At 41.7% G+C, this 72,089-nt stretch overlaps 2 pseudogenes; both read right to left on the bottom strand.

The window, feature by feature from the left end:
* Positions 1 to 36,226: 36,226 nt before the first annotated feature.
* On the bottom strand, positions 36,227 to 36,463 carry LOC111155401 (annotated as a pseudogene).
* Positions 36,464 to 46,915: 10,452 nt separating this feature from the next.
* LOC111155399 lies at positions 46,916 to 49,214 on the bottom strand (annotated as a pseudogene).
* Between the last annotated feature and the right edge of the window lie 22,875 nt (positions 49,215 to 72,089).

Here is a 72,089-nt window from a genome sequence, read left to right as displayed (position 1 = left end):
TAGGTGGTGCTGGAAGAAGTGGATACCCACATGCAAAAGAATTAGATCGAATCCCTTCCTTATATCATACACAAAATTAATTCAGAACAGACCACAGACCTGAATGTAAGAGCTAAAATGATTACATTTTTAGAAGAAAACATGAATAAATTTCTGTGATCTTGACTTAGTCAAAGGTTGTGTAGATAATGACACCAAAAATATAAGGAACAAAAGAAAAAATAAATTTGACCTTATCAAAATTTAAACTTTTTGTGCTGCAAATGATATATCAAGAAGGTGAAAAGACAGAATGAGAGAAAATATTTAGAAATCACATATCTAATAAGAAACTGGTATCCAAAATATATAAAGAACTCTTATAAGTCAAGAACAAAAAGATAAGTAACCCAACTAAAAACATGAGCAAAAGATTTGAATAAACATTTCTCCAAAGAAGATATATAGCTGGCCAATAAACACATGAAAATATGCTCAACATTGTTAACCATTAAGAAGAGGCAAATTAGGGTGCCTGGGTGGCTCAGTGGGTTAAAGCCTCTGCCTTTGGCTCAGGTCATGATCCCAGGGTCCTGGGATGGAGCCCCACATCGGGATCTCTGCTCAGCGGGGGGCCTGCTTCCTCCTCTCTCTCTGCCTGCCTCTGCCTACTTGTGATCTCTGTCTGTCAAATAAATAAATAAAATCTTAAAAAAAAAAAAAAAGAGGGACGCCTGGGTGGCTCAGTTGGTTAAGCAGCTGCCTTCGGCTCAGGTCATGATCCCGGCATCATGGGATCAAGTCCCAAATCGGGCTCCTTGCTCGTCAGGGAGCCTGCTTCTCCCTCTGCCTCTGCCTGCCATTCTGTCTGCCTGTGCTTGCTCTCTCTCCCTCTCTCTCTCTGGCAAATAAATAAGTAAAATCTTAAAAAAAAAAAAAAAAAGAAGAGGCAAATTAAAACCACAAGGAAATACCACTTCAAAACCACAGGATAGCTATAATAAAAAAGACAACAATACCAAGTGTTAGCAAAGATATGGAGAAACTGGAACTCTCCTATACTGCTGCTGGGTATGTAAACTGATGCAGCTGGTGTGGAAATTAGTTTGGTGGTTCCTCAAAATGTTAAACATAGGGTTGCCCTATGAGTCAACAATTCTACTCCTAGGTATATGTCCAAGAAAATTCAAAGCATCTATAAACTTGCACATAAACACTTATAGCAACATTATTCATAATACTCAAAACATGAAAACAACCCAGATGTCCACTAATTACTGATTAGTTTATATAATTAATTCATTTAATAATTTATATAATTTATTATTTGTTATAAATTTTGTAATTTATATAATAATTAATTATATCCAAATATAGCACACTCTGCAATGTCATTTGGCCATAAAACAGAAAAACATTCCAATGCATGCCACACCGTGGATGAACCGTGAAAACATTGTGTTAAATGAGAGAAGTCAGGTGCAAAAGACCACATATCCTAGGATTCCATTTATATGGAATGTCCACAACAGGCAAATCTATAGAGACAGAGAGTACCTTAGTGGTTTTCTAGGGCTGGGGATTGTGAGGGAAGTTTGAGGAATGATTGGTAATGGGTTTCAATATTTGGGGGGATGTGATTATCCTAAATTCCAATCATAGTAATACTTGTACGTTTCTGTGAGTATACGAAAGTCATGGAACTGTATACTTTACAGAGGTGAATTTTATGATATATGAGTTGTATCTCAATAGGTCTTTAAAGTAACTAGGTGGGTATGTGATATGATATTATGATGTACCGGTACTCTCTGGGCCTGCTGTGCCCCCTGCTTCCCTTTTCTCCCTCCACCAGATCCTGGTCCCAGGCAGCCCAAGGGAAACCTTTTCCAGCTGGGCCATGAGAAGAGGAGGGGTTGTGTTTTCCTGCTCGTTCTTTCTACTTGTCTGAGTCCCAGAAATAGAAAAATCTTGAAGAAATCCCTCCGGCTGTTTGTGGTTACCATGAAAAGAAAAAGGTGGTATGTCACATTGAAAAAAACCTACAGACACTAATGTGCCTTTCTCTCTGGAGCTTTAAAGATGGTCTTTAGTTCTTCATGGAATTTTCTGAAAGTGTAAGTATTTATGTATTATACATACATAAATATGTTTTGTAAATAATATTTACAAAACTATCACTACCATGTTAGGACACAAAAGACATCCTCTTGTACCTTTTTCTCTGCATTAAATGCATTACAATGAGAGGTCAGTTGACCTTGGTTCCTTGGATTATTTTGACATTGTTCAAATATGGTAATACATAAATATGTAAGTATTTATGTATTATACATACATAAATATAAAGATGTTATTTATTACGTGTAAATTGACATTATATATGACACTCAGTCTAGTTCTTTTCCTTTTATGTACCCACAATACTCATATAGACATTGATATGCTTCTCAGTTTTGCTATTTCATTTTTTTCTATTTCAGAGTCTTAGTACCCTTTTCCCTTATAATGTGATTTAATGTGGAATCCTTTTTATTAACCATAACTGGTCATGGTGGTTGTAAAAATGCACCTCTTGGGATTTCTACTTGCAGAGAATGTGGTTGGACACAGCCTTATTTGCTGAGCAAATATTCATGTCTACATTTGCACAGAAAGCAATGCCCATGGCTGCTTTCAGCCAGTGGCTGAACACACCAGGGATTCTAAGACCCATTCCTGGGATACCTCTGATGGGTTACTTTGCCTCTAGGACCCCCTGTCAGCCTTGCTGAAACTTTTCCAGAACAACCTTCAGTCTTCCACCCTTTCATCACCCTACCCTTCTCCCCCCACAAAGTGGGAGACTATATCACATGGGACATTTGCCCTTGATTGCTCCTGGTAGATAGACTACACTGGCCACTTAAGTCCTTTCAGGGCTGTTGGTAGTGTCTCACTGCTATTGATACTTTTTGAGGTTATGATGTTTTTGTTCTAGTTCAGTCATCAACCTCTGCCAGAGCATTGTGGCCTGTGAAACTGATCCATGCCCTGTGTTTGGCTTTCTGGACCATTTGCATTGGGACAATGGTGAACCTTTTATTGCAAGAGCTGCTCAACCCTGTGCTGGTAGTCAAGGATTTGATGGACCTCCTGTGCTTTCTACCACTCAAAAATCGACAGAAAAAACTTTTCGGCTCTATTTCCTCCCCTTTGCTTGGTCCACACATCTTAGTGAGACAGTTTGGTCACTGAATTTGGCAGTCCCCAGGGAGGAGTGGTCTTCTCCTTGGATGCTGCTGGGTAATGATCAGGACAAAAGAAGTGGTGGGGGCGACCATTGAGAACTGTGAAGGATTTATCCTACTTGCAGACTAAAAACCGTAGCCTGCTGTCATTTTAGTGTTGCTGGCAGAAGACATGAGACTCCTGGGTTCCGGAGGAGGAGGACTTGCTACTTATGGCAATCGCGGTTGTCAGAGCTCCTGAGCCCAATTCCCACAAAGTGATGAGGGGCAGGTGAAATCTGCACATACTGTGGGTTGCATACATGAAAAGAACCCCAAGTTCAACGAGCCCAAATCTTTAATAATGGGCAAAGAGATTGTCTGATGTTTGCCCTAGAGAGAAGCATTATTATGCTGGAAAGTTAACATAGCTGTCCTTTGCTCTGGAGGGAGACATGGTCTTCATTCTTCAGGGCTGTGTGGTAGACAAATATTCTGGACTAAAGAGTCCAGACTAAAGACAGTCAGTGCCCTTGCTCACAAAGTGTGCAGAGAGACACCCTGGGGAGCTGTCTCCCAATAGTTATATAGACCTCTTTTTAAAAAATTGGGCTACTTCCCTTAGGATAACTGAGCAGCATGCTCCTTCCTTTTACCTATTGGCAGTTCTAGGCTGGCCTGGTGGCACACTTCCTAGGGTAGGCCAGCCAAAAGGAAAGTCTTACACATGCAAAATTCTGATTCTTCCACCTAGATTCTCTTGTTGGATTAACACAGCCCTAGATGAAAAAGATAATGGTCACATGATTGAGTATGTTGCTTACCAATTCTTCCTACAGTGGCCCACATAGGCCAAGGTGGGGGAACAAGTGTTGTCACAGGGTGAATTGTGTCCCCCTGTCCCTCACCTCCCCCCAGTCATATGTTGATGTCCTATCCCCCAATGTGACTTTATTTTTAGATACGGCCTTTACAGATATAATTAATGTTAAATGAGCTCATAAGGGTGACCCTAATCCCATAGGACTGGTGTCCTTATAAGAAGAGGAAGAGACACCAGAGATTTGCCTCTGTTCAAGCACAGACGAAAGGCCATGGAAAGACACATTGAAACGGTGGCTGTCTGCAGGTCAGGAAGAGAGGTCTCACCAGCAAACAACCTTGGCACCTTAATCTTGGACTTTTCAGCTTCCAGGATTGGGAGAAAATAAATATCTGTTGTATAGGTATGGAGTCTGTGGTATTTTGTTATGGCAGCCCTAGCAGAGTATCACAACTGTTCTTGTACATTTTATAAAAGTGCCCTTGTCCCTCTTGGACTTGACCTTTCTAGAAAATCATCTTGGTTTGAATGGTGAAATATCTCACAAAGGGTGAAGTTATAGGTACTAGAATGAGTCCACACTAATTTTGTGGTATTGATAGAGGGAGAGCAAAAACCCTGGCACTTGGGGAGGGAACACCTGAGAGCTCCTGAAGGGAAATGAGAGACATTAGTGATTGTTCTCTCGAGGATCTCTCAAAAAGGAAACTATCCTGGTGCAGCTTCTCTGTACTGTTGCAACTTACTTAAATCTAAGACTGTGGGATCTGCCACCTTCCTCCGGGTGACTCTGACCACGACTGATCATCGTTTACTTTTTTTTTTTTTTTAAAGATTTCATTTATTTATTTGACAGAGAGAGAGACAGAGAGAGATCACAAGTAGGCAGAGAGGCAGACAGAGAGAGAGGGGAAGCAGGCTCCCCGCTGAGCAGAGAGCCCGATGCAGGGCTCGATCCCAGGACCCCGAGATCATGACCTGAGCCGAAGGCAGAGGCTTAACCCACTGAGCCACCCAGGTGCCCCCATCATTTACTTTAATCTTACTGAGAAATTTATTGGGTGTGGCAGCGGAAGACTCTCATGCCAAACACTTTTAGCACCAGTGGATTTCCCACCCTCATTCCCGGAGTCATTGTTCCATCATTCTGTGGGGGTGAGTGAATACGGCTCTTCTGGTGCCATGTACAAACAGGACAGATTTCATTCTAAAAATAATGACTGGTCTTACTTATTTGAACTAAACTGAGACCCATATGAGCTACCCAGGAGGCCGTGTCATTGGAATTGTCAAACTTTTCACATACACCCCGGTGATGTAGGTGTCCTGTGAATGGGCTCAACAATTACAAATTACAACAATTACTTTTTTTCCTGGGAGCACCATATTCACTCTCAGTATTGTACTAGTATTATATGTCTAGTCTGGAAGCCAGGTGTTAATTTGCCTTTTTCATGAAAACACAGGGACTTCATGTCTAAGGGTGACCATAGGACCCTTTCCAATATTAAGGAAATACCATCAGGGGGTGAGGTAGCCCCCAACCAATTGGGGAGATCTCTCGCAAAACAGCTATGCCTTGGTTCTCAAGGGAGAGTCCTGGAAGATAATTGGCTTATTATTTATATGTACTCCACAAGCGATTTTTCTTGTGATGGGAGACATCCAATTAGAAATGACATGGAATCTGCCCCTGATTTTAGCTGGAGAGAGTAATGATATGACCTCATCCTTGAAAGTCAGTCTAAACTCATTGGCCAAGATTGTTATGACTGATAGAATTATCCTTCCGTACCTGGATTAATGCCTTCGGCCAAGATACAAGATCAGTACACTAAGGTAAAGAGAAAAAGACCCTGGTGATTTTTGGGATTTGTTCAGCTTCTTTGGATCCAGGACACTCAGGGGCCTGGTTGAGGTCAGTACTGGCTTCATCCTGCTGCTTGGAGTTCCTTAGGCATTAGTTTTAATGAAATGCCGAATGAGATGAATTGAATGGGTTTTGTCCCAGCCTCTGTTGGTCAGGTAAATTGGAGAGGATGAAAGAGTGGCATATTCATGGGAAAACTTACCAGAAACCAAGATGGTGCAGAAATGAGGGGTGAATATTACGGGGAAACAGTTTTCCACGGATCTCTTGAGTTCCTGCAAATCTTGCCTGCAGAAGTATGAACTGCCCTATGTTCCAGATTGTGTTTTCAAGGATACTTATGCAGCAAATCTCCTTGGATGATAGAGGTAATATCTCCCTGGGGAGCAAAGGACCGGCAGGCCACTGCTGGGTATAGAGGATTCCCTAAGCTCAGGATTCTCTTTTGTATTGTAATGTAGCTTGCTGTGTGTGTTCAGGTATCAACTGGGCTCACCTCGAACAGGCTCAATGGTGACTGGTGATTGCAAGAAGATTTTATTTGGGGGCTAGAATAGCATTAATAAAAGATTAAGACACTTGGGATGTTTATTTTATTTTATTGTGGTAAAATACACATAACACAAAATTTACCATTTCAACCACTTTAGAGTGTACAATTTGGTGACAGTAAGTGTATTCGCTATGTTGTGCAACCGATTACCACTATCTTTCCAGAATTTTTTCATCATCCCAGATAGAAGCTCTGTATCCATGAAACAATAATTTCCCATTCTCCTCTCCCTCCAGCCTTTGGTAACCACTATTCTACTTTCTTTTTCTATGAATCTGACTATTCTAGGTACTGCATATAAATGGACCCACACAACATTTGTCCTTTTGTGTGTGGCTTATCTCAGGTCGCATATGTTTTCAAGGTTCATCCATGTTGTAGTCTGTATCAGAATGTCATTCCTTTTTAAGGCTGAATATTTCAGTTCCGCCTGATGTGGGGCTTGATCTCACGACCCTGCCATCATGACCTGAGCTGAAACCAAGAGTCTAACACTTAACCGACTCAGCCACCCAGGCACTCCTCAGTTTCCTTATTTTAAAAAGCAGAATAATAACATTTATTCTTTTATACAATAAACACTTATTGATACCTATTCAGTGCCAGGCATTCTTATAGAAGATACGATAGAAATGAAGAAACAGAGAAATAAATCTATGCCCTCATGGAGCTTACATTCTGTGGTGTGAGAACTGAAACAGAATAATTCTCAATTCATGTGTTCAACAAGGAAATGGTGTTTATTTATCAAGACTTATAGTTCATTCACCAAGTCCTATGAGCCTCTCACTTCAGTTTTCCCAGTAAAGCCATCTGGTCCTCAGCCATTTGGTCCAGGCTAATACATCGTAAATTGCCTACTCCCGGCCAATTCACCACCTGTGAGATCGTATTTGACATCACCTAGCTCAGGCCCTAAACCCTTAAAAATATTCTTTAACTTTTAATTTTTAAATACTACTTAGATTCTGTCAAGGTGGTCTGCTCCCTTACTGCAAGAAGTCTAAGAAACTTGACCTTTCGGTTTTTCCAGTGGTTGTTTGGGCAGTTGGGGTTACAAACAAACAATAAATTAGGGTTGTTATAAAGAGAGGAGGGGAGAGAGCTAATGGGAAGGGGCCTTGCAGGGCAGATTATTTGACTCATTTGACTTTACTCTGAGTAAGAACGAGAAGCAGTTAGAAGGTTTGGGCCGGAGAAGTGGCATGATCAGATTGATCATGTAGCCGGAGGGTTCCAGCACCCGCATTGAGCAATGCGCGAAGTCAAGGAGGATGCCAGGCCACTTAGGAGTCTCAGCCTGGGGGGTAGGAATGGACTTGTCAAAGGTAGTTGCGCTATCTGTTCTGATGTGGAACCCACAGGATTTGCTGATGGATTAAATGCAGTATGCAAGAAAGAAGCACGCTCACCTTACAGATGTCATGAGCTTTCGATGCCAGGATGCTTGTCACTTGTCAACAGCAGCCTCTTGGAGGATTTATACACGCTTCTCCCGTGCCTGGAGCCATGTTTCCTTGCCCTTGTCATTTGGCAAACTGAGATGTCACTTTCCCTGAGGTTTCTTTCCTGATGCCCTGTCAGGCTTCCGAGTCTTCTATGTGCTTCCATCATTCTCCCTCCTTCACATGTGCCTCCTTGTAGCCTGAGCACTGTAGACTGATACTGGCCCTTACTTGTGTCTCTCCCCCTGCAGACTGCCCTCCCTATGAGCTGGCTTCATCTCCCTTTTTCATTATTGAACATATTGCACCCAGGACAAAGTCTGCAACATAGTCAACAATCAGCCCAAATTTGACTATTATTGACAACTTAATAATCATCTGTCGTGGGGCACCTGGTTGGCTCAGTCAATTAAGCGTTTGACTTCAGCTCAGGTAGTGATTTCAGGGTCCTGGGATTGAGCCTTGTGTGGGGCTTTGCACTCAGCAGGGAGTCTGCTTTCCCCTCTCCCTCTGCCCCTTCCCTTCTCGTGCTCTTTCATACTTTCTCTTAAACATATAAAATCTTAAAAAAGATTTAAAAAATCATCTGTCATGGGAAAAAAGGGTAGTTCCTTTATCTCAAAAATGGAGTTTGGGATTCACTCACAGGGATACCACTTTCATTGAAAAGCCAGGGACAAGTATCTTTTTTTTTTTTTTTTTAAAGATTTTATTTATTTATTTGACAGAGAAAGATCACAAGTAGACAGAGAGACAGGCAGAGAGAGAGAGAGAGAGAGAGGGAAGCAGGCTCCCTGCCGAGCAGAGAGCCCGATGCGGGACTCGATCCCAGGACCCTGAGATCATGACCTGAGCCGAAGGCAGCGGCTTAACCCACTGAGCCACCCAGGCGCCCAGGGACAAGTATCTTTCAAGCATGGCTAGCTGTGGGCAAATAGGCAAAGTAGCAAACATGGATTTTTTTTGCACTAGCTGATTTAAAACATGTTATTTGTCTTAATTACTGAATTTTTTGGTATCTTTTGGAAATTATTCTTGTGTGTGTGTGTGTGTGTGTGTGTGTGTGTGTGTGTGTGTGTGCCTGGTGAAAGTGCCTTTCCTTCCTCACCTTAGTCCAGATCCTGCTGGAGGGCAAGTAGGTGATAAGGAAGGTGCTGTGGGATGTGGGGTTAGGACATGATATCTTTCTGACTGTTACATGAGGAGTTTTGAAGAGAAAGTCTTGGAGGCCCCAAGCTGAGCTTGCTAGTCTGCTAGGGTAGCCATAATGAGGAGCCACAGACTGGGGGGGCTCTGGAGGCTGGAGGTCTGAGACAAGGTGCCAACAGGGTTGGATTCTGGCATGTAGACAACTCTCTTTGTGTTTTCATGGCTTCTTCTCTGTGTGCTTCGAAAGAGAAGATCTTTAAAGTCTCTTGCTCTTCTTAGAGGAACCTCAGTCCTATCTGGTTCAAGCCCCACCCTTATGATCTCATTTAAACTTAACCACCTTTCTGAAGGCCATATCTCCAAATACACTCACTTTAGGGGTTAGGGCCTCAACATATAAATCTTGGAGGACACAGCTCGGTCTGTAACAGTGGGCGCCTTGCTTCCAGGCACACATGCTGCCTGGGTGGCAGTTTGGCACTGGAAGACGGATGGATAAGGTTGGAATTTGGATTCTCTCTCTGATTAGCTGTGTGATCTTGGGCTAATTATTGACCTCTCTGAAACACAGCATCCCCATCTTTAAAATAGGTGAACGTTTCTTATCTTACAGGGAGAAAAAGAGGCTAATCTGACACACACACACACACACACACACACACACACACACACACACATCTTGTACACAATTCACAGTATAAACATTAGGTTCCATCCCTTTAGCAAACCAGTTGGAATTCAGCAAACAGAAACTGGCACTGTAATTAAGTTAAGCAGTTCTGCTCATCATCTTTAGGTAGCCAGAGAGGGAAAGAGTAGTATTACACAGAAACTATCTACTATTTTTCTGAATTTTAGTAGCTGCACATCCTTATCACACAATGTTAGATCTTTGAGCAGGCATTGGTCCTGAGTCCAGGGCCCCATAGATATCTGCAGGTCCAGTAGGAACCTTTCTAATGCAGCTGAATAGGAGGGAAAAGTGCCGAGTCATGGATTTGTTTCCTTCTGAGTCTGTGTGGTTCTTATCACGTTCAGGAAACATTAGCACACCCAGCTATTAATAATGGTGATGAAATGAAGTTTCTGACTAAATCTGGGGTGGAGGTAAGGGTCACCTGCCCAGCTAAACTACACTTCTATCTGTTCAGGAAGGAAGGGACCTATCTGAAGGCACGCTGTTAAGATAGGAATGTACATTCTGAGAACCCTCAACTTCACGCAACAGGGCAACCAGAGCCTCCTAAAGGTCATGGTTGAGGGGGAGGTGTGGATGTTGTCATTGGCAGATTTTTCTCAACCATTTCCAGAATCCCTTAGTAGGCAAAGAGTCCAGATAAAGATACAGTATCTAAGGCCTTACAAAAAGTAGGATAATGGTCCTTGTCATATTGAAGAATGAAATATTTGTTTAAATTGATAGAAGACTCTACTTAACCCTCAAAATTGATGAAATATTTTTCCCGGGAGACTTGTTCTATTTATTTATTCCTCTCTGAGCGCCCCCCCCTTAAAAAAGATTTTATTTATTTATTTATTTTTAGTAAGAGAGCAGGAGTGGAGTGGGGAGGGGACACAGTGGGAGGAGGAGCAGAGGGGAAGAGAGAGGGAGAGAAAGAGAATCTTGAGCAGACTCCACACTGAGCACAGAGCCCGAATTGGGGCTTGATCCCACAACCCTGAGATCATGACCTGTGCTGAAACCAAGAGTTGGATGCTTAAATGACTGAGCCATCTAGGCACCTCTTCCCTCCCCTGACCCAACTTTTTTTCTGTTAAAGCATGAGATTTCACAGATGAAAGCCCATTCCTTCCTGTACTCCTTCTCCTGCTCTCTCTACGTCCCCTCAGTGGGTCTAACTGGTGTTGATAAGCAGGAATAGTATCAGATAACGATTTCTGTTTGGTGCCTAGAACCTTCTGGAATTTATGGTTACCAGAGTGAGTCACAAGAGAAACATTGACTCTATTTTTTTCTCTCAGAAGGTGAAGGACAGTTATGGCTGTGCCCCTCAGTGAATAGGTATTTTATGCAATTGCCTGCACTATTGGGTTCAGAAGCTCATTCTTCTATCTACAACCTGACTGGAAAACTTCACTCAGGTGATGGAATATGTATTATGCTCCATTGTCCAACAAATTCAGACCTAACTGACATAAGGGAAAGTTCATTTCAACTATTTTTGTTCCCTTCCCCTTATCAAATTCATACTTGAGAAGTTTTCACAACAGAATTTAATTTCCAACACTTAAATCAGGTTGATAATTAACTCAAAGAACCCGGGAAGAATTCCTTTTGCAATGAGTTACCACAAATAGAGTTGTAGAACTTACTAAAGCAACAAACTTGCGTAAGTCACTCAACACCTACGGCTGCACCGCTCACTTCGGTAGCCACTAACCATACATGGATCTTTAAACTTAAACTGCAATTAGTTTAAACTAAAAAACTCACTTCCTCAGTCACACTTGTCACATTTCATGTGCTCAGCAGCTACATGTGGCTTCAGCTACTGTATTGGGCAGACAGGTACGTTTCCATCGTCAGGGAAAGTTCCCTGGGACAGTGTTGGTTTACAGCCCAAGTTTCATCATCTGAGAGGAGTTAACAGAAGAGATACTGCACTACTACACGTGGAAACACTTTGTTCATCGTGAAGTGCAGCACAAACTGTGTCATTAGCCTTGACTTGTAATTTGGGTGGCTACAGAGTGGATTCCAGATTTCCTGAAGCAAAGTTTCATGAAATAATCTGACTCCCTAGCATACATGTCTGATAGTTCTACAAGTCAGCTCTGTTTCTCCCATTATAGTCAGCAATGCTGAGCATTCACTTTTCCTGGGCAGAAAGAGATGGAAGCCCTGTGCTCTCTAACTCCTGGTTTCCCAGGTCCTCAAAGAGCCAACAGCTCCCCCTGCACAAACTCTAGGACTTCTCAGTACCTCTACCCTTAGCCTCATATTCTGAAACAACACAGTACCTGTGGGAGGACATAAAACTATCCTCCCCCCCAACCTCCCTCCTCACCCAGAGACCCTAACAGCCTCTGCTTGCATGTGCTTATTTTGGGAATTTTATGATAGAGATGTATACTGGAGAAGTAAGGGCTTTGACCCTAACACTCACCTTCTGCACTTGACTGTGTGACTTTGGCAAATATGTTACCTTCCTGAAGCAAAGTTTTTGTTTTCTTTAATTTGTGTAATGGGGATAAGGTTTTCACTTTGTATAGCTAGATGAACTAATAGGCTTAGAATGCTTAACAAAGTACCTGACACATAATAGATGCTGTGATGAGCAGTAGATGTATTTACCCAAGAGTTGTCCTCAGTTCTGGGGGAAATGGTGCTTTTTCTTTCTCTTGCAGTGCAGTGGAAGACTCTCAGATATTTCATTGTCCGGATCTAGATCTGTCTAAACATCTGTGGGATGGTTCTAAACAGTTTCAAGTAAAAGCGCCAGCAACAATAGGCATGTTGCAGTAAATACTGTTGGTAGTCCACCTAACAGCCATCTCCCCCCCACCTTTATTCTCTTTGATAACAGAATCTAGATTTTGTTTCTGTGTCTGGCATCCAGGATTCCTTCCCCAGGTCCAGAGTGTTGAATATATATTTTTTAAGATTTTATTTATTTATTTTGAGAGAGAAAGAGAGAGAGAGAGAGAGCAGGGGGAGGGGCAAAGGGAGAGGAAGCGGGAGAGAAGCAGACTCTCAGCTGAATGGGTAGCCTTTTATGGAGCTGATCTCATAACCCTGAGGTCATGACCTGAACCAAAATCAAGAGGCAGCTTAACTAACCACCCAAGCATCCCCAGAATGTTGACTCTTGATTGGTCCAAGCTTTCAGGTTAATATTATTTGTATTGCTAGTGACTGATGTAAGAAAGTGATATAACTCTGACAAGTAAGAGACAGAGGAAAGTGTGGGGGGGGGGGGCAGAGCCAAAAAAGATTTTCTGTCCTAAAAATGAAAGAAAAACAAAAGAAGCATTGGACAATGTTCTTTCCATATTTTGAAAGGAACATGGAAGTGAAATATGGCCCCTGCAATTACAGACCACTTCCAATAGATCTTCCACCACAAAAAATTAAAATAGAGGGTTGGTGGTGATGGAAGGCCTGAGATTATTAATATTTTGATAGATTCTACTTTTTTCTATTCTTTATGAGGTTTATCATCCTTCTAGGAACTTTGAATTAGAAATTTGATACTGTCTTTGACTTTCCTCATTATTTTCCCCTCATATCTGGAGAGTAACCAAGCTCTGGTTATATCATCTTGGTTTTTCAGTTTACCCAAGGTAATCAGGTTTTAGGAAAACACTGGATTATACTGTCCAAGCAAATAAAATTGGCCTGAGACAGAAGGCCATGTAATTTTTTCTAATGGGAGCTGTGTTTTGTCAGGAAGGAAGTCTACTTGGGAAGCTAAATCAAGGTCAAAAGGCTTCCTGGGGGATGGATGGGAAAGGAGACAAAGGTGCCGCAGCAATTGCCTGATATCCCCAGTGCCCTACATGGGTCTCCTGGTCTGGGCGGCCCTGCTCTTCCTACTGCTGGAAACTCACTCTCCCTACCCTCTCCCCATCTCCCTGCAGCTGCTCTCTCAGCCTTTCTCATTATGGCAATGAAAATGTAAAGATGTTAAGAACCATCAGTAGACTTGAGGCTTTCTTCTCAATTAGTAAACATTTCTGATGATCTGAAAGGGTATTATCACTCTTCTGAAAATGCTCAGCATCATGAAAAGTTGTGTTTTCTTCCACCCCCAACAGCAGGATCTGCTCCTAATTCATCACACCCATCCATTAGTCGTCTCAATGGGCTGTTGGGCAGTTAATACACCTGTTTGCTGAACTTCCTAGTAGAGTTGATCCCAGAGGAGAAATGTTGCAGCAGGCAATGAGAGCCTTTCTGTTGGATGTGAGTCAGAAGATTTGGGCACATGTAAAGGTCTGAAAAGCTCTGGTTCCATGCTGAGCTCTTGTGTTTTCCTCTCTAGCCATGCAACTGGCTGTTACTACTCTAGTCTGACAAAGGTAAGCAGAGATTTTTCAGCATGAGGTTTCATTGGAATGTGGTAACCGTAATGCTGTAACTGATTCCATCTTTATAACAAAAGAACTTTGGCTTTTTCATCCCAATGAGGGAAGAAAGAAATGAATAAGAGGAAAAAAATGTATAAGGGAGAGGAATAACAAGGTCAGGAAAGAGAGCTTAGTGATTAAAAAAGTGGTAAAGAGGGACGCCTGGGTGGCTCAGTTGGTTAAGCAGCTGCCTTCGGCTCAGGTCATGATTCCAGCGTCCTGGGATCGAGTCCCACATCGGGCTCCTTGCTCATCAGGGAGCCTGCTTCTCCCTTTGCCTCTGCCTGCCATTCTGTCTCCTGTGCTTGCTCTCTCTCCCTCTCTCTCTCTGACAAATAAATAAATAAAATCTTTAAAAAAAAAAGTGGTAAAGAAAGACAAAGAAAATACCTGGTTAGAGGCTTAAAAACCAGGAAAGAATAACGACAAACAACACTGTTAGCCAAAAAATTTCAAATACAAATTGTCCGTGAAATAGGAAAAACAAACAAACAAAGAACCACAACAAACAACTAGGTAGAAACCAAAGTGAAAAAAATAGAGGTATAAAAGAAGATTGACACATATCAACTTGACTACTTTTGGTAAAATAATTTTTTTCTAGTGTGTTTTAAGAATGATTTACTGCCTTATAATTAGCAAAATTTTCTGATACTACTAATATTGTAAGATAAGTTTCTTGCTATTATAAGTGGCAGTTGTCTGCTATGCTTTTCATCATCCTTTTCCTTATAGAACCTAGAATTTTATTTTTTTAAGATTTAAAAATTTATTTTAGAGAGGGGTGAGGGGCAGAGGCAGAGGGAAAGAGTCTTAAGCAGACTCTGCACTGAGTGTGGAGCCCAGCTCAGGGTTTGATCCCATGATCCTGAGATCATTACCTGAGCCTAAACCAAGAGTCAGTTGCTTAACCAACTGCTCCATCCAGGTGTCCCAAACCAAAAATTTTAGAAATGAAAAGGGGTTTGAATAATATCTCATGTTTGATCATTTTAGAGAAAAAGAAAACTTAGTCTAAAGAAGGGACTTTCCCAGAGTTGTGTAGATGGTAATGTAGGAAAGCTAGGACTTGACCTTCTCTGAGGTGGGCTGGGAGCTGGTCAGATGTCCACTGGGGCCTCTTTTCTTCTAGGCCTCCCAGTTCCTGTCCTCCTACCTGTTAAAATTTATTTGGCTTGTGGCTCATTCTGAGTCTTATGAATTTATTTATTTATTTTTTAGATTTTATTTATTTTTTTGACAGAGAGACAGCAAGAGAGGGAATACAAGCAGGGAGAATGGGAGAGAGAAGTAGCTCCCTGCTGAGCAGAGAGCCTGATGTGGGACTTGATCTCAGGTCCCTGGGATCATGACCTGAGCCAAAGGCAGATGCTTCATGACTGAGCCACCCAGGCCCCTGTGAGTCTAATGAATTTAAACTGGTATTAACAAACTACTAAATAAGTAACATTCTAACAAGTATATCAATTAGTATTTAAAAATTGCTAATTATTTAATATGGTAACATGTTATAATTTCATAGCTAATATTTATAGAAATTTTACTATATAAATTTTACTACTTATAGAAATTTTACTACTATATAAATTTTACTATTACATAGCTAATATTTATAGAAATTTTACTAAGTGTTGTGTTTAGTATTTTACATGCATTAACTCACGTAACCCCTAAGTGAGTAATAATATAACATGTTAAGCCTGGAATTATTGACAACTTAGTTAATATTTATAGAAATTTTACAATGTGCCAGGTTTTGTGCTATTATGGGTTGAACTGTGTCCCCACAAAATTTGTATGTTGAAGTTTAAACCCTCAATGTCTCAGAATGTGAACTTACTTGGAAATAAGGTCGTTGTTGATGTGATTAGTTAAGTTGAAGTCATTAGGTTAATTCTTTATGACTATATGTTCTATATGACTGGTGTCTTTGCAGAAGGGGAAAACTGGACATAGAAGTAGACACAAGTATTGGAAAAGGCTGTGAAGACACCGGGGAGGATGACCATCTACATGATAAAGAGAGGAGCAGGTCCTTCTTTCCTAGTCCTCAGAAGAAACCTACCCTGCCTGCACTTCGATTATGAACTTCTGACATCCAGAACTGTGATATGATAGGATAATTTCTCTGTTTAATCTACCCAGTTTGTGAGACTTTGTTATAGCAGTCCCAACAAACCAGCACCAGGTGTTTTACAAATATTAATTCATGGAATCCTTACCATCGAACCTACAAAGTAGGGAAAATGGAGGGGAAAATAGTGAAGTACCACTAGAAGGAAGCAGTCCATCTAATCCAGAATGTGAAGCGCTCCACAGGATAGATGATATGGCCACCCCAACAAAACAATGTTGTGATTTAAAGAGAGAGAGAACTGATATTATAGAATACAAATGGTTTACGGGGCATGTGGGTGGCTTAGTGGGTTGAACAGCCAACTCCTGATTTTGGTTCAGGTCATGATCTGAGAGTTGTGAGATCAGGCCCCACTTTGGGGCTCTGTGCTCATTGGGGAATCTGCTTCCCTTCTCCCTCTCCTTCTGCCCTGCCCCTTGCATATGTGTGCTTGTGCTCTCTCTCTCTCCCTAGCAAACAAATTAAATAAATAAATAGATTTGACTTGAGCTGAAGGCAGACATTTAACTGATTGAGACACCCAGTGCCCCTAAATTAAATAAAATCTTAAAAAAAAAAAAAAGAATATAAGTGGCTTAAGATACATAGCAACCACATTCAACATTTGGACCTCTTGGCCTTCTGAGTGAATAAATCAACTGTAAAAATACATTTTTGAGACAATCAGGAGAATTGGCTATGACAGATACTAGACGACAGAGAATTACTGTTAATTTTGCTAGGTGTGACAATGGCATGGTGGCGATATTAGAAAATGTATACCCTAATTAGTCAGAAATGGGTGAAAATGGCATGATGTCTGGGATTTGGTGTAAAGTAATTCAGGAAAAAATGTTTGGGACAGGTGATGTATACCTGATGGTTCATTCTACTATTCCCTCTACCTTTAAAAATATGTTTGAGGGGTGCTTGGGTGGCTCAGTCGGTTAAGCATCTGACTCTTTACTTAGGCTCAGGTCATGATCTCAGGGTCCTGAGACTGAGCCCTGCATTGGGCTCAATGCTCAACGGGAAGTCTGCTTGAGGATTGTCTCTCTCCCTCTGCCTCTCCCCACTTCATGCACTCACACACACACACTCTCTCTCTCAAATAAACAAGTCTTTAAAATAAATTTTTAAAAATGTTTGAAAATGTCCATAATAAAGAGAAAAAAAAAATCTATGGATCCTACCATTGCTATTTTACAAATGAAGTAGTTGAGGCTAGGAGAAGTTTAGTAAGTGCCTTGGAAGAGCAGAGCTATGACCAGTCAGTCTGGTTACAGAGTGTAATTCCAAACAGGTATGTAATAATATTAATAGTTAATGAAAAGATGATACTTTCATATTCATCCTATTCATTTTATTCCAATATCCATTCTCTTCCAATTCGCTGAGCTGTGTGTTCCCTTCTGGGTGCACCCTCATTAGATATATCCATAGTCATTGCCATTACAGAGGTGGAGACAAAAGTCAGAGGTGTTTTGGGTAAGGTCACATATTCACTACAGAATGTTGAAACCAAGAGTGGAATCCAGATTTCTTGACTTCTAGTGAAATGCAATCACCTACTCACAAGGCCCAAACACTTCACATTTAAAAGGAAGAATGTAGGGCCAGAACTTCTGGATTGGGGTTCCCCATGGACAGTCTCCCCTTGGTCAGCTCAATGTGGAAAATGGAGGGAACAACTGCCACCCGGCCCCTACGAGGGTGGCAAACGCCCCGAAGTGCTAGCCTCTTCCACGTAAGCAGAGTCACTGACCAGTTGGCATGAGGAGAAAAATATAGTTAGGGCCCTCACAAAAAGCTATTTTGAATGCAAAATGGGGCATGGGGAGTTTCTTACAACGTCATCAAATTTATACTCAGCAAAATTTCAACAGCTTGAGATAAAAGTCAGGGCATAGGTGGGATGCACTCAGGCCATTCCTGGGAGGTGGCTTTACATTCCTGACCTTTCTCTTGGCAGTTGGGTTGTGGATGGTACACTTTTAGCCCTAACTTCTCAGAAGCAGCCCGCATTATCCAGTAGGGCCTGTCCATCCAGTTCAAGTTCACAGTGATAAATCTCATAGCCTCCAAGGGTCCTCACAAAGCTGGGTGTGGTGTGCTGATAGCATGCATGATTAAGTGCTTTCCTGTGTCAAATATAGCTGTAATATACTACAAACAGGCAGTCGAGTTTTATACAAACTGATCTGGCTGCTATCAGCTGCTCTGACATTTTATATGAATACTTAAAATAAATCTAGAAACAGGAAAGAAAGTACAGAATTATTGTTTTAAGCAGCCTGTGTGAGCTTATCTTCAAAGTGGCAGAGGTTCTATTGTATTTAGAGAAACTGCTCACTCCACTGGCATAAAGGTTAGTAGCAAGACCGCCACCACCAAGGAGAGCCAGTTTCCCATGTGAGTGCTGGCCTTACAGCACAGTGCTTGTCCTTGGCCAGAGGCTCTGTCCAATTTTCATTTTCTTTTTGCACACCTGAAGACCTTACAGTGCACCTGAAAACACCAGATACCTTTTAGAAGTAATTTAGAATTTCTCTTTAAAACAAATCAAGCCATCATGATGTTAAGGGTCATACTTAGAGTCTGAAAGCATTTCCCCTTTTAAAATATTGGTCTTGACCTCTATGTTTTGTGTCTTTGCATGTGTATATCTCACAGCTGAAAACAAAAGGAAGCTTGTGCTAGTCTGAGTTTTCTTTTTGGATTGAGAGTCTGAGGGAAAAGTGCCCCATGAAATAGAAACCTACTTAATTTTTTTCCTAAAGATTTTATTTTTTCATTTGAGAGAGAGAGAGAGCTGGAGGAGGATCAGGGAGAGAGGGACAAGCAGACTCCACACTGAGTGTGGAGCCCAACGGGGAGCTCCAACCCGTGACCCTGAGATCATGACTTGAGCCAAAATCAAGAGTCAAACGCCTAACCAAGTGAGCCACCCAGGTGCTCCAGGAGCCCAGTTTATGACAGAAAACATAGAGATCATGTCACTCCTCTCGAAATTCTCAACTCTGGCAATGCATTGGACTCAGTTGGAGAGCTTTTAAAGCTATTGAGGTCAAGGACCCATTTACCAGAGTCCAATTTAACAGTTTTGGAAATTTCTAGGGGCATGATACATTTAAAAATCTCTGCAGGTGGTTCCAGTGGGCAACAGGGTGGAAAAACCATTTATTTATTACAATGACTCATTAAACAGAAGTGGCATCTGAGGGCCAGAAAAGAGGAGCTGCTGGGATCTCCTAGAAAGTGTGAGGGCACTACCAGGCAGGGACCAAGTGCTCCATTCAGCAGTCTTTATTTGACACTATAATTTATTGGTACCCTGAAATAAATCTACAAATGGATTAAATGCTAAATACATACTTAAATTCGCAATTGTAGGGCTGGGTCTCTTGCTCATACTTTTATTTCATAATTCAAATTACTATTTTTCTGTAGACATAATAAATAAAATGATTTTCTTTTTATTTTGTCATTTCTGGAAACTCTATTTTTTGGTTCCTCCTTCCTCTCAAAACAACTTTGCATAGGTTTGAGTTATGAAAGACTTTAGAAGACTTATGCTCATTTTCACTTTGTAAAGTTGAATCAATAATTTAAAAAAAACATGGCAGAGTTAGCACAGAGAAGAGCTGAATTAAGTTGGGTGGCTTCCCATTGAGTATTACTTCTGATTTTATTTGTAAGAATAAGAAAGCCTGTTACTCTTCTGTGCTAATATCCTCATTTTTGGCTAATATCTTCAAGATTTTCTACTAAGTATGTAATATATACAGTATATCATTATAGAGATTATACCTCTAGGATTTTCTGGGATACTCCTGTTTTAAATACTCTATAGTCATATAAAAAGTAAAAAGGAACTAGAAATTTCAATATTTTGGTATCCAAATCATGTCTCAGAGATTATACTTGAAGCATTATACAAATTCATGGGAAGCTCATGTGTTCCAACTTTTGATTTGGAGAAGAAGGTCACTTGATAGATTCTTCCATGAGGCTGATGGAACCTGTTCAGGGCCCTAAGATGTAGATGTGGGTCCCTACTGGCCTGGAGATGATAACTCCTGCTCTTTTGAGTCTATCTATTCACATGTGGGGAGCAAGTGACGCTTGTGGCCCACATGACAACACAGTGCAGGGGCCCAAAAGATGCTCTTGTAAGCATGTCCCAGCTAGCACATCCTAAAAACAGTAGTGGGAGCTGATGAGGTTGCTTTGGATAGTCATGAGCCACTCTTCATTATCCCCTTTGATGATGTAGCTGTCTCCACTCCTTGACTCTTCCCATATCACTTCTTCTACTATCTCAACCCCACCTTCTCTGTGCTCTGGACCCTTACTGTACCTGGAATTAGGCCTGGCCAGACAATGTGGCAGCAGCCTTTTCACCGTCTTTCCTGCTTCACTCTTGTCTTGCCATTCCTTATTCACCACCGCCAACATCTGGGCATGTTCCTCTCATCATTAAAAAGTAGAACATTCATGAAAGACTTCAAACTACCTCCTCTACCTACTTTCCAGCGCCAGCCTTCAGGTTCACCCCTGGCCTTTCTTTGGGCTCACTCTTTGCCCTCCAGGATACTGGTTCTCAAATGTGGCTACACACTAGATCACAGATGTCTGTGTCCTTACCCTACAGTCCTATTTATTAATCCAATGTGCAACATGAACATCAGATCCTCCCTAAGCTCCCCAGCTGACCTGGTCAGCAGCCAGTTTGGAGAACCTCTGCTCAGTGTTTGTCAGCTCCTTGCATGTTGGCTCCTCTCCTGGCCTTTGCTCCTTTGGTCTGAATGTCCTCTCCCACCCACTTCTTTTGGAAATTTGTCCACAGCTTACTCACAAGAGGAGGCTATCAGAGAGTTCAGTGTTAGCTGTGGGCAAGGCAGCCAACGGGAAATTCAAGGGAAGGTCCACACTTAGAGGGCCAGCAAGTCATCATTTTGTAAGAATATGGGAGGGAAGACATTAGGTGGAGAAGGGCCCTCCCTCATGGAAAATGGCCTTTGTCTTTTAGTTCTGGTTGGCTGTGATTCCAGACCATGTTCTCTAATACAAAATAAGATTGAAAATGAGATACTTTGGAGAGCCTGGAGGCCATTCCATTCTTGAACTTCTGTGTCCTCTATGAATTCTTTGTACAGCTTGTGTGCTTACACTCAATGCCTCCCAACCCCCACCCACCCCACCACGTATTACAGAGAGGCAGAGTGCTCAGTCTTCAGGGTCTGTGGTGCTATTGGGAGTGGGAGGAATGGAGACAGGCAGAGGTTGTTAACATGCACTCAGGAACTGACCAATCACAATGATCACTCCCGAAATGTAGGAACACAGATTGGCTTTGATCTCTCCATTCTGCTTGTACAATAAATACAGAGTTAGTGAATTAAAGCAGCTTGAAACTGATCATTGCCTTCAACCATCTAGTTATATCTCATACTCTCCTTCCCCCACAAGCATCTTTGACATTGTCTTCTGATTTGTGCAGGAACTTAATAGATTTTACTTTGGAAATATATAAAGGAAATTTAAACAAAAACCCAAGTTCATGTCAATAAAGGAAAATTTTAGGTCAGTTCCATCCCCTGTCTCTTATAACACACTGAGTGCTATATGCAATCCCTGGTGTTCACAGAGGAGACCCATTCAAATTGCAGTGAATTTTAGACACCATGAATAATAGCAAAGAACCTGAGGCCAGGATTCATTTCAATCCCACCTCCGGTATTTACAAATGTGTGACCCTAAGTTCATTCCCAACCTATCTGTGCTCCAATTTCCTTATTTCAAGTATGGATATGATAATAGCCAGAGGCTGGTGTGAGGTGTAACACAGCAATTCATTGTGAAGTACTTACCTGGTACTTGGTAGCAAATGTTAATTTAATAAATGTAACTCTTAAAAAGTGGTTAAATGCTGCTGGTGTTTTTTTTTTTTTAAAAGATTTATTTATTTATTTATTTATTTATTTGACAGACAGAGATTACAAGTAGGCAGAGAGTCAGGCAGAGAGAGAGAGAGAGGAAGGGAAGCAGGCTCCCTGCTGAGCAGAGAGCCCGATGCGGGGCTCGATCCCAGGACCCTGGGATCATGACCTGAGCCGAAGGCAGAGGCTTTAACCCACTGAGCCACCCAGGTGCCCCAATGCTGGTGTTTTGATTGGGATGGCATTGAAAGTATAGATTGTTCTGGGGAGCTTAGACATTTTAACAAGGTTTATTCTTCTGATCCATGAGCATGGAATGTTTTCCCGTCTTTTTGTATCTTCTTCAATTTCTTTCGTGAGTGTTCTGTAGTTCCTCAAGCATAGATCTTTTACCTCTTTGGTTAGGTTTATTCCAAGGTATCTTACGGTTTTGGGGGCTATCGTAAATGGAATAGATTCTCTAATTGCCCTTTCTACAGTTTCATTGTTAGTGTATAAGAAAGCAACTGATTTCTGTGCATTGATTTTGTATTCTGCCACATTACTGAATTGCTGTATGAGTTCTAGTGGTTTGGGAGTGGAGTCTTTTGGATTTTCCACATAAAGTGTCATACCATCTGCGAAGAAAGAGAGTTTGACTTTTTCTTTGCCAATCTGAATAAATTTTATTTCTTTTTGTTGTCTGATTGTTGTTGCTAGGAATTCTAGTACTATGTTGAACAACAGTGGGATTTTTCAAAGTGCTGGAACAAATGATCCTAAAATTTGTATGGAACTAGAAAAGATCCCGAATTACCAAGGAACTATTGAAAAAGAAAAACAAATCTGGGGGCATCATGTTGCTTGATTTCAAGTTTTATTACAAAGCTGTGATCACCAAGACACATATTTTGTGCATGGGGGCACAAAAATAGACACATAGACCGATGGAACAGAGTAGAGAGCCCAGATATGGACCCTGAACTCTATGGTCAAATAATCTTCGACAAAGCAGGAAAAATTATCCAATGGAAAAAATACAGTCTCTTCAATAAATCGTTCTGGGATAATTGGACAGCTATGTATAGAAGAGTGAAACTTGACCATTCTCTTATAACATACACAAAGGTAAACTCAAAATGGATGAAAGAGGGGTGCCTGGGTGGCTCAGTGGGTTAAGCCTCTGCCTTCAGCTCAGGTCATGATCCCAGGGTCCTGGGATCAAGCCCCGCATCGGGCTCTCTGCTCAGCACTGGAAGCCTGTTTCCTCCTCTCTCTCTGCCTGCCTCTCTGTCTACTTGTGATCTCTGTCTGTCGAATAAGTAAATAAAAAAGCTTAAAAAAAAAAAAAGGATGAAAGACCTCAACATGAGACAGGAATCCATCAAAATCCTAAAGAAGAACATAGGCAGTAACCTCTTCGACATCAGCCACAGCAACTTCTTTCAAGACACGTCTCTAAAGGCAAAGGAAACAAAAGTGAAAATGAACTTTTGGGACTTCAGCAAGATAAAAAGCTTCTGCACAGCAAAGGAAATAGTCGAAAAAACAAAGAGGCAACCCACGGAATGGGAGAAGATATTTGCAAATGACACTACAGACAAAGGGCTGATATCCAAGATCTATAAAGAACTTCTCAAACTGAACACCCAAAAAACAGATAATCATGTAAAAAAAAATGGGCAGAAGACCTGAGCAGACACTTCTCCAATGAAGACATACAAATGGCTAACAGACACATGAAAAAATGTTCATCATCATTGGCCATCAGGGAAATTCAAATCAAAACCATATTGAGATACCACCTTACACCAGTTAAAATGGCAAAGATTAACAAAGCAGGAAACAATAAATGTTGGAGAGGATATGGAGAAAGGGGAACCCTCTTACACTGTTGGTGGGAATGAAGTTGGTGCAGCCACTTTGGAAAACAGTGTGGAGATTCCTCAAAAAATAAAAATAGAGCTTCCCTATGACCCTACAATTGCACTACTGGGTATTTACCCCAAAGATACAGATGTAGTGAAAAGAAGGTCCCTCTGTACCCCAATGTTCATAGCAGCAACATCCACAATTGCCAAACTGTGGAAAGAGATGCCTTTCAACAGACGAATAGATAAAGAAAATGTGGTCCATATATCCAATGGAATATCACTCAGCCATCAGAAAGGATGAATACCGAACATTTGCATCAACATGGTTGGGACTAGAGGAGATTAGGCTGAGTGAAATACATGAAGCAGAGAAAGTCAATTATCATATGGTTTCACTTACTTGTGGAACATAAGGAATGACATGGAGGACATTAGGAGAAGGAAGGGAAAAGTGAATTGGGGGAGATCGGAAGGGGAGAGGAACTATGAGAGACTGTGGACTCTGAGAAACAAACTGAGGGTTTTAGAGGGGGAGAGAGGTGGGGGGTTGGGTGAGCCTGGTGGTGAGTATTAAGGAGGGCACCTATTGCGTTGAATATTGCGTGTTGAACATAAACAGTGAATCTTGGAACACTGTATCAAAAAGCAATGATGTATTTTATAGTGACTAACATAACACAATTAAAAAAAAAAAAAAAAAAGAACATATACACATTCACCACGAGAAGGAGTACCAGAAGAAAAAACCACAAAAATGTTATTGGAATTACCAGTTTCTTTCTTTTGTTTTCTACTTCTTTTTACTTGGCTCTATTTCTTATAACTTCTGTGGAAAATAAAGTCTACTTTTTTTGGAAGATTTTATTTATTTATTTGACAGAGAGAGAGATCACAATGAGGCGGAGAGGCAGGCAGAGAGAGAAAGGGAGAAGCAGGCTCCCTGCTGAGCAGAGCGCCTGATGTGGGGCTTGATCCCAGGACCCTGAGACCATGACCTGAGCCAAAGGCAGAGGCCCCACCCATTGAGCCACCAAGGTGCCCCTAAAGTCTACTTTTAAAAGAAAAAAAAAAGTGGTTAAAATTTAGTTTTTTTTGGGGCGCCTGGGTGGCTCAGCGGGTTAGGGCCTCTGCCTTCGGCTCAGGTCATGATCCCAGGGTCCTGGGATCGAGCCCCACATCGGGTCTCTGCTCCGCGGGGAGCCTGCTTCCCTTCCTCTCTCTCTCTGCCTGCCTCCCTGCCTACTTGTGATCTCTCCCTCTGTCAAATAAATAAATAAAATCTTAAAAAAAAATTTAGTTTTTTTCTTTTTTTAAAGATTTATTTATTTATTTGAGAGACAGAGTGCACAAGTGGGTGTGGGAAGGGGCAGAGGGAAAGAGAAAGAAACTTTAGCAGACTCTGCACTGGGTCAATCCTGGGACCCTGAGATCACAACCAGAGCAGAAACTGAGACTGAATGTTTAACCAACTGTGCCACCCAGGGGCCCCAGATTTAGTTTTTTGCTGACAGTCTTCATCTTGGCATTAGTAGCACCACTCTCTTTAAATACGTTAGACTAAACAGTTCCCATAAGTTAAAGATGGCACAAGAAAAAAAGGCACCCTGTCCAAGCTTAGGTCCCTGTGTAACTACAGACTATCTGTGTTTGACCAATACAATCTTCAGAACATTTTAGCATTTTAGACCTAGAAGTGACATCACAGGTCCCATTCCCTCATTAAAAGGTAAATTTCAGGGGTGCCTGGGTGGCTCAGTGGGTTAAGTGTCTGCCTTTGGCTCATGTCATGATCTCAGTGTCCTGGGATTTAGCCCTGAGGTGGGCTCCCTGCTTGGTGGGGAGTCTGCTGCTTCTTCTCCTTCTGCCCCCAACCCTTGGCTCATGCTCTCTCTCTCTCTCTTTTAGAATAATTTTAAAAAAGGTAAATTTCAAGCTGCGGATCTGTCCAGTGACTCAAGATTTTCAGAGCTGGCTTAGCAGCAGAGCCGTGATGAGCTTTTTTTTCGGGTTTTCACAGGACACCAGCCTTCCAAACTGCAGTGGGCATGACTTCCCTGATCACATCAGAGCAGGTACTAATTCATTCCATCTTGTCATTTTCATCTGACAGTACTTAAATTAACTGGATGTCAGAAACATGTATCACATCTGAAAGGACAAATTTGCAACAAAAATACAGAAGAACATTTTCATCGTGACACATTTGCTGTTCTGCATTTTAGTGGTTGTTCCTGAACTTGGTATAACTTGCAGAGGTAAAGCATGAGGACTGAGAGAATAAGGAGAGGAATCAATGTGTTAGGGATGAGGGTATTTCACAGCTATTTCCAAAGAATGGGCCTGCAAGTTTGTAGGATTGAACCAAATGGATATCCTAAATTCTTACTTGAATAGAGAAAGAGCGAGATTTTTCACCTTGTGGGTTGACATGTGGTGGATAGTGCGGTCTCTTTATTGTCTACGGAGAGGGTAAGAGGCTGGTAATGAAATCAGTATTAAGCAGCAGCATGGGCAGAGCTGGATAACACCAAAACTACTAGGAAAAATATTTCCACAAAAAGAAAGGAATTCACCAAAAGGAAGAATTGGGTAACTTTAAGATATTTAATGTTATTTCCTCCTCTGCCTCTCCCCCCAGCACTTTTCTTTAATCAACTCACAATTAGGAAGTGTTGGATGATGACCAAGCATTTAACCAAACTGGGCCACTCATCTACCTGTTGCGGGTTTTTTTTTTGTTTTTTGTTTTTTTTTAAAACAATCTCACACCAGGGAAGGTCTTAATGCTGCTTGTCTCAATCACATCATCCACACTGACAGCTTCCTAGTATGTGAAATATTTGGGTCTAGCAGCCATGAGCCTCATGTATAATCCAGATCTCACCTGTGAGGTGAAAATAGCTCAGGTGATCACACTCAATGAACCAGGTACCTCCTCAGTCCGAATTTCACCAAATGCCTTTGAGATGAATCAGTCACAGGCTCCGCAAGCAAAAAGGAGGGGCATGGGTGGCGCATAGATGACATTGTTCAGAGATAGCTGTTGATTAGATGGCCCTTAGCACTGGGGGTCAATTTGTCCAGGTTTAGAGGATTGCTCTGCTGGGACACCACCTGTAGAGCAGGACAATGCTTAATAAAGCTTAGAACTGCAGCCTTAAACTGGACAGAACCCAAACAGATAACCTTTGGGAAGATCCTTAACCTGAGTCCCTCAGTACCTGTAAGGAAGTCACTGTAAGATTAGAAAATGTAATTACATCTGATAAAGTGATTGCCAAGACATTGTTTGAAGAGGGGGCTTTATCAGCCCTATTGTGTGAAGGTTAATGGAGACCTGGATCTCTGGCCACTGGTCTCTCACCTCCAAAAGAAAGAAATCTGATTATATTAGAAGGTTGAGAAAGTAGCTCAATAGTTCTTAGAATTCCAACACTTTACTCCATTTGGTATAAGCTAGCCATGAAATCGCACAAATCTGCATACTCCTCCCTACCTGAGCACATGCTTTCAGAGCCCTGACTTCATTATGTTAAAGTTCTGTTACTCTGACATTCTCCCCCAAGGAGATGGAAAGAGCTTAAAAGACAGGCACTCAGTCACTTACCTTGCATTCCCAGAGCCTAGCACAGATTTTGTTTTATGAGTCAATTCCCATATAATTGCTGACCTGAATTAAACCCACCCAGAGAAATCTTCGGTTTTCCCACTGATGAATATTGGAGAAGGGGGCAAGGGTTGAGTAGACCAGAGGAATCCAAGAGGACTTCTCCCTCCCTCCACTCACTGCCCCTATGGATGGGTTGACTATTTACTAAACTCTGGGGAGAGGAGGAGGAAAGGGTGGGTGGGGGCAGAAAGAGAAGAGAAAATCCCCTAGTGAAAGGATATTGTTTACTCCATTTTTGAACTGGATAGAATTATCTAATCCAAAGTCCTCATTTCTCAGATGGGGAAACAGAGCTCATTGGATTCATATGGAAGGATTATAATTTACCTTATTATTTTTTACTATATCATGACGAAGTTTCCACGTGACATTCAGTCGCCCTACCACCTAAGTATTCACTGAGGCTGGTGAAGGGAATGCAGTGTTTACCTAGATAGCACACATATTTCTGTTTGTTCACAATCAGAGAGGAAGAAGGATAGCACTTTAATGAATCAGGGTATTGGCTAAAGATCTAAAGAATTGGGACCCATAACATCTTAAAAACACATATTGTGTTAGACACATAGAAAAGAGGCATTTTAAATTAAGAAGATCATAAAACGATTTAGAATATGGCACCCAAGTCTTGTTCACCCAAGTTAGGTTTGATCAGAAATCGCTTTCACAAAGATGGCACTGAAGGTGAAGACGAAGGCCCTACCCCTCCCAAAGCTGAAGCCAAAGCAAAAGCTTTGAAGGCCAAGAAAGCTGTGCTGAAAGGCATCTACAGCACAGAAAAGAGAAGATCCACACGTCACCTACCTTCTTACAGCCCAAGACACTGTGTCTCTGAAGCCACCCCACATATCCTTGAGAGAATGTCCCAGGAGAAACAAGCTTGACCACTATGCCATCATCAAGTTCTCCCTGACCACCCAGTCAACCATAAAGAAAATAGAAGACAAGAACACACTTGTGTTCATTGTGGATGTCAAGGCCAACAAGCACCAGATCAAATAGGCTGTGAAAAAGCCCTATTGAGGTGGCCAAGGTCAACACCCTGATCAGGCATGATGGAGAGAAGGCATATGTTTGACTGGCTCCTGACTATGATGGTTTGGATGTGGACAATAAATTGGGATCATCTAACAGAGAAACTGAGTCCAGCCAGCTAAATCTAAATATAAATTTTTTCACCAAAAAAAAAAAAAAAATTAGATTTGATTAAATGGTTCTGGTAGGAGAAATATGTATTATGGTTTGTACTTTACCTCCCTTTGCCTATTTCCACCTTTTCCACAGAGCTGAATCCTAATGGGCTCCCACTAGATCTGAGTAGGTATATCAGTAGGTCTCCCAACACCGCAATCCCCACAGAGGAAAGGAAGAAATACAACTTTAGCAAATATGCAAAGTAGTTCTCAACTCTCAAGTAGTCAGTGTATAAAAGGAGGGGTTGTTAAGGAGAGGTCCACTTGTTACTAATAGATCCTGGAAGAAGAGTGCCATGAGTGTAAGCTCAAGGACCAAGCTCAAGGACCATCCCTAAATGTTTGTTATCAACACAAAATACAAATAACTTACTTGTATATAGCACTTTCAACTGCACTAGATCTCTTTGCTCCTCAACAATATCCTGGTGAGGATAATAGGATAACTACACCTTCATATTATAGATGGAGGAAGGGGTACAACAGAGAGGTTGAGCAGTCAGTCCATTGGTCACCCAAAAAGGGGGAGTGTCAGTGCTGGGATGATTTTCTTCCAATTATACTTCACAGGCTCCCCAAACTGGTATAGAAACTATATAGTATAGATATAGACTATATATCCTGGTATAGAAACCTATATAGAAATGAGTTGGAGAAACATTTCTGCAACTCATTCCTTTTCAAAGGAATCAGCCCAGGAGACCCCAAGACCCAAGACTCTTCTTTCTGTGAAGCCTCAAGTCCAACAGGCATTCTAATCTTGGGTCTTGTACCAAGGTCGGTCCATAGCAAGATCCTCTGACTCGGGTAGGGAGGAAAGAGCAGAGGGCACGGCCACAGAACACCCTGGCAATGACACCATTTCCCTTCTTGGACATATCTGGGTTTTCATTTCTTTGCTTCTCTGTGGAAACCATCAACAACCAACGTAAAACTTCCCTCCACATAAAAAGGCACATCCTTCTCCATCTAGAAGTTGAGATACGAAGTAGATGATTTCCAGGCAAATTTCCAAGATCCCAGGGCCGATTAACCATTCCCAGGTGGCTGGTTCTCCTGTCCTTGTGCAGTCAGTGGCAATACAAAGATGTCATGTGACCTAGAAATGTGTCTGCAGCGAGAGCACTTGGTAGCCATACAGTGTTGTTTTAGTCCTGGGATTTTAAAATCCACTTAGCATTTACATCCCTTCCAGGCTTCTTTAAAGCAAAACACTTCCTTGCAATTTAAGTTCGTCTTTAAATTCCTTTTAAAATAAAAATATTAAATCACCCACTAATTAGCATAAAACTCGTCAAAGCATCTTCCGTCTGTGTGAAACACTCTTAATAATTCCAAAGGTGGCTCTGTAGATAAGCCATGGGCTCTAGGTTGGCAATTCCAGGCATAGTTTTTCCCATGTCATCTCTCCAGAAATATATGCTATAGTCTTTACACTTAATAAAAGTCAGAGCAAGGTCGAAAGATTTTTAACGCCCTCAAATCAGATCCAGGCGCTTGTAAACCATCCTTACTTACACGCCAGCAGGGGAGGCAGCCCAGGCAGGGAGAGCAGTCCCGTCCTCAGGGTTACAGTCCTGGAGACTGAAAATGAAGGGAAAACTGGGATTTAACCAGCTTGTCTTTGCATTTGCCACAATGGGACATTGTTAGGCCTGGGCTCCATGAAACAATAGACTTCGATAGGACATAATACCCATTTAGGACAGGTTTACATCCTACCTCTTCAAGCATGCTGAGCTCCTTTTCAATTTGCTCTTGCTACACACAGTGTATGTGCAACAGATTATTTGTCCTAACTGTCTTCCTGTTCTCCCTCCCCCATGTCTTTCCTTCTGTGGTAGACTTCATTAAGTGCAGGGTGATTTTTGTCTCCCGAAATGCTTGGTGATGTTCCATGAGACTCCACTGCTGAGACACACAGCATTGCTTTCCCTGGTCATTTAAATGAGATGGGTGCTTGCATAAGTGGCTGGTCTGTCTGAATGTGCTTATACCCCAATTTCTCCAAGTATGAAATCAGCTCCCAGATCAAATTCTTGGCCACATTAGATGAAGAATCTATCATTTGTTAACAAAGGGGCCATTTTCATTTTTAAGGGGGAATGCATTATAAATGTAAAACATCAAAGCCTTCATAATTTTTCCGAAGAATATAATCTACAAAGAGAAAAGTGCACAAGAGTAAATCTGTGCTCATAAAGAGACTTGTTGGGGCCCCTGGGTGGCTCAGTGGGTTAAAGCCTCTGCCTTGGGCTCAGGTCATGATCCCAGGGTCCCAGGATTGAGACCGCATGGGCTTTCTGCTCAGCAGGGAGCCTGCTTCCCCTCTCTCTCTGTCTGCCTGCCTCTCTGCCTCCTTGTGATCTCTCTCTCTGTCAAATAAATAAAATCTTAAAAAAAAATAAAGAGACTTGTTATAGCATAAACTTGAATACAATGTTCATATCCGATGTTATAAAACTTCCACATGGTGGTCAATTCTGGAGCTACTTTATGGGATAATGTGAGAACTCTGCTGATAAATGAGCAATGTCACATAGGAAAGTAGAGTGTGAATAGTTTATTATGTGACAGAAACTAGGAGAAACCGTATCTGCATGTAGACAAAGACTGCAAAGTAATAGCTAACAACAGAAATAGTTGTGGTAAGAAGGGGAATTCTGACCCTTTTTAAAATCACGTTTTTCTTTAAATTCCAGTTAGTTAACGTACAGTGTTATATTAGTCTCAGGTGTACAATATAGTGATTCTACACTTCTATACAACACCTGGTGTCCACAACAAGTGCCCTCCTTAATCCCCATCACCAATGTCACCCAACCACCCCCACTATCAGTTTGTTCTCTCTAGTTAAGAGTTTGTTTCTTGATTTCTCTTTCTCTCTCTTTTTCCTCTTTTCTCATTTGCTTTGTTTATTAAAGAGAATTATGACTCTTTAAAAATCTTTATTTTTAGCCTTTTTAAAAAAATTTATTTATTTGACAGACAGAGATCACAAGTAGGCAGAGAGGCAAGCAGAGAGAGAGGAAGAAGCAAGCTCCCTGCTGAGCAGAGAGACCAATGCGAGGCTCGATCCCAGGACCCTGGGATCATGACCTGAGCCGAAAGCAGAGGCTTTAACCCACTGAGCCACCCAGGCGCCCCTATTTTTAGCCTTTTAAATAATTTTATTAAGAAAAACATTCCATGAGGATAGGGCAATTCCTGTGGGAATGACAATTTGTTCTTTGCATCTGGAATATAGTTTATTATACAGGCACCCTTTGCCTTGTACTATAAGTTGACTTGGAAATAATCACCAAGAATTTCTGGAAAGCATAGCGAGGGGCCCTGGAACTAGGATTACCATTCGTCTTCCTAGGAAGTTGTTATAAAGGGTAAAGGAGAAAATTAACAGGTCGTTCCATTGTCTCCTACCCAGTGAGTATTAGATACTCATTTTAGAGAGGGGTGGGAGCCAGATGTTAATTAAATTACAAAGTCACTTGGTGAGGCAATAAATAGGCTAAGAGTTCGAGCCCCGGTCTAGGCTCTGGAGGCCATATTCTTCTCCTTATATCACCATGCTGTCCAAAATATGTTGGCTAGAAGCATATCTTCGAATTTCCCAAGTGGAACACAGCTCCATTAGACCAGAGAGGAACATTTCACTGCTAGGGCAGTGTCAGGATGGGTAATAATCAAGGGTGCTTCTGGTGCTTCTTTTCATATATTTAAATACATTTCATATACTCTTATTTGATCTCTACAACATAGTTATCTCCATTTACAATGGAAACTGAGGCAGAGAGAAGTTAGTCACTTGTGCTGGATTACATAGCTTGTAAGCAGCAGAACCAAGATTTGAATGTCTGGCCCCTGAATAGTGTAGGTGCTAAAAAACACCCACAAAATAAATTTTCTTGGGGCTCCTGGGTCGCTCACTTGATTGGGTGACTGTCTTCAGCTCAGGTCATGATCCCAAGGTCCTCGGATCAAGCCCTACATTTGGCTTCTTGCTCAACGGGGAGTCTGCTTCTCCCTCACCCTCTGCCTGCTGCTCCCCTTGTTGATGCTCTCCTGTACTCTCTTTCTGTCAAACAAATAAATAAAACCTTAAAAAACCAAACAAACAAAACAAAATACATTTTCTGCTGTTCTTGGATCTAAGGCAAACCAGAAGAGAAAGATATAATCAAGAAACATAAAAAAAAAAAAAAAATGATGTCCTTAGTTTTTTAAAATTCTGGTTCACCAAAGAAGGTGTTAAAGGGTGGATTCTCAGAGGGAAGTGCCTGACTTATCAGGGAGATAAGCTAATTGTGGCTTTCCTCGTGATTGAAGCTTACCTACCCCCCAGCTCTCCCAGTAACTACTAGAAAGGCAAGGTTACCCTTCCTCCACCTCCTCCCTGAGAAAAACCAATTCCCCTATTTCTATCCTCTTGGAGATATTATGCCTTTCATGGTCTGTTTTGCTCTTAAATGAAAAGAACTGGTTGTCTGTGGTGGAGAATGGCATGCCTTTTGCCTGAGACCCACAGCTGGAATAGATTTTATATACAAGCCAGGATATAGAATACACACACACACACACACACACACACACACGCTCTCAACTGAAACAAAGTTTCATGAAACATAATTTATTCTTATCCACTTCAATATGTGTTTGATTAAAAGAATTCTGATCACAACTCTCTAAACTGACTGCAGAACCACAGATGGGAAACTCTGGGTAGGAATCCTAACCTCAGCTTCTCCCAGAGAGTTCTGGAACTACACCCTCAAAACATGCATCTCTAGAATATCCTCCATGCTGTCATGATCTTCTGGCTCTATCCAGTTGGTCAAGGTGGGTTCAACTCTGCCATACTCAACCATAACAAACATCTTCTCAGTGAGGCTTGAAAACTTGGAAAGGCTGGCTGAGAAGCTTCGTGAGGGCAGAGGATACTTCCTTTTTTCCTTCCTGTTTTCTTTCCATCAAATGCTTGATGGATTAAGAGCTGGCCTTTGAGCTGGTTATATATAGGATATGAGGATCCTGGTGAAACTTTCTGTTTATAGGTACAAACTTATGTTCGGGGAAATGGGGAAGGGAGGAGAGTGTGTGAAAACATGAGCCACACTTGATGTTAGCTGCACACTCACTTCTCTTAGCTTCCTGCAAGGAAGGAAACTGGAAGCGTTCTCCTTGGATGGGAATGAGAAGCCTTCACTACATTAACTAGGGCTTTTACATCCCATAAGGGTGCAGATTGTCTCTCATTTGCCTTGTCACTAGGGAGTACGTGCTCACTAAGGAAGGAATCTTACATTGTAGGAATACACGAAACATTTGTTAAATAATAAGTTGATTTGTTGACCATGCAGATAGGAGTGCAAATAGTACTGCATTATCAACACTGGTTAGCAATATGGAAGGCTTTTCTATCCAAGCCATAAGCATTAGGAGAATTTCAGAGCAGGAAGTCCTTTAGATCAATTGGTCCCAGATGTGTGGTAGATCTGAGAAAGACCAGGTTCAAGGAGTAAGCTCTCCAAGGTCCTGTAGTGGGGAGACTGGGGGTTCTTTCACTTTGCCAATGCTTTCTGTACTCCCTGGATTATCTTCCTCTCCTGATTCTGCACTTTATCCCCCTAAGGATACAACATTGTAACACGGAGAGTCCCAGATTCTCTTTAAAATATACTGTTACATTGTTCTAGCTATTTTTGAGAAAAGAAGGAAAGGAGAGGTGTGATATTTGAGTAGGGGTCACATACTTGTAACAGTATTAAGTTAACAATATACACAGTATGAAGTTTTCCAAGCTCCTACCTTTCAGGGAGCATCAATCATGTTTACTTCTGTGCTGTTACTGGACAGAAATTTCAACTCTGTGGTTCACTCTTTGATTTTTTTCTTGTTTTTGAGTTTAGCTTTTATTTATTTATGTTTGCATGTTCATGAGGAGAGTGAGCAAGTGCACGGGTGCGGGGTAGGGGCAGAGGGAGAAGCAGATTTCCCGCTGAGTAGGTAGCCCTGTGTGAGACTCGATCCCAGGACCCTGGGATCATGACCTGAGTCAAAGGCACATGCTTAACTGACTGAGCCACCCAGTTGTCTGCCGCTGTTTGGTTTTAAAATGAGACATGTAGAAGGCATACCAATAGGGCCAGAAATACTATTTGGAGTAAGCAATATTTGGAGTATTTATTTGGAATAAATAATTCCAGAAAGCTCAAATATATATTCATTCATTCACTCATTACCCAAATATGTCAGGGAGTGAAAACATGAAATGAAAAAATGATTCATTTCTTACTGAGAGCACAATAGGTAAACAGGCGATTACAACATTGATAATAATGGTCATGATGGAGGTATGGATACCAACAAAGCATTGTGGGATTTCATGGAGAGGTGGATAACAAATTCTGTCCAGGAAAGTCATAGGAAGGTTCAAAAAAAGGCGACATTTAAACTTTGACATAATTATACAGAAAATCCATAAGACTCTACAAAATAACTGTTAGAACTAAGAAGTAAATTTAAAGTTGTAGGATATAAAGTCAATATGAAAAATTTATTCTTTTTTAAAATTTTTAAAAGATTTTATGTATTTATTTGAGAGAGAGCAAGAGAGCACAAGTGAGGGGGAGGGGCAGAGGGACAAGTAGATTGCCTGTTGAGCAGGGAGCCTGACCCTGGGCTCTATTCTGGGACCCTGGGATCATGATCTGAGCTGAAGGCAGACACTTAACAGACTGAGGGACACAGGCACCCCTGAGAAATGTATTTCTATATACTGACAGTAACAAAAATAAAACAATAAAATTAAATTATACTCCTTACTCCATACTAAGACCTAAATGAGCATTGCAGAGAGACATTAATGAGGACATAAATGAGTCGAAGGATAACCATATTTTTGACCAGAAGACTCAATTTTCTTAAAAAAGATATCAATTATCTCCAAATTGATTTATTGATTCAGTGAAATCTAACCAAAATCCACCAGGATCTTTAGTTTTCTTATTTTTTAGTGTTAGTTTTAATTTTTTCATAGTCACACATCTGCCTTTACTGTGAGCAGCAGGTGCGACATCTCCAACAACAGTTACAAAATTAATTTAAGAGTTGCCTGGGTGGCTCAGTCAGTTAAGCATCTGCCTTCCACTCAGGTCATGACCTCAGGGTCCTGGGATAGAGCCCTGTGTCAAACTCCTTGCTTGGCAGGGAGTCTGCCGTTCCCTCTCCCCAGCTTGTGTTCTCTCTATCTCAAATAAATAAATAGACTCTCTAAAAAGAGTCATTTAAAAAAGCAGGGGTTCGGTGAAGCCACCCATTTGGAACTGTTGGCGCCTCATCTATAAATGCCAATCCAGAGCAGCAGGAAGAGGGCTCCAAAGCCCAAGAAGAACAAGGTCACCAAGATCAGCTGGTCTTTGTAGAAATCCCAGGTGTACCTGGTAGAGGTAACCTCATAAACAAAGGACCAGGTGGTGAAGCACATGCCAGTGGCCAACTGCACTGTGGTCAGATGTGGGAAGACAGCTGGCTTTCCTGGGCCGGTGGATCTGCTCATAGCCTCAAGCTCCATTTTGTGGGGCACAGGGTAATCCTCCACTCTGCCGTCAGAATAGCACGTTGGCGGGAGCTTCTTTTAATTTAATTTAACTTTTTTTTAGATGTTGATAAGATGATTGTAAAAATGTTTATGAAAATGCAAATGATTTATGATAGTCTTGAAAAAAAGAACAAAAGATGTAAAGCTATAGCAATTAAGACAGTATAGCATGGGTGTAAATAGAACAAATAGATCAATGGAAAAGAATAATAAGTTCTAAAATCTTCTGCTCATCAAAAGACATTGCTAAGAAAATGTAAAGAGAAACTGCATCTGAGAAAAATTTTGCAGGGAAAATATTTGCAGGACTTGATTTAGAATATGTAACCTTGTAGATCAACAATATGACAAATGACCCAATTGAAAAATGGGCAAAAGACTTGAACGAATATGTCACACAAAAATATACACACATAGCCAATAGGCTCAGGAAAAGGTGCCAAACATCATTAGTCATCAGGGAAATGCAAATAAAAAAACCACAATGAGATATATCTTACACTTATTAAGAGTGAAAATACCAAATGTTGATAAGGATGTAAAGCAACCAGACCTCTCCTACATTGCTGGAGAGGCTGTAAGATGGTGTGCTACCATGGAAAACCACTTGGCAGTTCCTTTTTTTTTTTTTTTTAAAGATTTTTATTTATTCATTTGACAGACAGAGATCACAAGTAGGCAGAGAGACGGGCAGAGAGAGGAGGAAGCAGGCTCCCTGCTGAGCAGAGAGCCTGACGCAGGGCTTGATCACAGGACCCTGGGATCATGACCCGAGCCCAAGGCAGAGACTTTAACCCACTGAGCCACCCAGGCTCCCCTACTTGGCAGTTCTTTACAAGGTTAAACAAACACAGAGCTGAGGACCCAGCCATTCCTAAGAACTACAAAGACTATGTCCACAAAAAGACTTGTAGAAAAATGTTCATAGACACTTCATTCATAATAGCCTCAAGACAGAAACAACCCAAGTGGCCATTAACAAGAATGGAATAAACAAATAGTAGTTTACTCATACAGTGGAATACTAGACAGCAGGGCAAAGTGATAAACACAACACAGGTGAGTCTCATAAATATGCTGAGCTAAAGAAGCCAGATACAAAAATAGCACATATTGTCTGATTTCATTTATGGAAAATTTAAGAAGAGATTAAAAAAAACTAATCAAAAGAGATTGTTATCAGAAGAGTGGTTACAGAGGGAACTTTCTGCATTGGTGAGGAATGATCCATGTCTTAATTTGGGTGTTGGTTACACACTGTGTATATCTGCAAACCTCATCAATCTGTATAGTTAAATCTGTTCACTTTATTGTATGTAAAATAAAAGCAAATTGGGTTCTTGAGTAGAGATTTTCATATTCAGAAGGAAGAAGAGAATTCTAGGTGGAAGGGACTATTATTAAACAAAGACTGATAAATGTGACTGACACTTTATTTTCTGGACATGATGAAAAATTTTGTGTTGTTATATCATGTGACTTATAGGATTGAAAAGAAAGGGGTAAAGGAGGGCAAAGTAGTAGCATGGAACCAGATCATACTCCTTCACTAGTAAGGAGAAGGATAATATGATCATAAAGTCTTAAAGATTTGTGGGGTAGGGTGAATGGCCTGAAGCAGAGGTTGGCAAGCTTCTTTCATAAAGGACCAGAGAGTAAATATTTTAGGCTTTGGGGGTTAAGTACTCTCTCTTGTACTCCATTCTGCATGATAGTGCGAAAGTAGCCATAGGCAATGCCTAAGAGGATGAGCGGCTGGCTGTTCTAGTACAATTTTGTTTATGGACACTGAAATTTTGGTTTCATAGAATTTTCATGCATCACAAAATGTTACTCAATTTTTTTTAACCATTAGAAAATGTAGGGACCTTTCTTAGGTTGTGGGTCATCATTGTCATTGTTACCATGTTAGAAAACGGTTCTTTGAGAATTTACCACAAGCCAGAAGCTAGCTGCCCCACCCCCCACCAGGTAGTGACAGTGCCCATGATCTCCATTTCATAAATGAGGTACTGATGCCTACAGAGGTGATGGAATGGCCTCCAGCACAGTGTTGGTGACAGAGCTGACCATGGACCCACACACCTGTTTACAGTTAGTGCTTAGGTCCTGTGGGCCATCAGGCCTCCTATAATGCTGATATAAGGCACAATTGATCAGGAATATGTTTAATGTCATGGATCTATATATGCCTAGTCACATGAATTTGGAAATAAAAAGCTAAAATAATTAAGAATATGAAAAAAATAGACAAACCCTAATTATTTTGAGAAACCAATATCTTTCTTTCTTTTCTTTTCTTTTTTTTTATTAATCTTTCTTTTTTTTTTTTATTTAGGAAGTTATATCTGATATGACAAATCTCTGTTTGATGCTCATCTTCAGAACTGTCCTAGCTACGCCTGGCCCTCTAATTTTCCAAGTAAATTTTTAGAACTATGTCGAATCCCTTTAAAATGTGTTAGAGTTTTGGCTGTAATCACATTGAGTTTATAGATGAATTTGAGGGAAGTTGAAACTTTATACTCTCCTCATCCATATTTTGTTAAGTAGAACCCTAATATCTGTAGGTTTTGATGTTATTTTGAAGGCAATCTTCTATTCTTTTATATTTCTTTTGTAGTTATTGTTACTGTATTCAACTGCTATCTCTTTCTTTTCTCTTTTTGTTTTCTTTCTTCCTTTCTCTCTCTCTCTCTCTCTCTCTTTCTTTCTCTTATTTCCGGTTAGTTAACATACAGTGTCATATTAATTTCAGGTGTCCAAATACTGATTCAACAATTCTATACAATACGGAGTGCTCATTATAAGAGTACTCTTAATTCCCTTTACCTATTTGTCCCCTTCCCCTCCCCTTCAGTAACTATCTGTTGTCTATGGTTAAGAGTCCTTGTTTTTGTTTGTTTCTGTTTTTTTTCCATTGTTTCCTTTGTTTTGTTTTTAAAATTCCACATATGAGCAAAATCATATGGTATTTGTCTTTTTCTGACTTATTTTACATAGTTACTCTTTTGCTCCATTACCGACATATTTCTTACTGGGTAAATTAGTTAAACAAGCAAGACTACAGATGTCTAGACTATCATAATTATCGTGCTCGGTCTGACAGACAGATATGGAACTCTTTTTACCCCCAAAGTGGAAATCACACAGGCCACAATCAATAAACGAGTGTAGTAAAGTTAGAAATGAGCAATAAAAGCAAATGAGGAGACAGAAAGAAAAACCAAGGTGTTGGGAAATTTAACAATATAAAATTAAATATAAGATAAATTTAACAAAATTATTCCTAGGTTAAGGAAGACATCAGAATTGCAATTTTAAAACTTTGCAAATGAGAGGCTCCTGGGTGGGTGATGGGCCATACAACTCTTGTTTTCAGCTTGAGTCATGATCTCAAGCCCTGGTCAAGCTCACTCAGCTGGAGAGTCTGCTGGAGATTCCCCCTCCCTCCCTCTGCCCCCCCCCAATAAATAAATAAATAAATAAATCTTTAAAAACAAACAAAGACTTTGCAAAATAACAAGTGCTTTACATATTCAAATCCACACTAAGCAGCTCTCAGAGGTACCTTTAAAAAAGGAAACTTGGCCCTCCTCCTACCCACAACACCATGTAAAAAATGGACAGGGAGATGGCAGTGATGTGTGTATGAGCCAAGGAACCCAAAGGATTGCCTGCAAGCACTGGGGGCCAGATAGAGAAGTAGAACCAATTCTTCCTCAGGCTTTCTTCAGGGCTCTTCTATAGCCATAGGTGGGGTCCTGCAGGAAACACAAGGAGCAGTAGGTGTTTGTCTTGATCCCAAATAAGGCAGCCACCTCCCCAATGCCAGATCTGCAGATCTTGACCAGATATCAGAGGAATTTGGAAGGGTTGGGAAGGAACTCCTTAGAGAAGTTCTAAGGGGTTCCAAGGAACACCTTGATTTTGGACTCTAGTCTCCAGAATTGTGAGAGAGTAAATTTCTGTTGTTTAAGGCACCGAGTTTGTAGTAGTTATGCCAGTCCTAGCAAACATACTATGTGGAATTTTATGTTACATTTTATGTTATATACATTTGAAATCCTGGATGAGGTGGGTGATCACCTGGGAAATGTAAAACCCTCATAAAAAGGCAAAAAATAAAAACAAAAGAAAACAAAACAAAAAACCAACCTTGAAATTGTGATCCACAATCAGCCCACCAAAAAGTTGGAGACTGTACAGTTTTATCCAAAGAATTTACCTAATCTTCAGAAATGTAGATATCCCCATGTTACATACAGTATTCAGTGCATAGAGAAAGTGGGATGCTTATAAAATATTTCTAGAAGGTTAACATATCCTGCTAATAAAGACAGAGAAGGGGGGGGTGCGCAAAAATAAACCAGTAGGAATATCTTATTTATGCACCTAATTAGTAAATTTCTAAAAAAAAAAAAAAAAACACCAACAATAAATTCAACCAAGCAATGGGTTAATAAAATAATAAGCTATGGCCAAGCCGAGTGCACAAGGCTGAGGCAATGCAAAGGAATCTAGTTAATGGGGTTTAAAGAAAAAAGTCCTGATCCTGTCAACAGGTGCTGAAAAAGCAATTGACAAAATTCAACATGCACTCCTGGTGGAAACAAACAGCGAACAGCAACAAAGTCAGGAGACCTGAGTGACCTGGACAAAGGGCATCTGCCAAAGAATTATTAAGGTAAAGACAGGAAAACAAAAAGGATGCCCACTGTCAGAGCTACAATTCAATATTTATTCTGGAGTTTCTGGACAATACAATAAGACGAGGGATAGAAATGACATGCAAGGATTGTTTTGTTTTGTTTTGTTTTTTAAAGATCTCCGTTATGAGACCAACAGAACTAGTAAGAGTTCCATAAGACAGGTGGACTCCAGATCCACATTCTATCTTTGTTCTATAGCAACAATGGCCAATAGAAAGCATCACTGAAACTTCCATTAATAATAGCTGCAAACTCGGGGCCTTGGGGGGCTCAGTTAGTTAAGCGTCTGCTTTCAGCTCAGGTCTAGATCCCGGGGTCCTGGAATCGAGCCTTGCGTCAGGCACCCTGCTCAGCCAGGAGCCTGCTTCTCCCTCTACTCCCCACCCTCCCCCTTGAGGTAGCACTGCTATCTCTCTCTCTCTCTCTCTCTCAAATAAACAAATAAAATTAAAAAAAAAATGGCCACAAACTCATCAAACAGCTCAGAATAAAGCTAACAGGTGCCTCAGTTTGTGTGAAGAATGAATACAACTTTTCTGGTGGAAGGAAAAGAAGACTTAAACACGTGGAGAGAAATGCCGTGACACGTGTCTGGCCTGAAGCAGTACCTTCCACCACCCTCAGCATATCATCTCTTTAAGAGGGAATAACACAACATATTTGAAATTAGGCTTTTTCTGGAAGCAGTAGTAGTTGACATTTATTCAATGCCCACTATGTGCCAAAACTTTTACAATTTTATTTCAGTTAAACTCTCTTAAGCCTCAGTTTTCTTGTCTGTAATACAGAGATAATTGTGACTTAAAGTGGCAAATACATTAAAACAACAATAAAGGTACAAACTTCCCAGTTATGAAATAGAGTAAGTCATGGGAGGAAAAGTACAGCATAGGGAATATAGTCTGTAATAGCATCATAACTTTGTATGGTGACAGATGGTAACTACACTTACCATAGTGAGCATTGCATAATGTATAGAATCGTTGAACCACTATGCTGTACATCTAAAACTAATATGATACTGTACGACAACTGTACTTCAATTGTATTCAATAAATAAATCAATTAATTAGGAACAACAACAACTCTATAGAGTCTTTCATATAGTAAGAGCTCAAGAAAATGACAGGAAAAAAACCCCCCATGTTATTTAACAAATAAGCTATTTACTTCTTATGGTAACATTGTAAAGAAAGATTTTCTAAAATTTAAATTCAATTAATTAACATATAGAGTATTCTTAGTTTCCGAGGTAGAGTTCAGTGATTCGTCAGTCTTATATAATACCCAGTGTTCGTTACATCACTTGCCCTCCTTCATGTCCATCACCCTGTTACTGCATCCCTCCCACCCCCCTCCCCAAGAAGAAATTTTTATACTTGAGGAAATCGAGTCAACTGTGTAGTTCATGTTTGAAGATTGTTCCCTCTGTGTTTTAAACTGGAACTTGTCCCTACACACCATGCAGTCATTCAGGGTGCATGCTGATTGGTTTGTAAGCAGATCCAGTGAAGAAAAGAAAAGGATGCTGGGGGAAGGAAGAATATATAGTCTGAAATCTGTTTTTTACTTTTTAAAAAAGATTTTATTTATTTATTTAAGAGAGAGAGAGAGAGAGAGCACAACTTGGGGAGAACAGAGGGAGAGGGAGAAGCAGACTCCCCACTGACCAAGGAGAACGATGCAGTACTCAACCCCAGGACCCTGAGATCATGACCCGAGCTGAAGGCAGATGCTTAACCAGCTGAGCCCCCCAGGTGCCGCTGAAATCTGGTTTGAGTTTGGCAGCGGCTCAGTAGAAGCACCGCCCGTAACAACCCTCGACTTCCCTCCCTCTGCCATAGACCTGTGATAATCAGTGGCAGAAGTCAATTGAATTGTCCTGCAGATTTAGTCAGTCTTCTGCAAGTCTGGTAAAATGAATGAATCTTGCAATTCAGATGTCCCTCAGGGAAGCTGCGGTTTTGTAGTTGAAAATCCAGTTCCTTCCTAAAGTCTCCCCCGCTTTGGGAGCTCGCCCACTGTTCTTAGTGCTGGTTGAATGGGCCAGACCCATCTTTTCTGCACTGAGGGGCTAATCTGTAGGGGATTTTTTTGTTGTTGTTTTCCAGCCTCAAATGGCTTTTCTTTGTTGCCCTGTCAGAGTTCTTATTTTATAATGCCTTGAGCAGTTTTTTAAATCTTTTGTTTATATTCTCTATTGTACCCCACGCTCCAGGCGGAGTCTTTGTTTGTGAAAAGGTGCTGGCCAGCGGGCTCCCTACAACTCCAGGGCTCTCTGAGGCAGGTGACCAGACCGCCCAGATTGTCTGAGGTGTGAGAGGTCTGACAACCCAGCCACCGCACTTTTGGGCCAGGAGGGAAGGAGGCCTTACCCTGAGGGCCTCCCCACAGACAGCAAATACATGTGGCTTTGGCAAAGCAAGTAGAAGTGCTCCCACCTCACCTTGCATGAAAAGACACTCAAGGGAGACACAATAATCCAATGATGGAGAGCATGGGACAGCACATGAAGCTCTAGGTCAGATTTTTGTAGATGAATTTTTATTGGAACACAGCCATGCTCATTCAGGTAGGTATAGCCTGTGACTGCTTTCCTATTAGAATGATGGAGGGGAGCAGTTTCAATAGACAGTTCATGGCCCACAAAGACTAGGATATTTATCCCTCTGGCCCTTGACTATAAGGGTTTGCAGACCTGTGCTCTAGAGGCCTAATTTGGAACCCTCTAGTTGGCACTCAGCAATCAGAAATCCTCCTAAAGCAATGGTGAGGCACAGCCCCAGCAGGGACCAGGCCTCAGGGGACATTTTGGTCAGCAGTGTCACTGTTGTTTGTCCCTATTCATGCAAGGATGGGCAGTGTCTACACCTTAAAATTTTTTATAAATTTTTAATTATTTTATTTTTATTTTTTTTTTAATTAAGTAGGCTCCAGGCCCAATGTGGAGCTTGAACTCATGACCCTGAGATTAAGAGTCACATGTTCTGCCAACTGAGCCAGCCAGGTGCTCCACCTTAAAGTTTTTAAAAATTGAAATAACATATACAGAACATAAAATTTACCATTTCAACCATTTTCTTAAAGATTTTATTTATTTATTTATTTTTAGAGAGAAAGAGAGCACGAGCGGGGGAGGGGTAAAGGGAGAGGAAGAGAGAAAGAATCTGGAGCAAACTCTGTGTTAAACATGGAGCCCTGAGATCATGACCTGAGCCAAGACCAAGAGTTGGATGCTCAACTGACTGAGCCACCTAGCACCCCACCCCCCATTTTAACCTTTTTTAAGTTCAGTAGCATTACATGCATTCACATTTCTGGACAACCAGTCCATCTCCAGAACTTTTTCATCATCTCAAACTGAATGTCTAAGCCTTTAACCATTTCTCCTATCTTGACGTTTTCAGTGGTTAAGAGCCCATTTCTCTCATTCACCATGATAATTCATGAGTCACTAGTGTCAGCAAAGAATATCCATTTTTGATAGCCTGCCAAAGAGCAAATCCTCTGTGTCAACGGGATCTGTGTGGCAGAAGGCAGAGGAAGCTGCCTCTTTGCTGTGTCCAGGCTGGGCAGCTAACCAACTGCTCCCAGAGTGTATATTCTTGAGAGCACGTGGCCGGATTCAAGCTGAAATCAGCTGGCACTCACACACCTGCACACTGATAATACTGAAGCAATTTAAAGTAAATCACTATAACCCACATGAAGCATGGTTTTGGAGGCTTAGGAGGTGCTCCATAAATATTTCCTGGGCAGAAAATAAGGAAAAGAATGAATGAATCTATTCTGAAAGCAAGAGTAAAGAAATTGTCTTTCAGATTTTGGCTTCCTTTGGTCACATTCTCAAGAATCTCACACTTCCGTTTTGTGGTTCTCCTTCAGGAACATGATTGTTTTAATAATTCTTCCAACATTGATAAGAACAGTTGTTTTGAACTGGACATTGTCAAGGGGTGTCCCAAAGTCCTGCTTTTCTAGCCTTCATATGTGTCCTTGCACATCTCTCCTTCCTACCCCAGCTTCCTTGACCTGGGCATGTTCAGATTTCCACTAGAGCTGCCTGGTGCAGGGGGATGGAGTTCTATTCTGATTCAAAATGTGGGAGAATTCTCAGGTTCTCCTGCACAGGTATGCCACTGAGAAATTGTCAGGATTTGCACTCCACTGGAATTTAAGATGGGCCTGACTGGTTCCTCTCTCTCCCATTCCTTTCTCCCAAATCTGGTCAGAGACTCGCTATAGGGGTGGCAGAACTGGGTGTGTGTTTTCACACTGTAGGGGAATATGGGAGTGTGGATTTAGAGGTGAGGATTGGAACTAGGAACCACCTTGGTTTCCACCCTAGGGAACCAGTGGCTGGAAGAAGCCTTAAAAACAACCAGAAGGGCACTACCACTGGGCAGATAGAGACTGAGGCCAGGAAGACTAAGTGGCATGGGGAGGCAGGCCAAAGTGGGTGATCACCTATGTCCTAGAGGCAGCCCTGACAAGCCTCATTTCTACATCCTCAACTAGAATGTTGAATTTCTTTTGCCTGGGTTGACAGTGTTAAAAAAAAGGGTTGCGGGGGGGGGGGGTTCCTGGGTGGCTCAGTCATTAAGTGCTGCCTTTGGCTCAGGTCATGATCCCTGGGTCCTGGGATTGAGCCCCACATGAGGCTCTCTGCTCGGTGGGAAGCCTGCTTCTCCCTCTGCCTGACACTCCCCCTGCTTGTGCTCCCTCTCTTGCTGTGTCTCTCTGTCAAATAAATAAATAAAATCTTAAAAAAAAAAAAAAAAAGGACCTAGGTGGAATGTAGCTTCTACCACAGATGTTATTTATTTATTTATTTATTTATTTATTTAAAGAAACAGTTACAAATTATTTAATTCTTGATAGAGGAATGGAAATAAATCTCAAAACCAAATATTGTTCAGTCACTTGAGGAAACTATAGAATAAAGACCTAACAGTTTTGGCTAATGAAAACAAGATGTGTCCACCTCCCCACTTGGCTGACCCTGGCCTGTGTTGTACAGTTCTGCAGACAGCTCTTAGCACAGGTCAGTGGAGTGAGGTAAGTTGAAAAATGATGAGCTCTAGAGAGTATTCAAGCGTGTTTGCTGACTGTATTGCATTTGTGTTTGCTTACTGCCATCTTTCTGTGTTTTGACATAATTCCAATCTATACATCCTTGTAAAAGACAATCGATTTCCAGGCAAAAGTCTTCAACACCAACCAACTAGAGTCAATCCATTCTCTGTCACATCTGCAGTTGAAGATCAATCCAAGATGGCACGAAGCCCCCAGAAGCAAGAGGTGCTGCTTCACAAAAGGACTGTGTGCCTCCCTTGATGGTACTAAGTGAATGAGCTTTCATGCTGGTAAAGGTGAAGAGACCAGAAACATCATGCCACAGGGATACGATGTTTGCTTGTTTTGTAAGATTTTATTCTTTTATTTGACAGAGAGAGAGCAGGAGAGCACAGGCAGGGGGAGCAGCAGGCAGAGGGAGAGGGAGAAGCAGGCTCCCTGCTCAGTACAGAGCCTGATGAGATGCTGGATCCCAGGACCCTGACGATTGATCTCAGGACCCTGGGATCAAGCAAAGATAGACGCTTAACTAACTGAACCACCCAGGTGCCCCAGGATATAATGTCTGAAATGAAATGGGGAGCAGATCCCATTGGAGCACACACACTAAATGCAGCAGAATTGAAGAGAAAGTTTGTCACATATGAAGCCCATTATAATAAGAGGGAAATATGAAATCAGTGTTATCAAAGCGACCCAGCTGCCCACTGGGGCCCACGGAGCCAATGGAGAAGCCACCCTCCAGGTGGTGCTCATTCTGCCAATTCTCCAGATTGAGGCCCAAGCTGGTGAAGCAGATGAGCCCTCAGCATCACAGGTGACAAACTCTGGCCACACGGCAAGACAGAGGCAGCAGCGTTTGATCACCCCTGCTTCTCAGTCAACAGTGAAGCACCAGAGCTCTCCACCTTCCCAATCAGTTACCACAAACTGGCCAGGTGGAGGGGCTGTGATGCCCCAGGGTTGGCATGCAGTGGCCATCCAAGGTGTATACCTTGAGGGAGCTGTCGTAGCTGCCAGTCACACCAGGGAGACCATGGCAGTTCATGGTCACTGAGAGAGGAATGAGATTGGCCAGATCAGCCCCAAGGACGCTCAGCACAAAACAACCAGGCCACTAAGGCTGCTGTGGATCTCCTTCAAAAAGCCTTTCTGAGTGAAGACTTGTATACGGTAGTTGCCTCAGTCAGCAACCAGCTCCTCACCTTGACTGGTCGGTCACACAGAGACTGACTGAGGATTGAACATTCCTGGAACGCTGCCTTAGTCCGAGGCCTGTGGGATACTGGCAACAGTCTCCAAACCCAGTGCTGAGCAGGTGAGGGCCCAGGGCTGGTCACCACTTCCTCGGGATTCGTCCATCTCTCTAAGTGTAACTGAGTTGGAGGCGGCAGACGTTGCAGGCTCCAAAGCCCAGGAATCTTCCATGTTGACGGTCTGGAGGTTTTTTTTTTTTTTTTAATTTTAATTTAATTTAATTTTTAAAAATTTTTAAATTTAATTTATTTGACACACACACAGAGAGCACAAGTAGGCGGAGTAGCAGGCAGAGGGAGAGAGGGAGAAGCAGGCACCCCACCGAGCAGGGAACCTGACTCGGGACTGGATCCCAGGACCCTGGGATCATGACCTGAGCCCAAGGTAGATGCTTAACAGACTGAGCCACCCAGGTGCCCCCTTTCAAGGGCTTTTTAACAGCCTGCCTGATATGGGGGGGAGGGGCACATAGCCAACCTGAGGAAGCTCCACGGTCTGTAGAGTAAGCTCCCAAGGCAGGCTGGCCGTGAGCTCTGGGTCCTCCTCATCCGCTCTCTCCTCCAGTAGCCCTCCATCTGCCTGCTTGATCTTGGCCAGGAAGTGGTCACCGCAAGACACAGCCTGCACCTCTGCCATGGTAAGCAGGTAAGTCTGCTCCTCTACCACTTGACTACTGGATTTCTCAACCTCAACCTAAGAGCCTGTGAAGAACTTTTGAGAGCGAGTCAGCTCTTCCTGGACCCAGTGCTCCTCCGGCCCTATTCCTGGAGGACTGCCTTATGCCTTGCCTGAAGGTCGTTGGAGACCCCTTCCAAGGCCACCTCCCTCCGCTGCTGCTCCCCCCTAAACTCCTGTCGACTTCTCTCCAAAGTCCTGACACCGCCCCTCACCTGCATTTTGGGCAGGGAGTGGCCAGCGGCCAGAGGGTGGGGGTCTGCCTCCGGGCCAGGCTCGCACAACACCACAGCACAACTCCGGCAGCCGCCGCCCACGGGACCCGCGCAGGAGCGGCCCCGCAGCGCTACTGACCCGACTGCGTCAACGATCTTCAGCACTTTCAGGCTGTCTGTCAGCTGGGTGAGGCTGGTTATGCGGGTAGGGTTGCTGCGCAAGGGACAGCGGCCACCACTGATGCTACTGGCCAGGAGCTTCGCCAGGCACTGACGGGAGATGGTATGGCCACCGTGCGGGCAGTTGTGCCGCTGCTCCTCTGTGAAAGATTCCGCGCAGATCGGGTGCTTCAGCACGTCCCCGGCGGCGTCCAGGTTCAGGTGAGAAGCTGCTGCTGCTGCTGCAGTGCTCACTGCGCTTCCCTTGAGGGATATGCTAACACAACCCAGAGCTGAAGAGTTTGGTGTTCATGCTCCAGAAGGTCAAATCCTGCTGACCACCTGTGGCTCCGATGTGTCCACAGCCACCTTCTACCACAGACGTTTGAATAAGGATGTTAGAAGTTGGAAGGGACTGGGGACATTTATGGGAATGGGCTGATCTGGGGACAGTGATAGGAAAATAATAGTGACAGGGACATGATATATAAACACAGATCAGCAAAGGGCCCCACTGCCTTGGATATTCCGTGCCTGACCTCCTGCCCTTCCTTCCGTGTCGGGGGCCTTGCAGGTTGGGGGGCAGTACCCTCTGTCTTTAACTTTAGCCCTCCTTGTGCAATAATTCATTGCGTAGGCATCGGTTCATATATTCCTGTCTTACTGATCCAAAACCCTGGGGTAAGAGGGAAATATTTAAAAAAAAAATTAATTTTGGCATGAATTAACTTAAAACTTGCCTTGTCTTCAATGTTTGACCCTTCCGGGCTATAGCTGGTTCCTGGGTTTGCTTGCATTGATGGGCACAGACCCTGGGTCATTTAGGCTAATGTGATCATCTCCCTCTTCATGCCCAGGTAATCATCTCAGTTTTCCCTGCCTTTGACTTGAGTTGGGGAGGGCTGGGAGAGAGAGGGAGGGAGAGAGAGAGAATTAATGTGTGACTGGAGCTGAGTTATCTTGGCATCTCTCTTTAAAGGAGTTGAAGACGAACATTAACTTCTGACAGGGAAGTATTCATAATAATTTAGTGTATTAAATTATAGCTAATTATAACTTTTTTGTTTGTTTCTGAAAGCTAGAAATAAGCCAACAAGACGTTTGGCTAAGTTTGTATTATACTTGTCTCTTGGGCAGTCAGTGCTACAGATTAGTGAGGTAAACCAACTAGGTCAGCTGATCCTCTTTTTAATTTTTCCTTTTTTAAAAAGTAAAAGCTGGAGAAAGGAACTGTGACCTCTGAGGCTGTTTAGATTCTGTGCAGTTTTCTGGAAAACATCTTCATTGTTCAGGGTGAGAGGTTGAAGGTTTATTTTTATGCATCTCTGTTTTTAGCTGCATATCAACATTGCTGGCTCACGGTGGAAGCCCCTTTGTATGAAACATCCCTTATTGCTTCTGTCCCTTGAGCATAGCATGTGCCAAATTATCATTCCTAATAGGCTGGTTGATCTTCTGGAGAGAGGAAACATCTTGATAACTCCCTGAGATATGTTATGTCAGAGAAAGTATGTCATGGATCCTTGACAGCTCCCACAAGGGCATCGTTAGGGATGGAATGCCAGGTGCCAGGCCTTCCAGCTCACCTGCTCAAGGACTGTTACCCATCATATCTCATTACCCAACTGTGTACACTTGGCTGCCATTTTCTCAAAGACACTTACGCAGTGGTATTTGGTAACGACGTCAATTCTTTTCCTGTCTGACCTAGAAGATTACAGTGACTCAATGTTGGCTGGTCAACCTTAAAGATTAAATCGAGGACATTGGCTTAATGATTTTAACAGCTAGTGTAAAGGATTTCCCAAGTGTGAGAATCATAAAATAAAATAGGGTTGGGAATTTTATTCAATCTTAAAGAGAAAGTAAGTAACAGAGCTCAAGGTTTATTTTATGATTATATTCCTTAAAAAATAAGCTTCACATTTTAAAAGAATTAAACAGGAATAAGATGTAAGAGTCCAATGGAGAATCAGCATACCCTAAACTTATAAAATGCCCTACTGTGTGAATGGATATCTGGTTTTATGTTGGAAACTATGTGAGAATCATTATAATCCTATGATTATGATAATTATTTTCTTAGTTGAATTCCTTTGGGTAAAACTTTTATTTGCTCTAGTTCAGTGTCTCTCAGACATTCATATGCATAAGAATCTCCTGGGGAGTTTGTTTATAATGCAGATTCCTGGGCCTTATGCTGAGACCTCAGTAGATATGGAGTGGTCTCCAGGAATTTAAGTAAGCACTCTTGCTGACTCCAGTGCAAGAGTTGAGATGGAGACTTTTTAGCCAACACTTAACCACCCTCTGGATGCTGATAGAAAAATGAGTAAAAATAAGGATTAATTAATTGCTGATGGCAAGTAAGCTTTATGAGTATACTGCCCTGAAAAAAAGATGCTCTTGAACTCTTTTACTCTATCTAGTATTCTAGATAGACGTACACCTTGAAAAGAAAAGAATAGAGCCCTGGCATAAGATTTTTCTGTAGAGCTTGGTATATGGTTTAGAAATATTTAGAAATATGTCCTATAAAAAAAAAATCCTGCCTGGAATATGCTGGGAACACGTCTATGATATATGCCCTAGGATTCTGCATCCCAGCTTGAATGTATCTGGTGTGGAGAACTTCATTGGTTAGCCCACAGTCTTTGTTATCCTGCCTGAAAATGGTGGGGCAGGAGCATCGGTGGTGGGGCTATGGTCCTGCTCAGGTAGGACTGGGAAAATGTCTGGGCAAGCTGGCTGCTGGGCTCTGAGTCACCTCATGGAACTCTGTGTGGGTGCTGGGTTGCTGCACTCAGGTGAAAGAGAAGGAGAAAGATGATTGTTAGCCAACTCCATTTTTCACAGAATGTGTCTTCCCTCAAATTTATGAAAAATCTTATCATTTCTCTTTGAGGAGAATCAGGCCAAATGATCTTACTTTTAAAATGCTGAGTATAGACTTTATGGATGGAGAGAAAGGCAAAAAAAAATGTCAACAATATGCATGCTTCTTTTCTGTTGGGATTTATTTTTCCTGCTGCTATTTTGGAAGGCAACAGTCATTTCAAGCTTCTTGGAAAAGTGGGGATGCTATATAAGATGACTGATTCCATCCTCAGTGTCTTCTGAGTCCTAAATCAATTGCCTACTTGACGTGGACACCTCACAGAAACTGTAAGCACAATGCGCTCAAAAGTAGGTGTACTATTGAAATCCCAGTGACATCTTTTGCAGAAATAGAAAAAAAATTCTAAAATTCATATGGAATCTCAGGGGACCCTGAATACCTAAAGTAATTTTGAAAAAGGAGAACAAAGTTGGAAGACTAATACTTTCTGATTTCAAAAACAGAGTACAAAATCAAGGTACAGTATAGTACAATATGGTATAGTATGGCATAAAGCCCCATAGAACAATGGAATAGAATAGACAGCCAGAAATAAACCCTTGCATATATGCTCAAATGATCTTTGAGAAGGTGCCAAGATCATTCAGTGGGAGAAGGGCAGACTCTTCAACAAATAGTGTTGGGAAAGAAATAGTGTTGGGATATCCATTTGTGAAAAAATGCAGCTAGATCATTTTCTTACATTATATTAAAAAATTAACTCAAAATAGATTAAAGACCTAAATGTAAGACCCCAAACTATGAAACTCCTAGAAGAAAACAGGGGAAAATCTTCATGACATTGGATTTGGCAATGATTTCTTAGATATGACATTGAAAGTACAGGCAACAAAAGCAAAGAATAGACAAATAGGACTATGCCAAACTTACTTTTGTGTGTCAAAGGACACTATTAGCAGAGTGAAAGACTGCCTATGGGAAGGAAGTAATTGTGTTTTGTAGTCTTTCATGAGATGGTCAGCCAGGTTCAACCAAAAAGGGACAAGGAGAGGGCAGGAAAATAAGATTTATATATTCACAGATCCTAGAGACAAGAGGCATGCTTTGCCATGCAAGGCCGCATGGGGGGGGTGTCAAGGGAGCCAGCTCAACCTAGCAGATGGGGGGGCTAATGCCTTTACTGGGGAGTCAAGATGGAGTACACAAACAAAAGGCAAACAAAAGGCATGAGGGGATTTCATTGGTGCATTTGCAGGTCATTAGGTTACAGTTAGGGGAGGATAAGAAAGTAACTTGTGGCAGGGACCAGGCTTATCAGAGTGGTGCAACTGGTCACCTGGGCAAAGTGTTCACAGCCTGTTTGTGAGGTTGTTGAGGCAGCAAGAAAGTATGAAGTTGAAAAGTTTACAGTACAATTTGGAAATCATATATCTAATAAAGGGTTAATATCCAGAACATACAAAGAACTCTTACAACTCAACAACCAAAAAAATAAAATAACCCATCAAAAAATGGGCAAAGGACCTGAATAGATATTTCTCCAAAGAATATACAAGTGGCCAAAAGACATATAAAATGATGCTCAACATCACTAATCATTAGAGAAATGCAAATAAAAACTATGAGGAGATATCACCCTGTACTGATTAGGATGACTTCTATTAAAAAAGAAACAAACAGAAAATAACAAACATTGGAAAGAATGCAGATAAATTGGAACCTTTATGTGCTAATGGTGACATTGTAAAATGGTACCACCACTATGGAAAACAGGATGGCTGTTCCTCAAAAGATTAAAAAAAAAAGAACTACCATTTGATTCAGCAATCTTATTTCTGGGTATATATCCAAAATAATAGAAAATATGGTCAGGAAGAGATATTTTCACACCCATGTTCATAGCAGCACTATTCACAATAACTGAGAGGTGGAAGCAACCCAAATGTCCTTTGGTAGATGAATGGATAAACAAAATGTGATACATACATACAATGGAATATTATTCAATCTTAAGAAAGAAGGAAATTCTGTCACATGCTCTAACATGGATGAAATTTGAGAACATTATGCTAAGTGAAATAAGTTGGTTGTAAGAAGAAAAATACAGCATAATTCTATGTATATGAGAAACATAGAGTAGTCAAATTGATAGAGAAAGCAAGTAGAATGGTGGCTGCCAGGTGATGAAGGAAGGGGGAAATGGGAAGTTATTTTTTAATGTGTACAGAGTTTCAGTTTTGCAAGATGAAAAAGTTCTGGTGATGGATGGTGATGGTTGCACAACAAGGTACTTAGTACTTAGTACTACTGAGCTGTACACTTAAAATATTAAAATGTTAAAAAAACCTCACAACTAGGTGTATCATTGTGACCTCTTTCTTCTCTGTACCATGAGAATTATTTATTGTAAGTCACCAAACTAACTAAATGATGTAAGCAGAAAAGGAATGGATTAGACATACACTGTTTAACTGATTTGACTTTTTCCCTATCTTAGCATGTCTCGTATCAGAAACCATCTCACAACCTCACATCTGATAGTCATTTGTAGTGGATGAAGTAGATGCTGCCCAGATCTTCCCTTTGAGTCTATCTTCTTGGAGTGGTGAGAGAGGACAGCTCTCAGCTGGGTGTCCTTTTCTGTGATTTCCCTGCTGTTGGGAGGATCTCCCTCACCCAAGGCTACACTCCACATTCAGTGACTAGTCTACACAGGATTTCAGAGTTCTGGCTCCCTTCATGAAGGACAACTCATGCTGAGTTCCCTAACTCTATTGCAGCTTAACTTCTCCCAATCCTGGGTCCTGCTGTCCTCATTTGTTTGCTATATTTTTCTGAGAGCCTTCCTCAATCAGCCTTCTATACTCAGATCTCCTTGGAGGTTTTTTCCAAGAGAACCTGGCCTGACGGCTTGTCACCTTTTGATTGAGAATCTCTTTTTCTTTCTTAATGTTCCATGAAATAAAAGTGTGACTGAACATTAATGGTGCCTTAGATTCTATGAAGTAAACTAGGAGTTAAACAAGTTAAAGAGTGGAGGAGGTGGAGAAATAGACTGGTGGAGACTAGAACTCAAAAGGCCTTGTACACTACCATTCTATTGAGTTTAGACTTTGCCTTGAAGGAAAGTAACATAAGCAAATTTGGTTTTTGGAGAGATCTGCCTGGTTTGAGGGGTGAGTAGTAGATGGGAGAGATCAAGGTTTGGAGCAGAGGAAACAGAACAAGGGTGTTGATATAGTTTACAATAGGGAATGGTGGTGGTAAGTGATGCTAAGGAGTGGGTGGATGCAAGTCCTTCTAGAAGTGGAATTTACCAGATTAGGTGACCATTATGGCTAGGCAGATCTCTGGAAAGAAAAGACCCTGGCTTGGATACCGCATTTCAATAAGCCTAAGATGTGATTGCAGGGTACACCATGATTTTATGTGCCACTGACAAAGAAAAAAATGTTCCCAATCAAACTATGGCCTGTTCTGGATTTGAAGACATATCACAATCGCAGATATGTCAGAAATTGTGCTTATGAGAATAGTTTAAGGTATCTGTTCTAGAATGTTCTCTTGCATTCCTAAGATTATGTTAGATACTCCTCTGAGTGTTTTCTAGCAACTGCTGTACTTAGTTTTGTTATAGGCATCCTGTTATTCTGATAGTGCTGTTTTAAGCTTCATGGACAAACATCCATGTGCCTGGCTCAGTTGGATAAAAATCTGACCAGATCTCTTATGTTGTTTGTTGTCTCTTGTCCAGTTGATGGTTGGCTCCTTGGCAGAGCACCATTGCTTCCCCAGTAGCTGGTGCATCACCTGACACACTGAGCACTATAAATGTTTGTTGTGAGGATGAATGAACACATTGAAGGACTTTTCTCTTATAGTTGAGGTCCAGTAACTCACCCTGGTCCAGATGCTTAGAACTTTATGCTTTAGGGGCGCCTGGGTGGCTCAGTGAGTTAAGCCTCTCCCTTTGGCTCAGGTCATGATCTCGGGGTCCTGGGATTGAGCCCCACATCTAGCTCTCTGCTCAGCAGGGAGCTTGCTTTCCCCTTTCTCTCTGCCTGCCTCTCTGCCTACTTGTGATCTCTCTCTCTGTGTATCAGATGAATAAATAAAAATCTTTAAAAAAAAAAAAAGAAATTTATGCTTCAGTGATTTTAAGAGAACATGCCTCAAGATTTTTTGCTCCCTCTGACCATTTTGAGCTTAACTTCTGGATCAATCTGCCCAAACTACTGCTATAATTTTACCAGGGTCAAAATCTTTTAGGGGGCATCCTTGTCACCCACTAAGACAAGTCCTGTGTTTACTGACTCTTACCTGTCTAGTTCTGGCTCATCTTTCTAAACTCACTTTTTAAAAGATTTTATTTATTTATTTGAGAGAGAGCATAAGAGAGAGAGGATGAGCAGGCGGAGGGAGAGGAAGAAGCAGGCTCCCTGCTCAGTGGGATCCTGATGGAGGACTTGATCCTAGGACCCCGGGATCATGACCTGAGCTGAAGGCAGACACTTAACCTACTGAGCCAGCCAGGTGCTCCTCTAAACTCACTTCTGATGACTTCTCTCCATCATTATTTGCTCACAGTTCTTTGAGTCATTCTTGATTTCATCTTTGCTTGGTTATCAGCTCAGTCTTGAATATTTACTTGTTTTCTCTCACCAGATCATAACCACACACTAATACCCACTATGGATCCCAGTTTATCCTGAAGATTTCTTTACTGTCTCAGTTCACAAATTTATGTCTTACCTCCTGTAACAGTTGTAACTTGTGCCATCTAACTTAGTATGTCTCTTTTATTATGCTTTAATCATTCATTTCTCATCTCCTCAATCATATGGGAAATTCTTCATGGGTGAGAATTTTCTAACATCTTTATATACTTTTGCCCAAACACAGCATATGGCAGTTAGAAGATATTTGGAAATAGCCTGGTGAACAAAAGAGTGGATGGCAATCTCCTGGGAGGGAAGGGAAGTGTTCTTGAGATATTCTAAGTGAGTTAATATAGAAGAAACAGGCAAGGTAGTAAATAAAACATCATCTATTGATTTTAATTTTTATATCAGTAAATATCTACATAGCTTTAAAATGGTACCTGGAGGGTTATATTGAAAAATAGTCGTCCCAGTTTTACTCCCCAGGGACAACTTCTTTCAACTCTTCCAGATTTTTTTTTTAAATTAGAAACTCCAAATTTCTAAATAACATGCTACTAGGTTATTTTTTTCATGAATCAGTTTTCTGCATAAGTTTCTACTGTGGTAGGATCCCATGTTCCCTTTTTTCTTGTTGATTTCCTTGTTTAATAAGGCACCCCATCCAGTAGCAATCTGAGAAGGTATATATCAGAACTGTCTGTCTCTCTCTCTCTTTCTCTCTTTTATTAAGACTATTTTTTTTTTTAAGCTGTTTTAAGTTTACAGCAAAACTGAGGGGAAAGGACTGAGATTTCTTGTATTCCCCTTCCCCCACACATGCACAGCCTCTCCATTATCCATCTCTATCACCAGAGTGGTAAATTTGTTGCAGCTGATGAGCCCACACTGACCCATCATAATTACCCAGTCTGCAGTCTGTTATAGTAGAGTTTATTTTTGGTGTTATAAATTCTGTGGATTTGCACAAATATCATATAGAACACTTTCACTGTCCTAAAAATTCTCTGTGCTCTGCCTATTCATCCCTTCCCATCCACCCCCAAACCTCTAACAACAGTGATCTTTTTTACTGTCCTCATAATTTTACCTTTTTAAGGATGCGATATATTTGGAATCATATGGTATGTACCTTTTTCAGATTGGCTTATTTCACTTAGTAATGTGCACTTAAGCTTCTTCTTAAGTGTCTTTTCATGACTTAATAGTTAATTTCTTTACAGTGCTGAATACTATTCCACTGTCTGGATGTATCACCGTTTATTTATTCATTCACTTATGGAAGGACGTTGTGGTTGCTGCCAAGTTGTGGCAATTATGAATACAGCTGCTACAAATACCCGCATGCATGGACAGATGTTTTCATCCCCTTTGGGTAAATATCAATGAACATGATTGCTGGATCATATGCAAAGAGTATGTTTAGTTTTGTAAGAAATTGCCAAATTGCCAGATTTTTTTGTAAGAAATCTTCCAAAGTGACTGTACTATTTTGCATTCCCACCAACAATGAATGAGAATCCCCATTGCTCTACATCCTCATCAGTGTTCTGAATTTTAGTCATTCTAATAGGTTGTGTGTGGCATCCCATTTAGTTTGCATTTCTCTGATAACATATGACGTGGAGCACCTTTTCTTTGCTTATTTGCCATCTTCTTTGGTGAGGTGTCTATTTGGGTCTTTGGCCCATTTTTAAAAACAGATTTTTTTGTTGTTGTTAAGTTTTAGGAGTTACTTGTGTGTTTTGAGTAATAGTTCTTTATCAAATGTATCTTTTGCAAATATTTTCTCCCAGTCTCTGAGTTGTCTCTTCATCTCTTGACATTGTCTTTGGCACAGCATAAGTTTATAATTTGAATGAAATGCAGCTTATCCATTTTTTCCTTCATGGATTGCGCCTTTGGTCTTTTATCTGAAGAGCCATCATCAGACTCAAAGTCATCTAGGTTTTCTGAGAGCTCTATTTTTTTGGTCTTTTCATGTCTGTAAAGATTTTTATTCTATCTTCATACTTGACTTATAATTTTTTTTAAAAGATTTTATTTATTTATTTGACAGAGAGAGATCACAAGTAGATGGAGAGGCAGGCAGAGCGAGAGAGAGAGAGAGAGAGAGAGGGAAGCAGGCTCCCTGCCGAGCAGAGAGCCCGATGCGGGACTCGACCCCAGGACCCTGAGATCATGACCTGAGCTGAAGGCAGCGGCTTAACCCACTGAGCCACCCAGGCGCCCCTTGACTTATAATTTGACTGGGTGTAGAGTTCCATTGGAATTTTGAAGTCGTGTAACACCCAGCTTTGTAGTTGAGAATCTGATGACATTTGAATGCTTTTTCCTTGGACTGTTACCTGCTTTACCTCTCTATCTTCCCTTTACATATAAGGAACAAAGTTTTCAATGATATGCCTTTGTATGAATTTAAAAAATTCATTTTGGTGGGTATACGTTGGGCCCTTTCAAGCCACTAACTCATTGGAGAAATTATTCTGGCATTATTTTTTTGATTACCCCCCTTTCTCTGTTTTATGTTTTTTTTTTTTTTTCCCAGAGTACTACTTATCAGATGTTATAATGTCTCAATTGATCCACTAATTATCTTATTTATTTCCTACTTTCTATATATTTACATTCTTATTCTACTTTCTGGATATTTATTGGATTTTAACTCCCAATATTCCATTGGATTTTTAAAATTTCAGTTCTGATATTGTGCTATCCATGGTCTCTTCTTTAATCTTTTAAAATTTATATTATCTCCTTAATATATAATCTTGGGGCACCTGGTTGGCTCAGTTGATTGCATGTCTGACTCTTGGTTTTGGTTTGGGTCATGATCTTAGACTTGTGGGATTGAGCATCACATCCATCTGGCTCCACGCTCAGCAGGGAGTCTGCTTCCCTTCTCCCTCTGTCCCTCTCCCTGCTCATGCACTTTATATCTCTGGAATAAATAAATAAATGTTAAAAAAAAAAGTATATGTATATATACATTTCTTTCTTTGAGGTTATTATGACTTTTATTCTCTGCATTATTTTTGCTTCTTTTCTATTTTCCTCTCTCTCTTCTGTTTGTTTCAGTCTTGGTGATAAATATTTTCTCTTGGCCCCACGAATCTATACTCAAAGTCACTCAGATTCATCCCGCTGCTTTTTGTCAAGGAGGCTGTATCAACAACAGGCTTGGGGCGCCTGGGTGACTCAGTGGGTTAAAGGCTCTGCCCTCGGCTCAGGTCATGGTCTCAGAGTCCTGGGATCCAGCCCCAGGTTCTCTGCTCAGCGGGGAGCCTGCTTCCCCCCCTTTCCTCTGCCTGCCTCTCTGCCTACTTGTGATCTCTCTGTCAAATAAATAAATAAAATCTTAAAAAACAAAAAACAAAAAACACAACAGGCTCCTGTGCCCTTTGGATTCTCTGTGGGCTGGGCCTGTGGGAAAGCTGGACAGAAGAGAATGAATTTGGGGTCTTGGCTCCCACAGACAACCCACCGCCAAGATTCTCCTACCAAAAGCCACAGTTCTGGGTGATTAGACTCTCCATACAACTACATTCTACCGATTTTGGCAGCTCTTCCTTCCTACTTACTCACCCTGAGCCCTGTTTATTTTTGCCAACTGTCCCTTTGTTAAGTTATCCTTAAATTTCCAGGTTTGGGTGTGCCATCTGTTTTCTTTCAGATTTCTAACTGCTGGTGTCATTTTTGTATATAAGGATTTCTTCAAAGGCATGGTAATCTTCAGCTGTCCCTTCATAGCTAAGAGCTGGTGAGAAGTCCTGCCATATTGTAGGGGCTTGTTGCCGGATGAGCTTCACTATAAAGAAATAGGGGACTATCATTTCTTTTTCTTTCTTTCTTTCTTTCTTTTTTTTTTTTTTAAGATTTTATTTATTTATTTGACAGAGAGAGACATAGCGAGGGAGAGAACACAAGCAGGGAGAATGGGAGAGGGAGAGCTGGCTTCCTGCTGGACAGGAAGCTCGATGCGGGGCTTGATCCCACAACCCTGGAATCATGACCTGAGCTGAAGGCAGACATTTAATGACTGAGCCACCCAGGCTCCCTGGGGACAATCATTTCCTTGGTATACTCCCAAATGTCACCATCTGGATATATTTTCTCTTGGACTTTCATCAGAGAATAATACTCTAATCTCCCATTGATGAGGGGATGGAGGGAGAGGTGGCCTTAAGCATGGATAAAAGGAGAAACAGCAGAGGTCTAGAACACAAAGGCCCACAGGTGGACCTGCACGAGACACGCCATGTGGGAACATCCCCTTCCAGCCTGTTCCTGGCTCTGGTCTTGGAGGGGAGGGTGGGAAGGAGCTACCCCTGCTGTGGGATAATGTGAGGCAGACCTAGGGTCTGGGTCTTCTGTGTCCAGAATTTCACAGTTTCCTGTTTTGAACAGCACCATCTCCTTGCCTTCTGTGAGAAGTTCCCTGAGATGAACTGGCCTTCTAAGTCAGTTACCTTCTCCCACATCGTATCTAAACAATTTTCTGACATTTCTTTTCTGAAATTTCTTGTCTCCTCTTCATTCTTTTTATAATTTTGGGTATATGTATTTTCTCTTCTGTCATTTTGGCAGGATGTTAGAAAAGAGAAGATGGGCACCAAGGTGGCTCAGGTGGTTAAGCAACTGTCTTTGGCTCATGTCATGTTTCCAGGGTCCTGGGATTAAGCCCCACATCTGGCTCCTTGCTCAGCAGGGAGCCTGCTTCTCCCTCTCCTTCTACCAGCTACTCTGCCTGCTTGTGCTCTCTCTGTCTCTCTGTCAAATAAATAAATAAAAATTCTTTAAAAAACATAAAAAAAGAAAAAATTGGATTTCTTCAAAATTAAAAAAAAGAGAAGAAATGAATGTTTATAAAAGCCATTGTTTTGGAAAAAAAAAACACTTTGTAAGCAAAAGCAAGAGGCAGTATGGTTCAAAAATAGATCCAGCTCTGTGACTTTATTTCCTTCCCTGTAAAAAGGAGAGGAATGTAAGGTTTAAAGAAAAAAAAAAAAGATTTATTTCTCTATTTTGGGGAGGGAGAGAGAGTGTGTGTGCATGTGCACGTGAGAGAGTGTGCAGAGTGTGGAGGGGCAGAGGGAAGGGGGAGAGACAGAATCTCAAGCAGGATCCCTGCTGAGTGCAGAGTCCAAGGTGCAGCTCCATCCCATAACTCTGAGATCATGACCTGAGCAGAAATCAAGAGTTGGACGCTTAACTGACTGAGTCACCTAGGCACCCCAAACAGCATCTTCTTTACAGAAAGTTTAATTAGTTGCTATTACAGAGTGCTTAAAACAGTATATGGTACATAGTAAGCACTACTTATAAAAAACAGCACAACACATTTGACTTCAAAATATTCTGTTAATAGAACATTTGCGAACAAAAAGACCCCGGTGCAGGGTTTTGAGACACCTTTACACAGTCCCTGGGAAGCTGGTTCTACCAGGAACTGAGGTTGGACCAATCCAGAGACAGATCATCTGGGGTCACAGTTGGGGGGAACAGGACGAGGAAGGTGGGCAGATAAATTCTGCTGCCCTTTCACAGAACAGGCGTGAAGAAGAGAGGCTGAGGCAAGCCTGCAGGAGAGGGAAGGGGAGCAATGGGAACGTGTAACCTTCTCTGGGCTCCGCAGGTGCTCTTATCCTTTTGGGTGACGCCCAGGCTGGAAGATGCAACTCGGACAACATTGCGACCTGGAAGGATAGGAACCTGCCCAGAATGCTCAGGTAGAACTCATCAAGAGACCACCTGTCGGAACAGGAAGTAACTATGTACTTAAAGACCTACTGCTTAAAGCAGTATTGCTGAAAATACAGAAAGGATTTGAGAAAATCAATCAGTACATGTTTAGGCTGTGCTGAGCATTGGAAATAAGTGCGAGATGTTTTAAAGAATAAAAGACAAGATCAACTTAGTCTGATTTCAAATGCTCGAGCAACAGGTGCATATTGTGAACATGGCCTGGTTTAACTGTGAAAATACTTCCTCTCTAATGGTCTTACTGATTCGTCCACGAAATATTAACCGAGCACCATATCCATGAAAGAGAGTGTGACAATGTTACAAAGAAAGATCCAGCTGTCCTTTTCTCTAAGGGGTTTTCATCTAAAGGAGACATTAGCATAAGTCCCTGAGTCAAGGTAACATATGATGAGCAGTAAAGTTCATTGATGTGATAAAATTTAGTGGAAGAAGAAATAACTATAAACTGAGCTGATCAGTAAGAATGTGGGACCAATGGGATAAGACCTGGGGTTTTGTCCTCTCTGCTTTGAGTCCTGGCCACTGACTCACCCTCCTGTCAAGCTATGTGTCCAAAGCAGCGCTGAAACACATGTGTTCCTGCAAGTCACCCCAGGTCTGACTCCAGACCTTAAAGCAGCTGATCCTTTTCCTTGCAGTGCTCTTCCTCCAGTGGCCAGGGTCAGGGAGCTCCCCAACCAATGAAGTCTCAGCTTTGAGGCCAACTTCTCTGAGGACCCCTCTGACCACCCATGACTTGAGGAGGGACATTGTCTCCCTTTGTATAATAATCTAATATATGCCAGCCAAACAAAGTATTCATATCTTTATTGAATTCAATTAAAACAGACCTGCATGGTATACTGTGTAACATTCACTATATACACAGGACTTAGGCAGTGAAAGATAATTCTAGATGTGCTGATTACCCAACTATTAGTAAACTATGAATAGTGCCAGTGATGTCCAACATAGATTAACAGTCTGTCTCCTAAATGTAAGGCCCTTTTTCTTGTTTGTTTTTGTTTTTGTGTTTTTTTACATATTCCTCTAGCACCCCTGCTTATCAATTGCATTACTTAGCACAGTGTATTATAGTTGGACATTTAAACACTGGATCTCTTGCTAGACAGTGGGCTGTTTGTGGTGGGTCTCTTTGACAGTTGTCATTCCGGCACTGGTACCTGACACAGATTCATGTTGAGGGCACACTAGGCAAGGAGAACAACAAAAGGAAAATGTGTGTGGATGTGTGTGCATGTGTGTGTGTGTGCACACATGTGTGTGGCAAGGCAGGTTCAGCTTTGTACCTGGGGGGAGCAACCAGTAAGCTGGCATGGGTTCCCAGGGGCAGATGGGTAGGGAAAGCAAGTCCCAGCCTGCGGATGAAGGTGGTAGTCTATGGTTTGAAAATTCCTCTTTGCCTCGATCTGTGGTTTGAGAACCAGCAGCAGCAACATCACCAGGCAGTTTGTCACAGGCCCCACCTGGGCCCCACTGGATCACAGTGGCCTTTTCCCAAGCTCCTCAGGGGACTTGCTTGAACCTTTAAGTGTAAGAATCATGTCCCAGATGATGCCAAGATCTCCCCAACCCCACCAACTTTACTGTAAATCATGTCTGATGGCTGCTTACTTCAACACTCCTAATACTTTTATATATTGAATTTTCCATTCCTCTTGCAAATTGTTGAAAAAGAGAAAAGGTTGAAAAAAAACCCAGGAAAATAATTTCCTTTCAGAGAGCAAAGATTGTTCTTCTTTATCAAAAATTTTTTGGATTTATTTATTTGAGGGGAGTAGAGAGAGAGACCCCACAGAGGGAGAGGGAGAAGAGGCTCTCTCCCAAGAAGGGAGCCCGATGTGGAACACCATCCCAGGACGCTGGGATCATGACCTGAGCCAAAGGCAGACGCTTAACAACTGAGCCACCCAGGCGCCCCAGACTGTTCTTCTTCTTCTTCTTTTAAAAAACATTTTATTTATTTATTTATTTGATAGAGAGAGACACAGCGAGAAAGGGAACGCAAGCAGGGGGAATGGGAGAGGGAGAAACAGGCCTCTCGATGAGCAGGGAGCCCGATGCGGGGCTCGATCCCAGGACTCTGGGATCATGACCTGAGCCGAAGTCATCCGCTTAACGACTGAGCCACCCAGGTGCCCCAAGACTGTTCTTCTTTATCAAAACTTTTTTAGGGGCACCTGGGTGGCTCTGTCATTAAGTGTCTGCTTTTGGCTCGGGTCATGATCTCAGGGTTCTGGGATCGAGCCCCGCATTGGGCTTTCTGCTCAGCGGGAGGCCTGCTTCTCCCTCTCTCTCTGCTTGTGTTCCCTCTCTTGCTGTGTCTCTCTCTGTCAAATAAATAAATCAAATCTTAAAAAAAATCTTTTTTAGATTTATTTATTTGAGGGGGGTAGAGAGAGAGACCACACAGAGGGAGAGGGAGAAGAGGTTCTCTGCCCAGCAAGGAGCCTGAAGGAGAACAGTTTCTTCCTCTGGCAGAGCAGAGCCAGACTAAATGAGTTCGTATAACATTTTAAATATGATTTAAGGAAATCAATGCCTGATTATGAGCTTGTGGAGGGTGGGACTGGATTGTTGTAATCAAGCCAGAGCTCAGGAATCTAGCACTGCTCCTGTCCTGGCACACACAGTTGCTTAGTAACGGATGTAGTCAGTTTATACATTAAATTAATTTATTTATTATTAATTTTAGGAAAATAGTTATTTATTTACTTTAGAGAGAGGAAGAGAGCAAGAACAGGAAGGGCAGAGGGACAGGGAGAGAGAATCTGAAGCAGACTCCATACTGAGTGTGGAGCCCTACATGGGGCTCGATCTCATGACTCTGAGATCATGACCTGAGCTGAGACCAAGAGTCAGATGATTAACCAACTGTGCCACCCAGGTGTCCCTGATGTTATCGATTTTTTGGTTAATTTTTTTATTATGCCCTTACTAGGTAATGTGGGCTGGGGTTATAATGACCCATGGGATCAGGTGCCTGTTCTTAAAGCTCTTAGAGACAGAGGTAGAGACAGTTATGTAGAATAAATTTTTCTTTTTTAAATTTGGGAGCCTTGCTGGACCCATATACAGAAGTCAGTGAGAGAGATAGTGTTTGTTTCCTTGAAGATCCTGGGGGATTGGACTGAGTCAGGAAAGCCTTACTAGGGCAGATGAATTTTTTTTTTTAAGACTTTATTTTTAAGTAATCTCTACATCCAATGTGTGGTTTGAGCTCACAGCCCCAAGCTCAAGAGTTGCATGCTCTACCGACTGAGCCAGCCAGGTGCACCTAGGACATCTGAGTCTTAAAAAATGACTTGGTGTTCAATCAGTAGAAAAGGATTCATAAGTCCTATGTTGGCTTATTGTTTTCATTTGCTCTGGTAACAGATATTTGGAATTATGTTCTTTTAGATTTTGGGATTGAATATGTGTTTCAAACTCGCTGGTAACCTCCAGGTTTTTGAAAATTCACTTAATTTATGCCAAAATGTAACTTTCTGATTAAAAAAAAAAGAAGAAAGAAAAATAAAGAGTGCCTTTCAAGTAGTGCTGTTTCATAGAGCTTTCTGTGATGATGGACATCTGTGTTGTGGAGTATACAGACATAGGTACATATGACTCCTGGGCACTTTTAATCTGACCAGTGTGATTGAGGAATGGAATTTTAAATTTTGTGAAATTTTTGTCAATTTAAAATTTAAATAGCCACATAATTGATTTTAATTATTTATTATTTAACTAATAATAAATAAATAACTTTAATTAGTTTAAATTTAAGTAGTCATCTATAAGATAAACTAGTGTCTATCTTATTGGATCATGCAGCGTTAGAACACTAACAAAGATCCACTGGGCATCACAGTTTAACAAGACAATGGAATTCAGGGGGAAAATAGATGAAGAAGAGATGAGATCTAATTTCCTTGAAATATTGAAGGTTTTTTGGAAGCCTGGGTGTCTCAGTTGTTAAATGTCTGCCTTCGGCTCAGGTCCTGATCCCAGGGTCCTGGGATCAAGCCCTGCTCAGTGGGAATCCTGCTTCTCCTTCTCCCTCTTTCCCTGCTTGTGTTCCCTCTCTTGTTGTGTCTCTCTCTGTTAAATAAATAAATAAAATCTAAAAAAAAAAAAAAAAAGAAATATTGAAGGTTTTTGATATCAAGGGGAGTATTAGCCTGGGAAAACATTAATTTCTATATTCCCCAAGACATTTTTCCTAAGTGCCTGGAATATGGCAACATGGTTGGCTTCTCTTTGCATAGGCAGTTAGGTAGAAGATGTTCTGTGAGCAAGTGTAGTGATCAGTGTGGGAGGCATTGTTTATACTGAACAATTTTGTTTGTTTTCCATTGAGGCATTTTATTTTCACATGTGTATTTTCAGATCCCTAGAAAAAGAATCCCAAGATTTTCTCTCCTGTGTATTTTTGTAGTCTTCACAGTCCATAATATCAGCTGAGATGGTCAATACCTAAAACCAAAGTAATGGGACAGGAACAGATTATTCTGCCATTTTTCTAGAATTTTCCGTTGTACATCAAACCTGGGGCTGATCATTCCACACTTATTTAAACTGCCTATAATGTTCACAACAATTTTTCCAGCTCTGCGATCATCGGTGGTTTCAAATTCATCCATGTAACCATGCTTCATCATCACAGCTGGAATCTGGAGGGTGACTTTGGAGCATGACCTCCTAAGAATTTTTGGGCATTCCTTATGCTCCTTAGAGCATCAACCAGGACACTTATGGACACCATTATGGTGGCCCAGGAAGATGGCAGAAAGAGGTGGACAATTTTGATTATCCATCTATACAAAAGATGTTCCAATAACAAGAGGTTTGCAACTTGTTAACGTGGAGGCTGCTTTTAGGCAACCAGCACCTGAGCAATGGACACCTGAGTAAGGTGGAAGGCCCCAGTGACCCTGGGTGGAATGCAAACAGACCCCTTAGGTGACCCATGTCAAAACAACCATAAACGCTAGCTGGCCAATGGGTTACTTTACAGCCAGCACAGCTACCAAAAAAGGAAAATTCCATATGTTCCCATACCCCTTAACTTCCCCCCTTAACTGCAGCTCTCTACCACTGCCTCATGGCAGACAGTCTCTCCTTTGCTATCCTTCCCACAATTCCCTTGCGGGACATTCAATAAACTATCTCCTTTATTCTTCCTCCGGTGTATTCTTTAATCACCCATGCTGCTTGACCTCCATCTGATCGGGTTGCAATTTTAAAACATAGATATGGATTAGCAACGTCCAACTAACATTTGTGAATGGCAACAGCAAATGCATACTGAATAGGAATTGGGAAAATATCATGAATACTTGCTTTTTAATGGCTTAAGAGGTTCAGGATTCTCTCTCTTAACAAGACAGAAACTGTTCTCAGCTCTTCCAGGCCTTTTTATAGGGTTTACAGTTTTCAGTCTTATTCTCTGTACATGAACAAGTTGATTTGGGCTCAGGTGAAGAAATGAATAATTTTGTATGTCATTATGTATTGTGTACATTATTCAGAACCCCTTCTTTTCTTCAGCAAACAATGGTATCTTCATGAATTTAACTCAGTGGGCCTCAACATTTTTTAAAAAATTATTTATTTATTTGGGCAAGAGAGAGAGAGAGAGAGAGAGAGAGAGAGAGCATACCTGAGCATGGGCAGAGGGAAGGGGAGAATCAGACTCCCTGCTGAACAGGGAGCCCAATGTGGGGCTCAATCCCAGGACGCTGGCTGGGATCATGACCTGAGCCAAAGGCAGAAGGCAGATGTTTAATCAACTGAGCCACCCAGGCACACCGCCTCAACCTTATTTTTAGCTCTAGTACACTGGAGAACGGGCAGCACTTCCTTTTGGGTAAGACACACTGTCTAGAGCAGGTGTCAGGAGAGGTGAAGGGGAAGGAAGAAGTGACCTTCAGGAGAGTCCTAGGGCAGGTGAGGGAGTCTTAGGGAGAAGAGGAGGGCAGGATTTATATGGACAATTTCTTCAACTTTGAAAAGGACTCATAAAAATATATACATACTTTTATCTTTCTACCACTTAGATGTAGGCATTCCTCTGGGAAGAACTGTGTAGTTGGGCAGGCAGAAGAAGAAAAGAAACCGACTTTTCACAGCTTATCTTGCTCTTCCATTGACTTTTGTTCTATTTATTAGAGAGAGAGAGTGCATGTGCATACACATGCGAGTGAGGGGAGGAGGAGAGGGAGGAGGAGAGAGAATCTCAAGCAGATGCCGCACTGAGTGCAGAGCACTGAGTGCAGAGCAAAGCCCGACATGGGCTCAATCCCATCACCCTGAGGCTCATGGGGCTCAGTCCCACCAGCCGAAATCAAGAGTCGATGCTTAAGGGGCTGAGCCACCCAGGAGCCCTTGCAAGTAGCACCTTTTTAAAAAATAATTAAAGTCATTCAATTTAAACCAGATGAAAACTTGAAAAGCTATCCCATTGTTAGCATCTCCTGAATTACTTGAGGTTAGTAAAAACTGTCTTCCTATAGTGAATTTCTGTTTTAACCTATAAGCAGCCTCCCCTGTGGTCATCTCTTGTGTCTCTACAAAGCTGGAAAGGGCCAGGAGAAGAATCACCACTCCTTCTCTCTGATGTCTGCCTCCTGTGAACTTCTCTTATCTTCACAGCTATTGTGCACTTGATCTCATTTCCATGGCTATCTGATTCCTCTCTGGGTTTCTCAGCTGAGGTACAGCTGGGGTGGAACAAAGGGCGTGCCCTGAGCTGTTAGCATTGCATTTTCATACAATGTCCTCCTGCCGGTGTTTAACAACCTTTGGCTTGGTTTGCCTGGAAGTGTATGGTGAATCTTACAGTAGGACACTTATCAGGTGTTCCTTAACTGTAACTACCACCGTACCAACCAAGTCTCGGGACTAAATACTAAGTTCCTAGTTTTTAAAATTTTAATTTACTGATACCGTAGTTAATGCAACAATATTGCAATAAAATAAAAGAATTTGGACAGTACTCTAGTCTCTATGCACGTTGCATGAACACTTCAAGTAGTCTGTGGACAATTTTTCACTTCACATTTACTAACTAAAAGTCAGTTAGCCATATTCAGTGAAGGAATGCAAGATTTGATGCTTTTGTAAAGAAAGCAATCACTTCAATAGACATGATGACGACCAAGTAACATCAAAATATTAAGGTTTAACTTTGGCAAAGAAATTTTTATCCCAAATTATAGGAAATTTCTGATGAAGAATTAGTAAGAAAACAAAGCTATGAATTTATACATAAAAACTATATTCAGATTAATCTCAACGACAAACATTGCTTTACTTTGACTTTCGGCGAGGGTCAAGAAAGGAGGAAGCGAGAGAAATGTGTGCTGTCCACCTAACTGGACTGAACCAATGGATAGAATGCTGGAAATACAGGAATAAACCTTGAGCTTAATTTACGACAGGTTTTTTTTTAAGATTTTATTTATTCATTTGACAGACAGAGATCACAAGTAGGCAGAGAGGCAGGCAGAGAGAGAGAGGGGGAAGCAGGCTCCCTGCTGAGCAGAGAGCTGCCGTGGGGCTCGTTCCCAGGACCCCTGAGATCATGACCTGAGCCAAAGGCAGAGGCTTTAACCCTCTGAGCCACCCAGGCACACCAATTTATGACAGTTTTTAAAAAATTAGTTTTGAGAGGGGCACCTGGGTGGTTCAGTGGGTTAAATCTCTGCCTTCAGCTCAGGTTATCATCTCAGGGTTCTGGGATCAAGCCCCACATCGGGCTCTCTGCTCAGCAGGGAGCCTACAGTCTGCTTTTCCCTCTGCCTGCTGATTCTCCTGCTTCGTCCCCCTGGTTGTGGGCACGCGTTCTCTCTCTCTCTCTCTGACAAATAAAGAAATAAATAAAACCTTAAAAAATATATATGTATATATATATATATCTCAACAGCAAGGGGAAACAGAATGCACATAATCCTCTCTCACTATGGCTTTGCCTTCCTGGCTGATGTTGTGGTTCTATGGACCAGAGACAGGGTCTGAGCCAGTGGGCCCAGCAGTGGGAGATTTTGGGGATCTAGACATACGCTTGCTCTGTGGGAGAGGCACAGATAGCTCGAGCTAACTAAAACTCTCCAATTTACCTGATGAGGGGCTACAAGGTGAATATCATCAATGAGTAGCTGATTTTAACACTTCATGAATATGGAATGCCAATATACATTTGTATGTTTTATAGAGCATGAATATCTAGTACCTTCTGGATTTTTCCATATCTTTCTACGTTTTGCACATTTAGGTTGTATTTTATCTGGTTGGACTATACTTAAAACATCTTATGAATTCTGACCATGTCTCAAACCACTTGCTTCTATGCTTAATTTCTTTACCTACCTTATTTGCTTTCTCATCTCTAATATAGTTTTTAACATTCTCAAATAACGTGACATACACACACGACAAGTATCTTTTAATTAGAGCAGTTTACTCTCTTTTGATTTTTTGTTACTGTGGAGGCCAAGAAAAACAAGGCTGTACCCACCTCGAGTCTAGCCCTGATATAAGTTCAGCCATCTTGATTTCTTGGGTTCTGACCTACTCAGGTTAGCTCTTTAAACAGTCCCTCTCTCCTTTAATGATTGATTTAAACCCCTGGACTCAGCTGTCTCTTTCATAACTCTCCTACACATTCCCCAACTGACCAGTGTTGACCCGAGTAGGTAGGAACAACTCTACGCCCCTATTCAGCAGGAAGAAATTACAGAAGATGAGACCTTCCACCTTCAACAACCTTAAAAATTTAAGGGCCAAAATTGTTCAGGGAGAAATGTGGAGGCCGAGAAAATTAAGGCCATCCCACCTCAAGTTTAGCTGATGTGGGAAACAGAGGCAGAAGAAAATCATTAAAATTCCTTATCTACTGACAAACCCTTGAAACAGACAGAGTGGATCTCCCCTGGGGACGTAACTGCCCTCACCTTGAGGTTTTGCTAAGGACAATCCTAGCCTGACCAACCCCCTATCCCAACAGGTCCGACCAGGATCCTGTAAGTCTGCTTTAACAATTCCTTTATCTCTTTCCTCCCTGTCCGAGGTAGTACTCCAGAATAGAAGAGGGCTTAATTTGTTGTTCCTCCAACAAGGGGGACTATGTGCCGCGTTAGGAGAAGAGTGCTGCTTTTATGCCGACCATACTGGGGTAGTGAAAGAATCTATGGCTAAGGTGAGAGAAGGATTAGCCAAGAGGAAGAAGGAGAGGGAAGCACAGGAGGACTGGTTTGAGGTTTGGTTTAAGAGGACTCCCTGGTTCACCACCCTAGTTTCTACCTTAGTTGGCCCATTTGTTTTGCTTGTGCTCATTCTAACTTTTGGCCCTTGCATTCTGAATAAGCTTATTAATTTTGTAAAAAATCGTGTTAATACCGCCCAGCTCATGGTCTTAAGACAGCAGTGTGAGAAGTTGCCCGCTCCTGAGGATCCCTACGACTGCCCTACAAATGAGCAAGATTCCTCATTATGAACAACTGAAAGGGGGGAATGTAAGAGTGGGTTAGCATAAGTACAGCCATCTTAGCTTGGGCAGCCATCTCAGGCCCAAGGGCTGGACTTTCCCCTACTTTACTTTAGTTCCAGGGACCCCCACCCTACTTTAGTTCCAAGAAAGTACCCCACCTTGCAACACCCCGGCAGCAGCTAATCCACTTAAACCACCAGGGCAGCTAGGCAGATGCGCCACGGGGACCAGATGTTGAAGAGAGCTTATCTTACTAAACCACCAGGGGGGCGCAAGCCAAAAGTACGTATGGTCTCTGAAGTGATAGAAAGTTACTGTGAGTTGGATGTTTTTAAAAAATGCTATATAAACCCTTGGCTTTGAGTGCTCAGGGTCCTTGTTGAAACCCGCTGCGCTGGGCGGATACTTGGACCCCAGCTAGCTGGAAATAAACCTCGCTGTGTGACTTGCATTATCGAGAGTGTTCTCTGTCTCATTGAGGGGTGGTTGACTCCGTACCCTAACAGTTACATTGAATTTTTTTGAAGAGCCTAGACTGGTTATCCTGTAGAATATCCTGTATTCTGGATTTTTTATTTGTTTGATTGCTTCTTCATGACTAAATTCAAGGTTAAACATTTCTGGCAAGAATTCTTGATAGATGTATCACACCAGGTGACACCAATGTCACCCTCTCCTGCTACGGCTGAGTTTGTTCCCTTAAAGTTGTCACTGCCAGTCCCCCATCACAAAGATAATATGTAGGGGCCTTTTAGACTTTGGAATAA

The sequence above is a fragment of the Enhydra lutris genome, unplaced genomic scaffold (genome assembly GCF_002288905.1).
Source record: "Enhydra lutris kenyoni isolate GAN:26980312 unplaced genomic scaffold, ASM228890v2 scaffoldscaffold41, whole genome shotgun sequence".
NCBI classification, from domain to species: Eukaryota; Metazoa; Chordata; class Mammalia; order Carnivora; family Mustelidae; genus Enhydra; species Enhydra lutris.
Note: the sequence above shows the minus strand (reverse complement) of the source record. Positions and strands in the feature narration are given on the sequence as shown.